General features: G+C 39.3%; 2 pseudogenes; both read right to left on the bottom strand.

The window, feature by feature from the left end:
• Positions 1–274: 274 nt before the first annotated feature.
• On the bottom strand, positions 275–1,539 carry LOC112809440 (glyceraldehyde-3-phosphate dehydrogenase-like; annotated as a pseudogene).
• A 13,053-nt stretch (positions 1,540–14,592) lies between these two features.
• On the bottom strand, positions 14,593–15,571 carry LOC141370358 (glyceraldehyde-3-phosphate dehydrogenase-like; annotated as a pseudogene).
• Between the last annotated feature and the right edge of the window lie 45,377 nt (positions 15,572–60,948).

Genomic DNA, 60,948 nt, shown 5'->3' with positions numbered 1-60,948 from the left:
CTGGACACCAATTTCTAAGCAAGAAAAGTATATAACACATTGGTCACTACACAGAATTTTTCATTTACTCTTGTCCCTTATTTCTGTAACAGCTATAAGTTGATAGGATAAATAAAGTCTTTGGATAGTTTTAATACATATGTTTATTGTAACTTGAAAATTTTATAAGTAATATGAAATGTATGATGGTGGAAAAAAAAAAGGGCCAGGCAGTTCTTGACTTCCTGGATTCTAGTTTTCTCTGTAAGAAAGTTTATTTTTTGGCTGGGTACAGTATATTTTATTGATGGTACATGACAAGGTAGGGCTCCCTAAGCCCCTCCCCTTCTTCAGGGGGTCTGGGATGGAAACGGTGGAGGTCGGGAGATTCTCAGTGTTTGGGGGGATAAGTTGGGGCAGGGACTCCCCAGCAGCCGAGGGCCTCTCTCTTCCTCTTGCTTTTGCTGGGGCTGGTGGTCCAGGGGGCTCTTACTCCTTGGAGGCCATGTGGACCATAAGGTCCACCACCTGGTTGCTGTAGCCAAATTCATTGTCATACCAGGAAATGAGCTTGACAAAGTAGTCGTGGAGAGCGATGCCAGCCCCGGCATCGAAGGTGGAGGAGTGGGTGTCACTGTTAAAGTCTCAAGAGACAACCTGGTCCTCAGTGTACCCCAGGATGCCCTTGAGGGGGCCTTTTGATGCCGGCTTCACCACCTTCTTGATGTCGTCGCATTCGGCAGCTTTCTCCAGGGGCAGGTCAGATCCACGACGGACACGTTGGGGGTGGGGACATGGAAGGCCATGCCAGTGAGCTTCCCGTTCAGCTCTGGGATGACCTTGCCCACAGCCTTGGCAGCGCCAGTGGAAGCAGGGATGATGTTCTGGGCAGCCCCTCGGCCGTCATGCCACAACTTCCCAGAGGGGCCGTCCACGGTCTTCTGGGTGGCAGTGATGGCATGGACGGTGGTCATGAGTCCCTCCACGATGCCAAAGTTGTCATGGATGACCTTGGCCAGAGGAGCCAAGCAGTTGGTGGTGCAGGAGGCATTGCTGACAATCTTGAGGGAGTTGTCATACTTCTCATGGTTCACACCCATCATGGACATGGGGGCGTCGGCAGAGGGAGCAGAGATGATGACCCTCTTGGCCCCGCCCTTCAAGTGAGCCCCAGCCTTCTCCATGGTGGTGAAGACCCCAGTGGACTCCACAACATACTCAGCACCAGCATCACCCCATTTGATGTTGGTGGGATCTCGCTCCTGGAAGATGGAGATGGACTTAACATTGATGACAAGCATGCCGTTCTCAGCCCTGACTGTGCCGTGAAATTTGCCATGGGTGGAATCATACTGGAACATGTAGACCATGTAGTTGAGGTCAATGAAGGGGTCATTGATGGCGACAATAACCACTTTGCCAGAGTTAAAAGCAGCCCTGGTGACGAGGCGCCCAATACGGGCGAATCCGTTCACTCCGACCTTCACCATCGTGTCTCGGGGACGCGGCTGGCACTGCACCAGAAGATGCGGCTGTCTGTCGAACGGGGAGGAGCAGAGAGCCTGTAAGGGAAGAAGTTTTTTGTTTTTTTTTTAAAGATTTTATTTTATTTCTTTGACAGAGAGACACAGAGAGAGAGAGGGAACACAAGCAGGGGGAGTGGGAGAGGGAGAAGCAGGCTTCCCGCGGAGCGGGGAGCCCGATGCAGGGCTCGGTCCCAGGACTCTGGGATCATTGACCCGAGCTGAAGGCAGACGCTTAACGACTGAGCCACCCAGGCGCCCCACGGAAAGAAGTTTTAATGGTTGGTTCTGGTAGCATTAAATGGTTGAGTTTAGACTAAGTATAATAGTTAGAAATGAATACATATGAGATAATGGATATAATTTATATTTTAATTTATCAGAAAAATTATTACAGTTTTATTAAGAATTTATTAATTCAACACATCTTACACATTGTCTTATTTAATATGCATATAAAGTTAATTATATTTTAAAATAAGATGGAAAGATTCACATTATCATATTACATACATTTATATATGTATAAACACATTTATCTAAAGCTATAATAGGATTAGAAATAAAGGTGGTTTAGGAATCCTTTACTGGAAATTATTACATTAAAACAAACAGAACATAAAATCAGATTCTGAGTTTCTTTCTGTTCAAAGACCAACTTATTGTGTACACAGAAAACAGATTACTTTTTATTATTGAAATATTTTGTAAACTCTCTCTGTGTTTTTGGCCTATAATTAAATCATCTTTTTAAAAGTTCCTTATTTCGGGGAAAAAGTTAAGTTCCTAATAATTATTGTTGCTTATTGCTGTGCTTTCAAAATATTAGCTACAAATGTTTCAAAATTTGTAATCTTGGTCACTGGCAGGAATACACTTATTCAATTATAAAATATTGTTTCAATGGTCTCTGCAGCAAATTTATTTAATTTAATGAGCATATCTCTAAATTTCTTTACTACTTCTCTCCCCTTGTAATGATTTTGCTTTTTATGTTAGCACAAACAAAAATCCACTCTATTTCCCCCCAAAAATCTTGGTTTGTGCTATGAAATGATGTTTCTGACAAATATGTTATCTTTGCGAACTATTGTGGATAAAAGGAAAAATTTGCATTTTCTTGTTGGTGCCTTTTCCTATTTGTATATGCAGAAGAGAAAGGTGCCTTCCAGGTCTTTCTCTCTGCTAATGACTATTCCTTCTCTGGGCCCCTAACAATATGAGTTCAACCTGAAGACACGGTAGAACACATGCTTTCCCAAGTACCTATTCCTTTGTAAATCAATGTATTCAATGAAGATCTCATCCTTTTGGTTACTGTTTAAGTACTGTGACTATCAGAAACTTTGCAAAATGTGAAATATTACTGATTTACTGAATTTTATGAAATGTGAAAGATTATTGATATTTTAGTAATACTATTAATTTTTATTTTTTATTTTTCTAAAGATTTTATTTATTTGAGAGAGAGAGAGAGAGTGAGAGATAGAGAGAGAGCACGAGCAGGGGTGGGGGGAAGGGGTAGAGGGAGAAGCAGACTCAGAAGCTGAGCGGGGAGCTCTGGGGCTCCATCCTGGGACTCCCGGATCATGACCTGAGCTGAAGGCAGATGCCCACCGACTGAGTCACCCAGGTGCCCCATTATACTATTAATTTTTAAAATATCTCAGAAAGGTTATGTTTGATATTAGGAAGTGTGATGGCAGGCATTAGACACAGGCAGGGTGTTGGCATTGATAGAGATCCAGTATACAGATATAGTTTCAAGAATTGGATAACTGCCTCTTGGTGCAACAGGAAAAATTAAGCCCTTTAGGAAGGAACAAGTCAAGTAAATGTGGTTTAGAAGGATGGTTGCGTGGTGAGAGTTTACAGGTGTGTGGGGGGGGGGCGCAGCTCAGATTATCCAGAATAAAGGAAAGTTAGGAAACAAGCAGCAGTACTCTGCTTCTTATTTAATTGCTGTTAACAAGCTAAACTGTTGCAGTCTTAAAAGTGCTATTTTGTAAAGCTACATGGTTCAGACAGGAATTACAGAGGCCTATCTTATTGTTGGGATATGACAGAAAAAGTATGTTTTGCCCTTGATTTCCCACCAGAATTAGGCTTATCTCATATGCTTACAGAATGTGGTTTTAAAGTCCATGGGCTGGTCCTTTGCCACTTCGGTTTTTACACAGGAGAAGATTAATCCCCCTACTAATGAGCTGAAATTCTTAGGGGAGGAGGTTGTGAAAGCGTTTGTTTACTCCACATTTTAGAGATAAAACTTAAAATACGTCTCCCTCTTGAGACTTTTTTTATTTTTTTATTTTTTAAAAAAGATTTTAATTATTTATTTGAGAGGGAGATAGCGAGAGAGAGCATGAGCAGGGGGGAGAGGGAGAAGCAGGCTCCCCGCTGAGCAGGGAGCCCCATTACTTGGGACTGCATCCCAGGACCCTGGGCTCACGACCCGAGACGAAGGCAGACGTTTAACTGACTGAGCCACCCAGGCGCCCTGTGAGATTTTAATTTATGCCAAGATGTACATGACATCGATTTTTTAAATACTCAGATTACCTTGGTTATTTGATGGGGTTCTGCTGGTGGAAGGGGGTAAAATGAGAAAATAGGTAGGGAGTATGGGGATCAAATCGAGACAAAAAAAGTATACTGAGGATATCGTGTATAAATTTTACTGCAATTTTCCCCAAGTCCTGAAGTATACGTTATATAATATTAAACTTGAAAATACCAGATTCCTCAGCCATTTGGATATTATTATGAAATATTTGTGGGCAACTTGGTGAGTGTTTCCAAGGCTGGTGTTTGAATAGATGTGATTTTTTACAGTATAGTGGGAGCATTGACTGTGCTTTCTATGGTGATGGAAGTTAGGTAAGTGTATTTTGTTACATGGGCAATTTATTCGTGGAAACAGTTTGCTATCTCTGGTAATCTGGATAGGAAGGTAATGCTCTTACATTTGTTCATCATCTCTATGATTTCCAAAGTATCTTCATTTACATGATTTCATTTAATCCTTCTCAACAGTCCTGTGTGGTAGGCGTGACAAGTGTAATTCTTATTTTACGGCAGAGGAAGCTCGTGTGATTTAATTGCTTTGCTCAAGGTCTCAGAATTAGGGGCGCCTGGGTGGCTCAGTCAGTTAAGCGTTGGCCTTCGGCTCAGGTCGCGATCCTGGGGTTCTGGGATCAAGCTCCAGCATGGAGTCCCAGCATGGAGCCCCAGCATGGAGCCCCGCATCGGGCTCCCTGCTCAGCAGGGGAGTCTACTTCTCTCTCTCGTTTTGCCCCTCCCCCCAATCGTGTTCTCTCTTGTTCACTCTCTCAAATAAAAGTAAATAGAATCTTTAAAAAAAAAAAGGTCTCAGAATTAGTTAACTAGGAACCAGGCCTCTTGATTTGGGGTCCTTTCATCATACTGCCTCAATATGTTTATCCCCAAGTAGAGAAGAATCACGAGTTAGATGGTCTATGCTATTAATTTTCTGTCCCTGTGTTGAAAAGATGAATAAATGGAGATACCTTGGCAGCAGTTTCCTATACACATTAAATCTTTCAGTGTTCACCATCAGGTTCATTGACAAGCAACCCATCCTCTCTCTAGTTGTGAAATTGACAGAGGGGATATCAAATGATATTAAGACATTGTTGTTGTAATTGAAGCATTTGCCTCTTTAGTTGTGCTATGGAGATTCTGCCATTGCTCCGGAGCTTCTCTTGGGTTATGCTACCATATTTAATCACCTTCGTAACAATGTCATACATCTTAAGCTCAAAGTATAGTAGCTCCTGGTGTCTGGAAGATGTGAGCCCATTTCTATTTGATTTTGAAGGAAGAGTAGTATGAGTGTAGAATGAAACCTGAGTTTCCTCAGAATAATCCTTTGCACAAAAAAGGACATTCTACAACCTGAATCATCAAGGAAGTGCTCCTTAACAAATGAGTCAACATAACCACTGAAGTAAGGTAATTGGTATCCAGAAAACATTACAATAGTTTTCATTCTATAACAATAAAATTTACCCTAGGTTTATGCAATGTATCTTTAACACATTCAATGGAAATTTAATGCAAATTTATTTGAATAATGTGGTAAAGGTTGTGCAAATAATCAGTATAAAGCAACTTGTCATAATGCTTGATGGTGTCATAGTCTCTGGAATTTTTTACCCAATACTCCTTTTTATTTTCGTTTAGGTTTAGATTCAGGTGTAGCTAAGATGCAAACTAATAACTTAACAAAGAAATAGTTGATTAAGAGACAGGCGGTCCAGCGTGAGTAGGGGAGATTCATAAATGTATTGGGAACAGAAATGTTATATTCTGTTGATTTGTCATCTTCAACATATATGTTCTTAAATTCCAGTGGTTGCCGAACAGTCCTTGCTTACCAGGCTGGTGGAAAAGGTGAAGAAGGACATGTGTCCTCTCTTTTAAAGACATTTCCTGGGAGTTACATATGTTACTACCACGTTCATTTTACTGGCCAGAATGTAGACACATGGTCAAATCTAACCACAAAGGGGCTAAGAAATATAGTGTTTATGCTGGGTACCAATATGCCCAACCAAAATTTATGATCATGTTACTAAGAAGGAGAGGGAGAAGAGTATCAAAGGATGTCTATTAATCTCTGTAACACCTTCTAGAGGAGGGGATTTAGATTTTGTTTCAGGGTACCGACCCATCCTTGCACCCATAAGCCACAGGTGAACTCCATCAGTTGTAAGGACTTGGCTGATATTTGAAGACTAGGGAAAATAAGGGAGAGAATAGTGATCTATCTGACTTGCTCAGAAGACCACCCATCTACCTCTTCCATTCTGCCTTAGTTGAAATTCTCTAAAAATGGTTCTTCTGTCCCTACTGTTGTTCTCCTGGAACAAGGCCAGACTAGATCATACCTGTTCAAAGCCATGTGACTGGAACTACTGCATTAATCATTTTTATTTTGATTTTTTTCTATTAATTTTTATAGTTCTGTGCTGACTGCTATAAAAATGGAACATTCATTTTATGAAATTAAATTAAGACATATTTTAGAGAAACTACTTTAAACTGATACAAAAATGAACTAAGAAACATATGTTGAATTTTTCCTTTCTGATCATGCATTCTGTAGTCACACATTTCATCAACAGAGGGCATCGTAGGTTTATTTCATTTTTTGGTTGCTCTATACTGTTCAATCACAGCTTCCTTTCATTTGGCATAGTACCATATTATCCAGGGTCAAACAAATAAGTGGTATGTTGTATTTGTGAAATATACCACAGATCATTGATCTATGACACCGTAATCCAGAAGTCGCTACATAAAAATTACCATCGTATTTTGCTGAGGTCATGCTCTTTAAAATTAATCATATTTGAGTTAACATTATCAGACCATATTTCTTCTCTTTCTTTGAAAAGAAAGGGATTAAAAACTATATTATGATCAATCCCAACCTGAGACATTTTTTGCTACTCTATCCCCATATTACCCCTGATGTTGTAATATAGGCAAAAGAAAACGATTATATAATCTGAGCGATGATGCTTAAATTTGATATTTTATTTTCAGTGACATAGTTTTACTTCAAGTGACATCTAGAGCTTATTTTAAGTGACTTTTAGGTCTGTAATGTGTTCTGGAAAGTATTAAGGGACTTGGAAGAGAAATTGCTTTTAGCTTTTTTACCAAGAGAATGAGCTACATGTCCATCTCAAATTGAGACTAACAATTCATTGTGTCTATCACTGAAACTTTGAAATGTCAGCTTGAAAATTTTCTGAAAACATAATTTATAGCCTTGTTAAAACATAATATTGGAAAATTTTGATAATTGTTCTTAATATCAGTGGGGAATTTAAGCACAATACATGATCTTTCTAGTAACACCTATACTTTGGTTGTCTAAAATAAACCAGTTTTTTGGGTGTGTGTGTGTGTGTGTGTGTGTGTGTGTGTGTGTGTGTGTGTGTGAGTGTGTGAAGTGATACACTAAAAGAGCTTTATTGAGCAAAATACAGAATAATTCAGAAAGAAAGAAACCGTCCAAACAATACTATACAAAAGGTCTGAGGATACTATCCAATACATTTATTCAACAAATATTTGCTGAATACCTACTCTATGCCAGGAACTGTTCTAGATAGTAGAAATACAGTAGTGAACAAGAGAGACAAAAATCCTCCTTGCGGCTTATAAGAAGCTCTATTCAAATTCCCAGACTGATTATTTATGTTTTTTTTCAGATATTCATGGAATATGTAATTAGCCGGTAATTAAAAAAAAAAAAATCACACCATGACGAAAGAAGGAAGGCTCCTAAACACATTTTTTGAAGTTAATCTGACCCTGATACAAAATCTTACCAAAGACAGCACATAGAAATTAAAGACTGATTCTCTTAAAATTAAAAAAAAACTGACATAAAGAACTAAGCCAATAAAATATGGCCAGTATTAAAAAGAAAATGATATCACCAAGTACCATTTATTCCAGAATGTTAGCCTGACAACACTAGGAAATCTCTTACTATATCATACCCAGAGGTCAAAAGAAAACTGAGTTACTAGACTATCTCAGTACATGGCCAAAAGGGGCATTTGCTATATTTCAACACCCATTTCTGGATAAACGAAGCTAAGCATTAATTTTTTAAAAGCCTACGCACGAAAAAATAGGCTCTTAATATTATGATATTGAGATGAAAACAATAAGCAACATCATCTGTAACAGTAAGACACTGGACACATTATAATCAAAATTAAGAACAAGGCAAGCATACTTCATCGTTAGAATTATGGCATAGAAATTCCAGCCAATGCAACAAGAAATATCTGCATAGAAAATCTAAGAGGTTCTGCATTAAAAATCTTAGAACTAACAGGAGAGTTTAGTCAAATGCCCGAATACAAAGGAAACAAACAGACTAAAGAGCTTTCTTACATATTGATAACTACTAGTTAGGAAATACAGCAGGGAAACAAGACCACTGAAAATGGCAACATAATGTACAAAATACCCAGAAGCAAACAATTAAAAATTGGCTGAGGAAAATGACAAAACTTTACTGGGAGAGATACAAGATTTACATAAACGTAGAAGAATAACATGTTCCTGGATAGGGAGACTAAACAATATGAACATGCCAAGTTTTCCAAAATTCAGATGTAAGTTTATTGTAATTCAGATCAAAATCCCAGTGGGATTTTTGAAACTTGAGAAAATGATTTTAACACTCATCTGGAAGTTTTAAAACACGAGACAGCCAAGAAATTTTTGAACAACAAAAATAAAGAGAGATTACTTGCTTATATAAAAATGTATCAAAGAAACACTTTAACCCCAATGTGGTGTTACAACCGGAATATAAAGACAATGGAAAGAGACTAGAAAACTCCAAACAAAGATGAATATTCTAATAAAAAATTGATACAGACATAAAAAAGAAGAGAAACAATTGGCCAAGGTAATAATAATAATGCTCAACCTAATTAGCAATCAAAGAAATGAAAATTAAAATGAGGTATATTTATTTGACTAATGTTTTTAAAATACTAATTCTCCGTGATGAGTGTGGATACTCATTTTACTGATAGGAATGTGAATTAACCCGAATATTCTCAAAGGCAATATAGCAAAATAGGTATCAAAAGCCTTAAAGTATTAATCTCCAAGTAATTCCACATCAGAAATCTATCCTAAGAAATATTCAGTGATGGGACCAAAGATGCACATCAGAAACAGCCATTTCTTATTTATATAAGTAGTGAAAAACTGGAAGGTATTGAAATGGCTATATATCAAATGCTCAAATGCTTACTATATGATGTTAGATGAAGAAATTAGTATGTAAAACTTCATGATCCCAATTTACTACACACACACACACACACACACACACACACACACACACACACAGAATAAGAAAACAAGGGAGAAGCACAGAGGCTCTAAGAAATGTGTTACAAGTTTAACGATGGTAAACTCTGGATGTTGGGATTAGGAGAGCTTTTATGTTCTTTCCAATAATCTGGACACTAAGAATCCACCATCCACCTTCACCAATATTAAGATTTTGCCATATCTGCTTGAGTCTTTTTTAAAGAATAAAACTTATAGCTGCAGTTGAAGCCCATCTTGTACCCTGAACCTATTCCAATATGCCTTCCCTTCCTGGAATAACCACCATTTTAAAGTTAGTGTCCTCCATGTCTCATTTTATGTTAATACAGCAAAATGTTTCCATAAACCATTTACAGTATATTACTGTTGTGAAAATTAATACAGGAAACCTAATTCAAAATGGAGTTGGGAAGCCATGAAGGAAGGTTTCTCACTCACGTACCACTCCTCACAGCTTTCTTTCCATACGCAGCAGGAAGAATGATTTTTCTCCCTGCTTAGCAACAACCTAGCCAATGAGACACTGCCACTACCCTGAACTTTCCATCTCCTCCAGTGAGCTTTTGTTCAAAATGACCCTTCTCAACTTCCTCCTTTCCTCTATAAAAGCATGCTCTGCTCCTTAGTTCTTTGAACTTGACTATGGTTTGCCTTAATTTGCATGCCCAAGACAGCAATTCCTACATTATTTCCAAATAAATTCATTTTTGCTGGTTCAATAACTGGCTATTTTATTTTTAAGATGGACCCTGGTTGTGTGATTTTTTTTTAACTTATAAGCATTTTACTATTATATATGAATTATTTTGTAACTTGTTTTATCATTCATTTTGTTTTCAGATGTATCCATGTTGGCCTTGTTCATTTATTTTACTGTTGAGTGGAATTCCATTATGTAAATAAAGTTCTTTCCAAAATTATTTTAACAACTGCACTCCAGCCGCACAGCATTTGAGTGAACCTAACCTGTTTTTCTGTATCCTTGCCTGAATTTACACTGTCAGATTTAAAGTTTCATCCATTTGCTGGGTGTGAAAGATATTTATTTAAATTTGTATTTCTTTGATTATTATCGAGATTGAACATCCTTTCATATGTTTATTGACTGTTCGTATTTCTCCTCTGTGAATTGCTTGTCCGTATTTGACCACCTTTTAACTGCTTTAAAAAAAAAATATAGGAGTTCTTTATAGATTCTTGATCCCCAGTGTGTTTTTGGTTTACATGTATTGGAAATGTCTTCCCCCAGTCATATCTTCTAATTTAACCCTGTCTTTTGTCATACAGAAAAATTTAAATTACTACATACTCAAACTTTGATCTGTTACTTTGTAGTTTTAGCTTTGGGTTCCTGTGTTAGAAAGCCAGTGACATTTCCAAATCATAAAGACAGTCTCCTGTATTTTGTCTAAAAGTTTTTTTTTTATATTAGGTCTTTAAATCCATCTGTAATTGATTTTTATTATTATGTGATGTAGGGATCCAATTTTATTTTTCTTCATATGAAGAAAAATACATGATTTTAATTTTACACTATATATATATATATATATATATACACACTCAATTGGTCCAATGCCATTTATTGAAAAGCGTGTGCTCTCCTAAGTAATTCTTATGTCATCTCTGTTATATGATAAATTTTCATATACGTACAAATGTATGCATATACATTTGGCTTAATTCTATTTCATTAGCCTAATTGCTTCATTTTGCCAATATCACACTGTTTTAATTACTATAACTGCATAGTAAATTCCTATATGTAGTATTTTTGTGATTATTCAATTACAGTTATATAACCATTTCCATTATGATTTGTTTGACTCATCCATCTAGAAAAAAATTAAATTCTATTTTTTTATTTTTCCATATCTGATTTTTAAATATCATTTTGTGCTTTCATCATAGTTCTTATTTATTTATTTATTTAAAGATTTTATTTATTTATTTGACAGAGAGAGACACAGTGAGAGAGGGAACACAAGCAGGGGGAGTGGGAGAGGGAGAAGCAGGCTTCCCGCAGAGCAGGGAGCCCGATGTGGGGCTTGATCCCAGGACTCTGGGATCATGACCTAGCCGAAGGCAGACGCTTAATGATTGAGCCACCCAGGTGCCCCGTTCTTATTTATTTTTATAATCTCTATAATCATTTTATTTTATTTTTTAAATATTTATTTATTTATTTTAGAGAGAGAGAGAGAGAGAGAGCGAGTGAGGGGAGGGGCAGAGGGAGAGGGAAAGAATCCTCAAGCAGACTCCTTGCTGAGTACAGAGCATGACTCGGGGCTCGATCCCTGGACTCCGAGACTGCGACTTGAGCTGAAATCAAGAGTTGGACGCTTGACTGACTGAGCCACCCAGGTGCCCCTAATCTCTATAATCATTTTAGATATTTATAGTCTCTTTCTTATTGTTCTATTACCACATTGTATTCAGAGAACATGGCGTGAATGAAATCAGTCCTTGAGCATAATTTTTTTTAATGGTATAGCAATTTTTTAAAGGAAACTTTTAATTTTAGAATAGTTCTACATTTACAGAGAAATTGCAAAGATAGTAGAGTTTTCATATATTCAGACCTCTATTATAAACATTAGTATGGTCAATCTGCCACAATTAATGAACTAATATTCGTACGTTATTTTAAACTGAAGTCTACTTCATTCAGATTCCTCAGTTTTTTTAAATCTAATGTCCTTTTTCTGTTTCAGGATCTCATCCAGGAGATTACGATACATTTAGCCATCATGTTTCCATAGGCTCCTGTAGACAGTCTGGTATTTTCTAGACCGCCCCTTGATTGAGGTTTCTATTGGTGTCCTTATTTTACCATTCTGAGCGAAGTGTAGAACTCTTACCTCCTTTTATGTCTCATTTCCCTCCCCCTTTTATAATATAGTTTGTCCTAAATATTTCTTCTGCATACATTTAAAACCACACCAGTGTTAGACTTTTTTAAAACCAGCAAGTATAATTTAGAAAACTCAGAGAAACGCCTATTGTATTTACCCATATTCTTGCTTGCCATGTTCTTTCTTCTTTCTTGATGCTTCAAGGTTCTCTCTTTTATCACTTCCCTTTTGTTTAGAGAACTTCTTTGGGCCATTCTTTTAGAGCATGTTTCTTGGCAACGAATTCTCTTTGGGCCATTCTTTTAGAGCATGTTTCTTGGCAACAAATTCTCTTCATTTTTCATTCATCTGAGAATGCCTGAGTTTCTCTTTATTCCTGACGGGTACTTTTGCTGGGTATACATTTATGTGGGTGCCATTTTTTTCCTTTCAGATAATTCTAACATCTCTTTCATCTCGACCTTGGCATCTACTGATTGTCTTTTCTCGTTCTGTTTGAGATCATTCTAGTGCTTAGTATGATGAATGATTTTCTTTTGAAAGCTGGGCATTTTCATCTTCTCTTAGGAGGCTCTGGATCTTATAGAAATCTTCATATTTTTTTTGTTGACTTTCTCTTTCTTCTGACACTTCTCTGGCAGGGGAAAATGAAGTGCTGCCTCATTACTGTAAGGTGGAGTAGTAGTAAAGTGTCCCAGCTTGGTTTCCACTGACACTGGCGTTGGAGTGGGGTGTACTCATTTCTGTTGGATAGGATTTGACTTCCAGCCATGTGGTTTCCACTTTCACCATGGGATTGTGTCACTTCATTTCCTCTACAAAATTGTAAAAGTCCTGACTCTCCACCAGGGAGGGAGTACAACGCCTCATTGATGGTGGGTGGGGCATAAGCTCAGGCTCCCCATAAGGTACCATGAGGGTGGGATTTGTTACCAGGCAGGGGGGATAAAAGTCCCTGCTTTTAATATGGCTTTCTCTGAACCACCTAATCATTGGTGTTGGAGAACCTTGTTACAGCTTTGTGAGAGTGGGTGTCTAGGTTCCCCCTTTGGCCTTTGCTTTCATGGGTGGGAGTCAGGTTACAGTTTCTCTGTGGTGTCTGAGAGCAGTAGACTGGTTGTCATCTAAAAGATTTTTGTCTTATTAAGGTCTCCCGTTCCTGGTTCTTTGGCTGGAGACAAGTCTCACTGAAGCTTTTTTGTCTGCTCCTATTGATATTCGTGGGATGGAGATATATCCATTTCTATGTCTCTCTATCATGTATCTATCTTTCTGTCTGAGAGCTCACCAGTGTACCATTCCTTGGTCCCAAAAGTCCATAACTGACTTGCTTTCTTTTCCACTTTCCAGGGTCTTTATATGTTTGTTTTATATATAATGTCCAGCATTTTCAGTTGTACTTAGCAGGAGGAATAGGGAAAATCCATCTCCATCTTCCCGGAAGTGGAGGTCCCAGCTTGTTTTTAAACTTGCCCAAAGTGTTCCTCATAGTATATGTTTTACAAGTGATGCCTCATTAGCTTTCCTCACATTTGTGCCCACTTCTTTGTTCACCACTGCCCTTTTGCATTTCCATTACTTTGTTCAAGGTTCAGACATTTTCTCATTTTAGGATAATCTTTAGTCGCGCTTTCAGTAAGCATTTGTGAGTGGTAAACTCATTCAGTGTTTGTCTGAAATGTCTTTTTTCACATTCACTCTTGAATATTTAGCGGCCCTAGGCAGGCAGTTATTTTCCCTCAGCTGTTGGATGATAGATGTCCACTGTCTTCCGGCCTGTGTTGTTGATACAAGATCTATTGTCCATATGATTGCCATTTTATTGGGGGAATATATCCTTCCTCAGATTATTTGTAATCTTTTCTCTTGCATTTGCTATTCTACAGGTTTCCTACCTTGTTTCCACATGTCACTTTAGTTTGATTTATCTCCGTTGGAGCTTTGCTCTTTCGATCTGATTATCCATGTCTTCCTTAAATTCTCCCCTCTTTTCACTACTGCTTCTCCCTACTTCCTATGGTCTTCTTTTGGAATGCTTGTTAGATATGTCATTCAGAGAGCCCTTACACCACCATAATACTAGTTAATTTACTTATCACTCTGGTTTTGACTTTTTTTTTTTTTTTTTTTTTTGGCTGGACACAGTATGCTTTGTTGCTGGTAGGGCTCCCCAGGTCCCTCCCCTTCTTCAGGAAGTCTGGGATGCAAACCGTGTAAAGGTCAGGAGATTCTCAGTATGTGTTGGGGGATGAGTTGAGGCAAGGACTCCCTGGCAGCTGAAAGCCCATCTCTTCCTCTTGCTCTTGCTGCAGCTGGTGACCCAGGGGGCTCTTACTCCTTGGAGGCCATGTAGACAATAAGGTCCACCACCTGGTTGCTGTAGCCAAATTCATTTTCATACAAGGAAATGAGCTTGAAAAAGTGGTCACTGAAGGCAATGACTGGCCCAGCATTGACCGTGGAAGAGTGGGTGTCACTGTTACAGTCACAGGAGACTCCCTGGTCCTCAGTGTGGCCCAGGATGCCTGTGAGAGGGCCCTCCGATGCCTGCTTCACCACCTTCTTGATGTTATCCTATTTGGCAGCTTTGTCCAGGCAGCAGGTCTGATCCACGACTGACACATTGGGGGTGGGGACATGGAAGACCATGCCAGTGAGCTTCCCGTTCAGCTCAGCCAAGACCTTGCCTGCAGGCTTGGTGGCACCAGTAGAAGTCAGGATGATGTCCTGGGCAGCCCTTCAGATATCATGCCACAGCTTCCCAGAGGGGCCATCCACGGTCTTTGGTATGGCAGTGATGGCATGGGCTGTGGCCCACGATGCTAAAGTTGTCATGGATGACCTTGGTCAGAGGGGCCAAGCAGTTGGTGGTGCAGGAGGCATTGCTGACCATCTTGAGGGAGTTGCCATACTTCTCATGGTTCATGTCCCTCACAAACATAGGGGGCATCAGCAGAAGAGGCAGAGATGATGACCATCTTTACCCCACCCTTAAAGTGAACCCCAGTCTTCTCCATGGTGGTGAAGACCCCGGTTGTGGAGTCCACCAGCATCACCCCATTTGATGTTAGTGGGATCCCACTCCTGGAAGATGGAGATGGGCTTTCCATTGATGACAAGTTTCCCGTTCTCAGCCTTGACTGTGCCATTGAATTTGCTGTGGGTAGAATCATACTGGAACATGTAGACCATGTAGTTGAGGTCAATGAAGAGGACATTGATGGTGACAATATCTATTTTATCAGAGTTAAAAGCCCAATACGGCCACATCTGTTTTCTCTGACTTTCACCATGGTGTCTCAGGGACATGGCTGACACTGCACCAGAAAATGGGGCTGTCTGTTGAAGAGGGAGGAGCCGAGAGCTTGAGTTCTTTTTAGACTTCTGTCAGCTGGGAGTTTTTCTTTCAGGATTCATTATGATTATTAAAATAGCTATGGGGCGCCTGGGTAGCTCAGTCGGTTAAGCGTCTAGCTTCAGCTCAGGTCATGATCCCAGGGTCCTGGGTTCGAGCCCCATGTCAGGCTCCCTGCTCAGTGGGGAGCCTGCTTCTCCCTCTCCCTCTGCTCCTCTCTCCTGCTTGTGCTCTCTCTCTCAAATAGATAAATAAAAATCTTGAAAAAAATAGCTACATTTTATTCAGTATTTATATGTCCTTAGAGCAGAGTTTGGTGTTAGGTCAGTTTGCTACATTGATAAAACTACTATATACATTACTTTGTATAGTTTAAGAGGCCACTGTTCTAATGTATTTCAAATAACACTGATTCCATGCAACAGTATGAGAGTATGTTTGGTAGGCTTTTCTACTTGCCTTCATGATCATTTACTAGGAGATGTGTTCGTTTTACCATTCTCACAGAAAAAAAAAGAGCCCTTTCTGACTCAATCTCAAACATAAGAACAGACAATTGTATGCTTAACTACAAATACTACAACTAAACTTTATGGCATTTAGGGATCTTATTTTCAGACTAGTATAGGGCATGTTTGACTACACTCATTGTATCACGTTGGTATAATGAACAAAGGTCACATAGCATGTGTATCTTTGTCTGATTGAAATAACCTATGGTTTGCTTTGTATCATTTCTCGAGTTTAGATCATTGATTTTCCCTGTGTGGACCTCATGGAGTTAAAATTATGCCTGGTGATTGCTGAGGTTGTTCATCTCCACTCAGTGGCTGGGAGATCTAAAATTATTGGCGGGGCATTACCAGGCACACTTGCAAATTAGAGAAATCAAAGGAGCAAGCAAATGCAGTGAGAAATTGGCCAGGATGACCAGGATAAGTCATGGCTGGAAGAGAAAACAGACCCATTATGGATGATTAGCTCATCAAAAGATCATGAATTATGCCTGAGTTGGAACTGAAACTGTCCCCATGCAATCTCTAGTTAGGTACCAGGACGAGGGTGAGCCCACCTTTTTTATGGTTTGGAATGCATCATCTCTGCAAAGTATCAGATCATGCTTTAGACATGTTAACTTCTCTACACGTTGGACATAGTTCAATATTTTTTGCATGACAGCCTGCCCTGGAGAGGAGACGATAAGCTGGACGCAATAAAGATATGGTGGAACCATTGACCCAAGTCACATAATAAGTTTGAAAGGAAATGTTGTCCCCTCGTCTCCCCGTTAATGGAGCCCTGTAACTATTGGAGGACAGACTGAATGTGAAAAGTGGTTTAAAATATGGGTATTTTTGACTTTGGAGAAAAACTATGTCGATAAAATTGCAGTCATTTCAATTTAAAGAATATTCCCGCCTATGATTATTACTGAATTTTATATATGTTTTAAGATGCTAGTTCTTATGTTTTGCTTTATTTAGTCAGCTGTAAGAAATAGCCGTGGCTGACTGAATACAGAGAAATGGGAATGGCACCATAAAATGAACTAGACTTTTTTTTTTCCTTTCCATTATATCTTATTTATTTCTTGGTCTCTTTCAACCCTAAAGCTGATAATGGGGATCATTATTCTGAACTCTATTTTAAAGGTCAGCCTGTAGTACATTGGACTTGGAATCCTACTGCTATTATTGTTCCTTGAATTTCATTCCAAATTACATTGTAAGAATTCAGGAGAGAGTATATTAAAATTTCACTCAGAGAAGAGGAGGCAAGCTTTAAATAAATAAATAATGGAAGGCTACAAATTGATAAGAAAATCTGGTGAAATAAAATGTTGGACAAAAGTCCATACAATTCTAAAAATAGTAACAGAACTACTTTTAGCAGGTTATTTACTTAAATTCAGCTATGAGTTTTGATTGTTCCTTGCTACCTTTTTTGAATCAACTTCACCACATATAAAGTTTAGAAATTTATTTGAATACAAAGTTTTACTTTTTTGCTTTTAGTAATATTATGTGTGTGTGTGTGTGTGTGTGTGTGTATTATTACAAAATGAATTAACAAATGTTGTTTTCTCTCCCCCCAGAATCCTGTCGTACCTACCTGATAGTTAAATTTTTAGAATCTTAAAATCCCCTGAAGGATTTTTCAGCCTACGACTCTGATAAATTTCTTTAGCTATTGGGTAGGTGGGGTTACATTGTAGAAAGAGCAAAGATTTTTCCAGTCAGAAAATCGGTGTTCAAAGCCTCTCTGTTTCAACTACAATCTTCATGACCTCAGACCAGTTAATATCACTAGAACTCAGTTTCCTCATCCACAAAGTGGGGGAATTAATATCTGCTTCCGAGTCCTCTAATTAGTAGGCCTTGTTGTTTTTCTAAGCAAGGCATCTGTCTACTCTGTTGTGTGATTTGAGACATTCAGTGATGATTGTCCTCTGAACATTTCTCCCATGGATATTACTGTAGTATTTAAAAATTCCATATCATATTTACATGTGAGTTATTGAAGGTTTATTTAACAACGTACATTTTTCTGAACAGAGTAAAGCTTTTGAAGCCATTATTAGATGATAAAAGTGAAGTTGATAGAAATTTTTTTCTGTCACCTAAAACCCTGATATTCAAAGTGCTGTCCCCAAACTAGCAGATGTGAGTATCGTTAAGGAGCTGGTTAGAAATGTAGAATCGTGAGCTCCAACCGAGTCCTACTGAATGAGAATATGCATTTTAATAAAATACCAGTGAGTCACATGCACATTAAAGTTTGAGAAGCACTTACCTGCATGACTCCTGAAGAAATGGGGTAAATTTTGACATGGGAAAGTGGTTTAAATCTGGGCAGGAAAGGAAAAGATTATCGTAGTAGAGGACCTTGTATGTCAGACAACAGCAGGAAGACAAAGACACCAAGGAGGGGAGACAGAAAGAAGGTTCCAGAAGAGACATGCAACCCATTTCACAATCCCTAAAGGGATGTAGCCTTCACGACAAAGACTATTGGTAATCTGAGGAAAAGACAAAAAAACTAGACAGAGAACTTCAATGCAGAGAGCTTCAATGTTATAAGGACTATTTTTCATTTTTATTTAAATCTTTCTCAATTCAAAAGAAGAACTTCTTCTAGGCTAGTAGAACTTTTTATGGACTCTGGAACGATAAGCAGATTTGCATGTCCGTTCATGTTCACCCTACAAAACATGAAATGCCTGATCAGTTCTAAGACATAAAAAATCTACAGAAATATAGATACAGTCTGTGATCTCTGTGTAAATCTGGGACACTTTTACCCTTATTCTTGAAAACTAATTGGCTTTGGGCCCTATTTGTCAAAAGGTACTTGATTTCATCCAGCCAATGAGACCTATGTCTTTGTGTAAATCAAACTATTTTTGAAGTTTTAAGCATCATTCCACTAATTGTAAAGCAGGACCATTTTTTTTTTCTTTTTTGAATTTTAGTCCACAATGTAAACGAATTCACTGGATGAAAACGAGTTAAAGATAATCAAACTTTAGAAGTGACCTTTGGAAAGTCTACTTGAAAAAGTGCAGTGAAGTTCCCGCTCTGAGGCTATTTTCTCAGTGATTCACAGCACGACATCGAGAAGGCATTTCATCTCCTTTGCTATTTGAAAATGGGTGGATTAAAAGTCAGACTGTGAAGTAAAAGTGAGTGAATGACAAAAAATTATATAGATTTTCTATTCATGAAAAGAGTGTATATTGAAGCAATGTGGGTTCATATATCTATATATTGAGTATCTATAGCTAAATTTATATTTATGGAAAGCAGAAATTGCCAATGGAGACTTCAAGAACATTTGTATTTAAGGGGGAGATGTCCTGATAGCAGTACATTCGCAGGCAATTTTACTCTTTGCAGAATGGTGAAACTTGTCTCATTTTCTCAACCAATATATCTTAGGCCACCTACTTTGGCCCAAAGAACTAAACTAAGCAGTACAGTGGGTATAAATTATCTAAGAAAAAACCTTTATGTGATTATGGTCTACTAAAGGAGACAAGACATTCTAATAGAACACATAAGTGCTATAAACAAAATGTTCCTGGAGCTCTCCGGAAGAGTGGGAAATCAATTCCAGCTTGGGAGAAGTCCCAAAGCCCAATGGAGGAAGTGGCTCTTGAATGAAACCTTCAAAAACAAGGATTGTAGGGGTGCCTTGGTGGCTCAGTTGGTTAAGCGTCTGCCTTCGGCTCAGGTCATGATCCCAGGATCCTGGGATCGAGTCCTGCGTCGGGCTCCCTGCTCAGCAGGGATTCTGCTTCTCCCTCTCCCTCTGCCCCTTCACCCCACTCACTGTCTCTCTCTCTCAAATAAATAAATACAATCTTTTTTTTAAAAAAAGGATTGTCATTAACAGACAAGTGAGGAGGAGAGGCCATTCTAAGCAGAGTCTATACGAAGAAACGGAAAAGGCAGAAATTGCTGTAGTCCTGTGTATGTGTAGGGAAGCAGAGGGAAATAGGGCTAAAAAGGTGTGTTGAGACAGTGGTTTTCAGCCACTTTACACATCAAAATCACCGAGTTAGGGACAGATTGCTAGGATAGACACTGAGGTGATTTAATAAAGGTCACTCTGGCCTCAGTGATTAGAAAGGATTAGAAGAGTGGAAAGGGCAGAAGCAGGCCCGTTAAAACTGACCATTGTGCTAATAGTCCAACAAAGGGGCAATAGTTAATGATTATGGGGAACAACACTAGAAATGGATAGAAAAACTAAGAGGTGTGAGATACTGCCCAGAAGGATAGGCTATAGTGATTGATTGAAGATGGTCGCAGTCTAGGAAGAAGGTTAGATCAATGACGATTGTGAAATTCAAGTGTAGGTGACTGAATGAACAGCAGTACCATTATCCAGCTTAGAATATAAAAATTAAGTGAAGGCTTCTGTGAGGCATTATGAAACGATAACCTAATAATAACCCTTCCTTGACATCCATGGCTTTAGGTTCGTCTCCATATTATACAGTTTCATAGCACCATGGACCTTTACTTGTGGCATATCGTAGAGTATAATTTTACATTAATTTGTATGGCATGTTAGTATCTATGTGCCCTATGAGACCACAAAGTCCACGAGGGCAAAGAAACACACAATGTTTGGCAAATCATACATTTTTTGTTGATTCAATTTTTCCATGGTTGAGTAGACAAAAGAATGGCTTTTTAAGTAACTTATTAGAAGCAACCAGTACATATTACTGGCTCAAAAATATTTATATAAAAGACATTCAGTGTTAACTCGCATATATTTTTTTATTCCAAGAATTTCAAAATATATAATGGTGAAATTGTGCATTTTCTGTCAACCTAGTGGGACAAAAAAAAAAAAAAGAGTAAACTAGTTTGTTGAAAGACTCCCTAAGATGAGGCTATGTAGGCCGACTTGAACAAGAAAAATTCAAAACACTTTAGAAGCTCTATCTTTCTGGGGGTGCCTGGGTGGCTCAGTTGGTTAAGTGTCCGACTCTTGGTTTTGGCTCAGGTCATGATCTTAGGGGTCATGGGACCAAGCTATGCTCCTAGTGGGGAGTCTGCTTGAGATTCTCTCCCTCTGCCCCTCCCCCCACTCACACATGTTCTCTTTCTCTCAAGTAAATACATAAATCTTTAAAAAAATCTATAAAAAATAAATAAAAAGAAACTCCATCTTTCTGAGTGTTTGCTCCTTGTAAGACAAGCATGTGCTCAATAGATTTGTTTTTATAATTCAAGATCATAGCATATGATTTTGTGTGAATTTTGGAAATTGTCAGTTGCAGTCTATAAAATAGAACAAAATTACATAATGGACCCACTCTTCATGAAATGATAAGGATAGGGGTCTACACACTACTGAGTCCTGCATGACCTAGAATGAAAATAACCTAGAGGAACTTTAGAGAGGTGCAGCTTTTTGGTGTTGTTCAAGATCTACCCATCTTCTGTCTTATTGTTAAACCATTGTTCTTCTCCTTCATTTTACTCACAGAAAGTGGAAGCTAAAAAAGTTCAAGAACTTGGTGATGATTCCACATTTAATTAGTGACAGAGCTAGACGACACGGGAGATGGAGCTCATATTTATGGAATGTGTCTTGTATGTAACACCACTTTAAACATATTCATCTTTAAATGTCACAACTCCCCTCTGTGACAGGTGTTATCCCATATTTATAGACAAACCTGAGGCTCATGATAATTCACTTTTACCATGGCATATACTAAGTCGGAGGGTTGATTCCTTTGATTCCAAACCCTATGCTTCTTTAACAAGAGCATGCGATGCAACAGTCCTGGTTTCCACTACTGTGTTCCACACCAATCGCTTTCTGGGAAAGACAGAGCCACTTTCAGTAGAAACACTGGCATCCAAAGGGTGGGTATGTTCCAACACTGTAAACAGAATGAGCATTTATGCAATTATTGGCAAGGTTGAGGAGACAATGTAGATCTGATCTGAGCAACATACAGCAAAGAGTCAGAAAGGCAGACCTGAAAGAAACAGAAAGAAGCATCTCTGTATAGACAGAGCAAGCATTATCATACACTTGGGGAAAGGAAGGCTAGAGGCTGGCAGATGAGTAGGAAAAGGGCAGTTGGGGGGTCACCAAGGGGGACTTGGTCTTCTTTGTAATTTTTGTCTTGTTCTTTTTTCCCCAGATTCTTTCCTTTTTTATTGTCGCAAAATATACGGAACATGAAATTCACCATTTCAAAGTGTATAATTCGACAGCATTTAGTACATTTGTAATGTTGTACAAGCATCGCCACTGTCTAGTTCTAGAATTTCATCATCTTCAAAGGAAAAATCATACCCATTAAGAACAGATTCCTTTGTTTTCAAAGTCAAGTGAGAGAGCAGCTCTTCAGGCTGGGATCAAAACATTTAGCTGTGAAACAGAAAGCTTCCCGCTGAAAAATAATCAAGACTATCTCCCAGTTTCCCAGTCATTCAACTTCTCCCTTCTGCTGAAATGTTCAGGGTGTAAATCCAGCTAGTAGGGATCCAAAGGGGTACGTGCACCCCGATGTTTATAGCAGCAATGTCCACAATAGCCAAAGTGTGGAAAGAGCCAAGATGTCCATTGACAGATGAATGGATAAAGAAGATGTGGTATATATATCCAATGGAATATTATGCAGCCATCAAAAGGAATGAGATCTTGCCATTTGCAACCATGTGGATGGAACTGGAGGGTGTTATGCTGAGCGAAATAAGTCAATCAGAGAAAGACATGTATCCTATGACCTCATTGACATGAGGAATTCTTAATCTCAGGAAACAAACAGGGTTGCTGGAGTGGTGGGGGGTGAATATAATATATGTTAAAAAAAGGAAGAAGAAGATAGCAGGAGGGGGAGAATGAAGGGGGGGAAACCGGAGGGGGAGACGAACCATGAGAGACGATGGACTCTGAAAAACAAACTGAGGGTTCTAGAGGAGAGGGGGGTGGGCGGATGGGTTAGCCTGGTGATGGGTCTTTAAGAGGGCCCGTTCTGCATGGAGCACTGGGTGTTATACACAAACAATGAATCATGGAACACTACATCAAAAACTAATGATGTAATGTATGGTGGTTAACATAACAATAAAAAATAAAAAAAAATGTTCAGGGTAGAGCTATCCCTTTAAATCCAGCCCCTGATCAAAGTCCATAGGCACAGACTGACAGACAGCTGGAATTTCATAAACCAAGTTGGTTAGACATCCATTCTTGTCCTAAAGTAAGAGAATTACCGTTGAAATCATGATATAAGACTCCATTGGCATAATGTACTTTGGGTCATTAAGACTTTACTACCCATACACATAAAAACCAACAAAACTTGGTGCGTGCAAGCGGGGTGGGGAAGAATCTTTTGTAGTTATTACTGAAAAGGAGGAAAAAGAGGTTTGCGGTAAAATGTTAACACATGGTTCAGTGTTTCTAGACCGAAAGAAATAAAGCAAGTGCCTAAAATATTGAAGAGATATTGCCCGGGAGCATACAAGAGGGACAAAAAGGAGCAATGGGAATGAGGGCAGCGCTGAAGGAGGAAAACAGAGGCGTTATAGGTTAAGTCTTATAAAGAGCTTTACGCAGTGAAAGCTACAACGTGATCTACTGGAAGGTTTCTTCAGTGGAGCAAAGCACGTCTTCCTCCAATAGAAAGAGAAAAAGAAACTGGTAATTGATTTTCTTCCCCAACAGGCCATGCTCCATTCACAGTAACCGTGCAGGGTCCTGTCTGCAGAAACCCACCAGATGGGCTGGGTGGAGAGGGAGAACACGCAAGATGATACAAGGGAATACAAATCAGTCACTTTTATTGTAGCATTGCTGGGAGTTTGATGGGAATGGCAGACGGCAAGAGTTTTTTAGTATGCATTTGATATCTTTCTTTGGGGAACCAATTTATTTTGATATTTTACCTCAAACATCCAGATGATACACGGTACCAGAGGCTCTCAGCAGGCTTTCTTAGCTTGTCCCCAGAATGGGGACAGATTCAATCTCCCAGCCTCTCAGGTTACAATTCATTAGAAGGGAGAGCAAGGCGACTAACAATGTGAGACATGTGGACCAAACATTTACAAAGAATATTCGACCGCTCTGCATACACTCCTTGGAAAATCTCAGCAGGCAGAATAGAGAACAATTTTGACTTTAATGGCTTCGATACAGTTTTTTAATGGGTACAATAATCTTAAATTTTCACCTTTAGAATACCAGCAAGGAGTTCATTTATATCTTCCCAGAAAGGATCAGGGTACAGAGGTCGTCCTCAACCTAAGGAAATGGGTGGGCTCCATCGTTCCTTTGTAAGCTGGTTGCTTAGTGTTTGTAATGCATTTTCCTTTAAAGACAATTTACAGAATGAGTAGCCAGGTCAACCGCCAAGCCCAGAATGTAATGGTCAACTCAGTCTTAGGTCCTGGTTTTGGATCATGAATCTCTTATTTTTCACCCTTTTTCTGAGGCGAGTGGTCAGTTCAAGGTAAATTCCTGAGACAAGCAAGTTTGGTCTTTGATTTGGGACACATACCAGTGTCCTCAGAGCCACATAAAACCCAATGCCCTCAGTCTGCCTTAAATGCATCCCCGACCCCCACTGTGGGATTCCAAGCAGGCATGACCTGCTTCTTAAAATGCCACCGGATCCAAAATTATCTATTTTATTTGCCTGTATTAAAACTGTCATGCTTTTCTTCCAGATAATTCATCTTCTACGCCAGTGTCAAGAAGGAAACAACCTGCTTTAAATCCTTCTTCATGCATGGATGGTTCATAATCCCTCTTTGTTGGCACCGATGTTTAACTTATTTAAAGAGAAGTCTTGTTAATCCAAAGATATTGCTAATCAATAGACTTCGTTTGTGTTGATAACACGAGGTGAGAATATTCAACCAGTGTAGGCAAAATTTTTTCTGAGCTGGAGGGAACAGGTTAGCGCTTCCTGAATGGTTAGCTCTCTCAAAGAGATGTTTTCCCTAAAATGTAAAATGTTTCTGGTTGTTTCTTTCTTTTTTGTTACTTTTGTATCAAAAGCTCCCACAACTTTGTATTGTGACCTAGTGATACCTGAGGTAGGATTGGTGATAAACATCAGCATCAAGGACCCTCCTGGAGACCAGGCAAGAACAGAAATAGCAATCCTGCTTTGTAAGGTAGGTGTTTGAAAGGGGAGAAACTAACTGAATAGCCTCTCATGATCAAATTCACTCGTTTTCAAAATGAATTTAACAATTCATGAGAGCAAGATGTTCACTCTTTTGTCTGACTAAATCCCAGTGAATCATAAGCAGTACAAGAACAGGACACACAGTATTTGACAATAATAAACTGTAGGATGGCAGAATAATTTAATGTACGCCTTGTGTAGAAAAAGAGTTGTGTTTCCTTCATTGGGGTTATTTTTGCTGAAATGCACCAGGGAAAGTCATGAAGAGGCAACAGAAATATTAGCACTTAAAAATTAGATTGCAAGGGCAACACAAATTTCATTGGTGGTGTGTGTTACTGAGCAACACAACTCGAAAGTTTATCAAGAAAAAATGTGCAATCAATTATAATTGATATATAGGAAAAAATGACTGAAATTCATTTACTTAGTGTCTTAACTCTTGCCAAATCTTTAAAATTTTGTTTGAAAGAGAAAGCAGAGATGAAGAGTAAGATTAAGCAAGTAGGTATCAATTTACCTCTCTGAGAAGTGCCAATCAGACAATAAACAGGCCAGAGAAATGTATGGTATCCCAGAAAGTTAACAGTAATGAAAATATTCTCTCCAGGAACCAAAGGATTTATTCCCTGCGAGCTCACTGATTCCTTAAGCATGGCCAGTTTTGGAGAGAGTCTCATCCCAAATGGCTGTCCTCTGAGACAATTCTATTATTTACGAGGCAGTGATGCATTTCTGGAGATTCTGAGCCTAGAAAAATAATCTTGCTAATAATGGACAAAATAGGCTGTGTATTAATTATGTGCTGAGTTTGATCGCAATTGTTCTACACCCATTATCTCATTTAATTCTCGCAACCCTGTGAAATAAACATCGTCACATCTTCATTTTATATATGAGAAAAATGAGACTTAGTGAGGTTGTGTCTGCCTGAGGTCACAGAACTGGTAAGTGGTGGAACCGAGATAGAAACCCAGATCTGCCAGAGTAAATCCATGCTCTAAACTCACGATCATAAAAGTGGATTCATGCATGCATTGCGGCACCTGGCTGGCTCAGTTGGAGGAGCATGCAAGTCTCGATCTCAGGGTAATGAGTGCGAGCCCCACGTTGGGTGCAGAGATTACTAAAAAATAAATACATAAACTTTTTTTTTTAAAAAAAAGGTGGATACATACTAGCAACTGTGCAAGAAGATCACTTGGGTTCTGGAAGTTAATAATAAATTACATATTTAAGTGAAAACAAAAAAGCTAACGGGTACCAATATTTAGTATTATAGATTGACATAGGCACCCTCACTCGATCTGCGTGTCAGATGGTCAAATATTACACTGAGTACATGACCTGTCTCGGAGAAGCCTGGGCATTTCCCTCTGTAGAGGAGAAGGTGGTAATGCCTTGCTGCTTTTGGCTATTGCCGCGGGTTCCAATTTCCGTGTGCTCATTTTAGTGCATTTGTGGATTACATTATGCAGTTCTTTTTTTTTTAAGATTTTATTTATTTATTTGAGAGAGAGAGAGAGCACACACGTGCGCATGTGCACACGCGTCTGTGAGTGCATGAGCAGGGGGAGAGGCGGAGGGAGAAGCAGACATCCCCAAGCAGGGAGCCATACCCAGACATGGGGCTCAATCCCAGGATTCGGGGATAATGACCTGAGCCGAAGGCAGATACTTAAATGACTGAGCCACCCAGGTGCCGGTTTTATGCAGTTTTCAATGGGCAAGTTGTTTATTTATTTAAGAATACTTTGGTTATACGTGATACTAAAATGTAAGCACAAACTGACAAGAAAAGATGGGGCTGACAGCTCTAGCGTCTGTTGTTTTCTCATAAACAGAGTAAAAATGGTGGTACAAACAGATCTGGTTGGAAGGTGGCCAAGATGTATTTTTAAATTTGCCTGGAATCTATGTGAAATGCAGATGTATATCCACTATCATTAACAATGAATGAATCCCACTCCAAATGTATAGTGTGTCTTGAGCTATGAGCTATTGATAGTATGAAGCTATATTGATTAGCAAAACCTTAAAAACTACCCACTTTGAACATTAACATAAATCCTTACAAATACTTCAGCAATGTTTAAAATCATTAAGTCTCCGTGTGATATTTGATAACATTTCTCTAAACTTAATCATACTTATTTATAAGCTTTTTTTGAAGTTTCTTGATATACTTGCTTATTATGCCTACAACTTATAAATATGAATACATATATTAAGTGCACCTTTTAAAAACTGCTTTAGGATTATAGGGGCGCCTGGCTGGCTCAGTCGGTAAAGCAAGAGACTCTTGATCACAGGGTCGTGAGTTCAAGCCCCACCTCACGGGTAGAGATTACTTAAAAAAAAAAAAAGTCACAAACTGATCTAGAAGTGTAGTCAAAAATGTTTAGAGATCAGTCTTCTAAGTCACTAGTACTATGCTATTTCTCTAGGGAAGATGCGGTTTCAAGTTGTTCGGTGAAAGGACATTTAAATATTAAGAGAAGAAAAATGTGGTCACAGGAACGGGAATTCTCAACGGCCCACTTAAAGTTTTCCAACTTTTAGCATCTCCTTCAGTCTCTTTCATTGTCCTTATTCGACATAATCTTCAATGGTTTTAGTACAGTCTTATGTTTCAGAATTCCTTGGATCTGTAGTTTCATCTCCCTATTTTCTTGACGCTGTGCCTTCTGGTATATCTGCTATATAGCATGTTTGTCAAATCAGGTGGTTTGCCTTATTGTCCTCACTCACTTATTTTTCGGAGGTTGATTCTCTGGGTTTCCAACTCTACGAAGCACTTCTATTCAGCTCATTTTCTTCAGTGACGGTGAGGTAAATTAGGTACAATCTGTACATTGACACTTCCATGTTAATATATAAAATATATCTGAAAACATTATAATCTGGGTCACGTGTATTAATTTCTCTCTCTCGCCCATGACAAAATTGCCCACCGTCTCAAACACATTTCACCTAATAGCGTTGGTGCTGTCGTACAGCCAGTGGCAGCTCCTTGACTTGCAGCGATCATGCTACCTGTCAGAACTGAGGTACAATCAGCAAGTGGTAAGATGGACAGAAGGCACAGAAGGACATCGAGAACACTGAGAGTAGATAAATCCACTAGGCTAGGGAATATAAGGTAAAGAAGTGCAGACTCAGGGAGACCTGGCATCAAGGAGTTCCAGAGACAGACATCAGGCAGATAGATTGCCAAGTAAGAAACCCACAGTCTCAGAAGAGACTGGCGGAAGGCAAAAAATGATTCAAGTTTAGAACTCTAGTATCTGGGGGCAAAAACACTAAAAAAGAGAGAGAGAGAGAGAGAGAGAGAGAGAGAGAGAGAAATTTATGATGCGATGACTCTTGAAAAGCAAAACCATGACCCAAATGCAAGAATTGGACCATAAAGGGAGATCTTGATGTCATCTAGTAAGGCAAAAACTGAATTTACTAGAAGCAGGGTACACTTTTGAAATATTGATTGTGCTCGAGGTGGTTTGATGCTTCATTGCCAAGGTATATATCTAAGGTCATATATTCTTTTTGCTTCAGAGTCAGCAAGTGGGTTGGGTTTAATTGACCCTACTGGGGAGGCTGATGGGAAGTAGGCTCAAGAAAGAGACTTGCTAATCTGAGCAAGTGTCTTGCTGATTGGTGCTATGAAGTGCTGGCAAATTTTGTGGTTCCTTTAATTTCTGTTTCCAAATTGAATTTCAACTGGCTAAGTCCCAGGGTAAGAGATTATTATAACTACTTTTAAATAACATCAGCCTGTAGGATGAAATATTATTAGATCTGTCACTGGAATTGTATGTCCTGATGCACGGGCTGTATTAGTCAGGTTTTTTCAGAGAAACAAAACCTATATATTTTATATATATATATATATATATATATAATCTCCTATTGGTTCCTAGACACACACACACACACACACACACACACACACACACACACACACACAATGGCTTCATACAACTGTGGAGGTTGGCAAGACCAAATCTGCAGGGTAGGTTGGCAAGCTATAGACTCAAGAAGAGGTTGATGGTACAGTTCAAGTCCAAAGGCAGTTGGCTGGCAGAATTCTCTCTTTCTCAGGGGATGGCAGTCTTTTTGCTCGTAAGACTTTCAACTGATCTGTTCAATGAGGTTCACTCGCCCACTCACACTATGGAAGGTAATCTGCTTTACCCAAAGTCCACTTATTTAAATATTAATCTCATCTAAAAAATATCCCCACAGCAACATCTAGACTAATGTTTGACCGAATATCTGGGTACCATGGCCTACCCCAGTTGACATATATAATTAATCATCATCCAGGAGTTCATATATGAATTCAGTTCAACAAAATTAATTACTTACTTTTTATTAGGCACTATACTGGGTGCTATGAGTCTACTATAAATGGTTGAGACTGATAGTGGCAATATCAGTTATGGAAATACTACAATATTCCAGGCAACGGTTGAGGACTTGAAATAAGGCGGCAAAGGGAATGAGAGTGGAGAGAAATGGACAGATAGAAGATAGTCTATCTTCTCAGTAAGACCTGAGGAATAATTAGATTGGGAGAGGGTGAGGAAGAAGGCATATGGACATTTGGGTGGAGGGACATGCAACTTATTCAAAGAAGGAGTAACTTAGGGGAAGATGAATTTACTTTTGAATCTGAGATGCCCTGGGGACAACTAGGGGAAGTCATTCAGTGGGTAGTGGATATATATTTATGTGGATCAAGAGGTCCAGATACAGATATAGACTTAATTAGTTGGCCAGGTCAAAAAAATGAAGCATCATCTTTGAGCCCTTACCTTCATCCAAACAAATAAACAACAATCCTGTCAGCTCAAAGTTTGAAATCTATTCTCAACCTCCTAATTTTTCCCTACTTCACTGCTACCAACCTAGTGCAAATCATCACCGTTTCTTGCCTGGATTATAGCAACAGCTTCCCAACTGGTCCTTCTGCTTCTAGCTTTGAATCCCCACCATAGTCTATTATGAACTAGTCACTGTGACTCTTAAAGCATAAGCCATATTGATGAAGCGGGAGGACATTAGGCATTATGAAAGAAACCACGTACAGAAAGAAAAAACAAAACTGCATGTTCTCACTTACATGGGAAATCTTAAAAGTTGAATACACAGAAGCAGAGAGTAGAATGGTTTGCCTAGGGTGAGGAGGTGAGGGATATGAGGAGAGCTGGTCAAAGAGCACAGTGCTGTAGTTATGTAAAATGAGCAAGTCTAGGGATCTGATGTACAGCATGAAAACTACAATTAATAATACCGTATCGAGGGGCGCCTGGGTGGCTCAGTCGTTAAGCGTCTGCCTTTGGCTCAGGTCGTGATCCCCAGGTCCTGGGATTGAGCCCCGCATTGGGCTCCCCGCTCGGCGGGAAGCCTGCTTCTCCCTCTCCCACTCCCCCTGCTTGCATTCCCTCTCTCGCTGTGTCTCTTTCTGTCAAATGAATAAATAATAAAATCTTTACCAAACAAAAAAATAATAATACTGTATTGAATACTAGTAATGGGCTAAGAGAGTAGATTTCAGGTACTGAAAATACAAAATGGTAACCATGTGAGGAAGTGATATGTTTATTAGCTTGATTGTGGTGATCATTTTACTCTGCATATGTATGTCAAATCATGTTTTATACCTTAAATATATGCAGTTTATATGTTTAAAAAGTGTAATGGGGCACCTAGGTGGCTCAGTCAGTTAAGCATCTGACTCTTGATTTCGGCTCAGGTCATAATCTCAGGGTCGTGGGGTTGAGCCCCCGCATTGGGCTCTGCACTCAGCGGGGAGTCTGCCTGAGACACTCTCCCTCTCCTTCTCCTTCTGCCTCTTTCCCCACTCAAGCACACATGCTCTCTCTCTCAAATAAAGAAATAAGTCTTTAAAAAATGTGTGAAAGATTATAAGCTATATCCTGCCATGTCCCTGATGAAAATTATAAAACGGCTCCCCATTTCCATCAGAGTAAAAGGGCAAGTCTTAACGATGGCCTATAAGGTTCTAAAGGCCCGACTCCATTGTCTTATCTAATACTCTCCTCTCACTCACTCTTCTCCCACCCTACTGGTCTTGATGTTCTTTAAACCTGCCAGGCATGTGTTTGCCTCAGGGCCTTTGCACTGTCTGTTCTCTATGTCAGGATTATATATCTTCCAGATACCTACATGGCTCACTTTGTCATTTCACTGAAGTCCCAGCCCAATGTTACAATCTTGCTGAAGCCTTTAGTGACACTCTTATGTAAAATAGCATCTTGATCCCTTGCTTTATTTTTTATAACATTTATTGCCAATCGATATATTTACTTGTACCTTCGCTAACTAGAATACAAACTGAATGAAAGACTTTATTTTGTTTACATATCTATTTCCAGCATCAGATTCATTGTATATGTATACTAAACATAGTCACAAGAGTGGTTGGAACACCCGTGAAATCTTTTTATTTTATTAACCTATAATGTATTATTTGTTTTAGGGGTACAGGTCTGTGACTCATCAGTCTTACACAATTCACAGTGCTCACCATAGCACATACCCTCCCCAGTGTCCATCACCCAGCCACCCCATCCCTCCCAACCCCTACCACTCCCGCAACCCTCAGTTTGTTTCCTGAGATGAAGAGTCTCTTATGGTTTGTCTCCTTCTCTGGTTTCATCTTGTTTCATTTTTCCCTCCCTTCCCTTATGATCCTTGGTCTTGTTTCTCAAATGCTTCATATCAGTGAGATCATATGATACTTGTCTTTCTCTGATTGACTTATTTTGCTTAGCATAATACCCTCTAGTTCCATCCACATCATCACAAATGGCAAGATTTCATTTTTGATGGCTGCATAATATTCCATTGTGTGTGTGTGTGTGTGTGTGTGTGTGTGTGTGTGTGTGTACACACACACCACATCTTCTTTATCCATTTATCTGTTGATGAACATCTAGGCTCTTTCTATATTTTGGTTATTGTGGACATTGTTGCTATAAACATTGGGGTGCATGTGCCCCTTTGGATCAATACATCTGTATCTTTGCCACCCATGAAATCTTATAATGTGAAAAGAGGTGCCAATATGGAGCATTGAAAGAAATCAACATTTAAGAGATGAATAGAGAAAAAACAACCCACTGAAATTGAAAAGTGACCACACATGTAGAGAAGAGATACCCAGGTCATCAAAATAGAGGAAGGAGAGAATTTCAAAGAGGAAGGAAAACAAATGAAAAAATAAGATATAATGTTGTTTAGATTTGCCATTTTTTAAAGTCAGTGATTCTTATTAAAGCTATATGAGTAACTCTGAAAGTAAGGTGACTAAAACTGCATTGAAACCACAATATTTACAAATTGTTTAGAATTGTTTTATAAAGTAGAAATATAAGGGTATTCAGAGTTAAATGACAATTGCAAGGTATTTGGAAGTGAATACTTAGTTTAGACTTATTTTATATTACAGCTGGAGTCTTCAGAGTATGCTGGATTTAAGAATATGTTTTAATCTCTGTGAATAAATAGAACTACTGGACTCTGGAATGACTAAGCAAACTGAAAAGTTCCATACAATCTTTTATTAGCTACAGTGAGAGATTTTTAGTATCTGCTGAGATCCGTAAACAATTGCCCTAAAACCACGTGTCATTTTGTGAGCAATCTCAGCTGGGATAGGACCAGAGCCTGTGTGTATGTGTGCATCTGAGGAGGCAGTAGAATTTCTAGCTGGAAAGACTGATAGAGAGGGACAAGAAATACATAGAGGTATAGAGAAGAGACAGTTCAGGGGAGCTGAGCTAGGTCTCAAGGGGAAGAAGCAAGTTCAGGGATATTCCATACTGAGGCCATGGAGGCCACTGAGTCAAGAGTATTTTTTCTGGAATGGTGGTGGCAGGCGGTGGTGAGGGGTAAACACTCAGGAAGGATGGTACTTCCTCAAACATCCTAGGAGAGGAGATAAATAGGTTGGTAAATAAAAAGAAGATTACATGATCAAGAGAAGACAGTATAAACCCACAGATGAGGCTGAAAGGGAAATCTGGAACAAGAACCATGTATTAAAAGCAGAAAACACTGAGTGAGGATTTACATTAAGTTAGTCAAGCATAAGGAATAAGTGAGATGCTGTGCATGTAATTTGTCTAACTCCACAGATAGCTTGCATCCTGAGACTCCCTTGTCTTCTGGTAAAATCTGCCCTAAGCAAATATTTATTTAAGTAGGCACAGTGTAGGAAACACTGCTGGGTACTGTGGGGTTTCAACAGGAAAGTTCTTCACTGGGGGCTGTATTGTTATAATACTTGAGAAATTAGCAAAGGGAAAGCTACGAATCCTAAGGATTTGGTCTTTGGAAGAGAAATGGCCGAAAAACCCCAAACCAAACCAAACCAAGCCAAACAAAACAAAACAAAACGGCACCTAATCTTCAGATGGTAGCAGCACAGAGGTAATTGTTATCAATCATACTCTCTGTATATCATGTATTCTTCAATTTGTAGGAGATGTAACTGGTTTACTGGCCTCGATCTGTGTGATCTTAGTGGGTTCACAATTATGGAACTTTCTTTCCCTCTCATCATTGCTTTCAACTCTGCTACTTCCGATATCCCTTCCATATTATGTAACAAATATCTTAAGACTATCTTGACCAGATGCCATAGCTTTCTGGTCACTGGTCACATTCAGTTATTTAGAAAGTCATGTAATTTATTTATTCATTAAGATACATGAGTTTTTATTTTTTAAGTTTTTCATTAAAATCCCAGTTTGTTAACATACAGTATTATGTTAGTTTCAAGTGTACAATATAGCGATTCATCACTTCCATACATCACCAAATTCTCATCACAAGTGCACTTCTTAATCCCCATCATCTATTTTCCCCCTTTCTCCCACCCACCTCCCCTCTGGAAACCATCAGTTTGTTCTCTAGAGTTAAGAGTCTGTTTCTTGGTTTTTGCGTCTCTCTTTTCTTCCCCTATGATCATTTGGTATTTGTCTTTCTCTGACTGACTTATTTTGCTTAATATAATACTCTCTAGCTCCATCCACATCATTGCAAATGGCAGGATTCCATTCTAAAAAATCATATCATTTAAAAACTCCAATATTCAATCTCATTGGATTCAAAGCTTTCCTCAGAGTGAAATCAGGAGACACCTCCTACCACTGATGGGAAACCTGACCTTTTCTTGTACCTTTTTTTTTTTAAAGATTTTATTTATTTTTTGAAAGGGAGAGAGAGACAGTGAGAGAGGGAACACAAGCAGGGGGAGTGGGAGAGGGAGAAGCAGGCTTCCTGTGGAGCAGGGAGCCCGATGCGGGGCTCGATCCCAGGACCCTGGGATCAGGACCTGAGCCGAAGGCAGACACTTAATGACTGAGCCACCCAGGTGCCCCTTTTCTTCTACCTTTTTAAAGCAAAACTCCTATAGGATTGGGAGAGAGAAGGGAGAATAAGAGAGATAGTAGACTGTATGAGCTTGCATCCCCACCAACAGTATAAGAGGGTTCCCCTTTCTCTGCATCCTCGCCAACATCTGTTGTTTCCTGACCTGTTAATTTTAAACAACATCTGTCGTTTCTGACTGGTGTGAGGTGGTGTCTCATTGTGGTTTTGATTTGTATTTCCCTGATGCTGAGTGATGTGGAGCACTTTTTCATGTGTCTGTTGGCATTTGTATGTCTTCTTTGGAGAAATATCTGTTCTTGTCTTCTGCCCATTTCTTGACTGGTACAGCCACTCTGGAAAACACTATGGAGGTTCCTCAAGAAGTTAAAAATAGAGCTACCGTAAGACCTAGCAATTGCACTACTAGGTATTTACCCAAAGGACACAAATGTTGTGATTTGAAGGGGCACCTGCACCCTAATGTTTACAGCTGCAATGTCCACAATAGCCAAACTATGGAAGGACCCCAGATGTCCATCAACAGATGAATGAATAAAGATGTGGGGTATATATATATATATATATATATATAGAGAGAGAGAGAGAGAGAGAGAGAGAGTTATCAGCCAACATATATATAATAATACTCAGCCATCAAAAAGGATGAAATCTTACCATTCACGTCCATGTAGATGGAACTGGAGGGTATTATGCTGAGTGAAATAAGTCAGTCAGAGAAAGACAATTATCATATGGTTTCACTCATATGTGGAATTTAAGAAACAAAACAGAGACTCATAGGGGAAGGGAGGGAAAAATAAAATAAGACAAAGTCAGAGAGGGAGACAAACTATAGCAGACTCTTAACTCTAGGAAACAAACTGAAAGTTGCAGAGGGGAGGTGGGTGGGAGGATGGGGTAACTGGGCGATGGGCACTAAGGAGGGCACGTGATGTGATGAGCACTGGGTGTTATATGCAACTGATGAATTACTGAACTCTACATCTGAAACTAATGATATACTGTATGTTAGCTAATTGAATTTAAATAAAATAAATTAATGAAAAATATAAAGTGAGTCTCTGAATTAAAAAAGAGAGTGAGAGAGAGATAGTAGGGATCATCTTACATGGCTAGTCTCTAGTCAATTGCTGGTGACTTTGACTAATGTGTCCTCATGGACAGAGTAACAGTCAGGATTCACTAGGCTCCGTTATAGTAATAAACAACTCCAAAACCTCAGGGGCTTACAAAAAGAACTTTCAAAAATTAATCTTTCAAAGTCTTCTGGGATCTAGGTGACTCTTCAGTTCATATTTTTCCCTATGTTGACTTGGCATTCCAGGATATTTCCATCAGTATGGGCTCTCCATGAATAAATACTTTTATACTCACTGCAGTGGGGGAAAAGGTAGGCTAGAGCACCAAGCATCGGGGATGAAATACTTCCATGTAGAAGTGATACATGCTGCTTCTGCCTCATTTCATTGGTCAGATCACAGCACATGGCCACCTCACACAGCTTCAGTGGGAAACTGTTCCATGTGGCCAGATGTGGAAAGAATTTGGGTATTGAAGAATGATGGTAATGCCTACCACGGATATGTTGTTTGGTTTTTCTGGAGGGGGGGGAACCATACAGTGTAATCTTCAGTGAGCCTCCTGATATTGGCTGATGATATGTTAGAGTCACACCCCAACCCCTTCTCTGGGTAAAATGTTTCCTCAATTTTTATCTGCCTATAGAGCCCTAGCACCTCTGTCCCTCCTGTACCACATACTCCTTCATGTGGATTTAAGGGGATTGCTGAGGTTCATTTCTGCACACTCCAGTGCTGTGGAGTACTGGGGAGTTTCTTGGGTGAGGGTTCTCCCCTTTGTAGCAAGCACGCCGCACTACATTCCTTCCTTGAGCTGCTTCCACTGGCTGTACCAGCCAACTCTCTGCCTTCACAGCAGAGAAGCAGGCTAACACTAGCTTTGTCTGCAGATCCCACACAAACTCTGAGAGGGACGTGTCAAGCTTTCTTCAAAGCTCTTCACCCCCCCACGACTGCACTCCTACCAGTGCCACAGGCAGGTCTGAGGAAGCATCATGCCAACAGTGAGATACTTATCTCCTAATCCTGCAGAGGAAGGAGGGAGAACACCTGCTGTAACTTGCCATTAGGGTGCTTACTACATGCTGGCTTGCTTGCCTGCTCATTAGCCTTCCATTTTTATAGACTTTGGGAGTGGCCTGCAGAGACACTTGAGGCTAACAGAGTCAGTTCAGCAGCTTTTTTATAATAACTGAGAGAGAGGTCTGGCCCCAAATATTGATTGGGCCTTGAGGCCTCTTTCAGATGTGAAGAGTTTAACCATTCTTTGTTCTCAGCTTTGGGCACCAGATCCCAATTCCAAGGCAAAAGTAAAGTCATCCTCAATATCTTCTTCTCTCAGTGGCCTTTGTTTCTTCTTCTTTCCCTTGCACGACTTAAAAGAAATTTGAAAAAGTAGCTCTTCCCTCGCATATGTTTTAAAGCTGTTATTTAACATCTCCCCAAGTTCAAGAAGTGGCAAAGGATTCCATGTCCTGCACATTGTAAACGTTGACTTTGAAGGTTTATAGGAAAAATGTCCAGCCTACACAGGTAGGATAATGCACTCCCTTTGCCCATCACCCATATTCAACAATTTTTAAGGTATCGCCACATTTGCTTTATCTATCCATTTTGTTATTACTCTTTTTGCTGAAGTATTTTAAAGAAATCTTATGGCCCATGCTCTTACATACTCCGTCTTCAGCATGCATTTCTAAAAGTATGAACTTTTTATGAGAAAACCACCCTGTCATTCTCATAGCTAACAAAACTAAGAATAATTCTGCGAAATCTGTTCTGGTTCCCTATTGCTGTGTGTGGTAGTCGGCCTCCAAGATGACTCTAAATGATCCCTACCTTCTGGCCTTCAAACTCTTGCACAGTATCCGCCCAGATTGTGCCAAAGTTAGTCTGTGTGACCGATAGCCTCCAACAGAACTGATGATACATCACTTCCAAGATTAGGTTAAAAAAAAGACTGTGGCTTCTATTTCGTGTGTTCTCTCACATCCGTGCTCAGTCCATCCTGGGTCACTTACTCTGGGGAAAACAAGCTGCCATGCTGTGAACTAGCCTGTGGAGAGGCCCACTGAGTGAGGGACCAAAGCCTCTGGCTAACAGCCGGAAAAGAACAGGGACCTGCCAACAAACATGTGAGTGAGTTTGGAAGCAGATTTTCCAGTCCCAGCCAACATCTGAATTAACTGCAGTCCTGGCCAACAGCTTGACTCCGACCTCACAAGAGACCTTGAGCCAGAAATTCAGCTAAGCTGCTCCAAGGCTCCAGCCTCTCAGGAACTGTGCAATACAATAAATGCTGGCTGTTTTAAGTTGCTAATTTTTAGGGTGATTTTTAAATAGCAGTAGAAAACCAATACTGTATCACACTACCCCCCAAACTTAGTGGTTTAAAACAACAAGGCCTTATTTATGATCTTTACAATTCTGTGGAGTGACTGGGTTGTTCTGCTGATCTTGCTGAGGCTCACTCTAGTGGCTGCATTCAGCTGACAAGGTGTCAAGGGGCTTGACTCATTTGGAACATCTGGGATGGCCGGAACTTTCTCTTCAGTCTTTAACTCTGGTCTTTTTCAAGAGCATGTCAGTTTCAGGGCAGCATTTTAAGGGATTGAAGGCAAAATTTTCAAGGACCTCTCTTTAGCCTTAGGCTCTGCAATTCACACAATGCTATATTTATTATATTCTATTGGTCAAAATAACTCACAAGGGAAGATCACATTCAAAGCACTGGGGAAAAACATGCCACCTATTGATAGCAGGAGCGGTAATGTATCTCGGCAATGGTTTTCAATCTACTCTAGTTCTCTTCTAGGCACAATTATTTACATTCCCACCTTGTATAAGATAATTTATCCTTTCTTCCCATATTCAAATCTTGTTATGACATTTGGCTCAGCCTCAAAGTCTTAATCTCATTATCTAAGTCTGATCTAGATGCAGATTAGGCTCATTCCATGTAGTTCATCTAATATATTCCTGGAGGTGCAGCTCTTCTCGATCCTAAGACCTGTCAGATAAAAAGTCATGTTATTTGCCTTCCTCAGATATATCCAAAGGTAAGCTAAGGCTAGCATACCTACAATGGGCACTTCCATTTAAAAAAAGGGAGGTCCAAAGATAAACAAAATAGACAAATCTTTAGCTATTCTTACCAAGAAAGAAGATTCAAATGAATAAAATTATAAATGAAAGAGGAAATATTAAAATTAATACCACACAAATACAAAGGATCATGAGACAAGTATGAACTGTTACATGTCAACAAACCAGACACTGTAGAAGAAATGGATAAATTTCTAGAAACATATCTGTTACAGAATTTCTTTTTCTTTTAGTGCCCAGGGTTCTTGGTCAAACCGCTTCAAAGAATGAAGAGGTAGACCAGACAAAGAGTGGTGGGCAGCAAAGCAAAATTTATTGAGCGATAGTACAAAGCTCCCAAAGAGGGAGGGGACCCAAGAGAGTTGCCACCAGAGTTTCTAAGTCTAGCGGTTTTGATGGGCTTGTTGGCGGGCTGTTTTAATCTGATTAACCCTCCCTCCACCTGTCACCCAATCAGGTTTTTGTCATCCATCTCCCATGTGGGAAAGGGTGGAGGGATCCTTCCAGGGTGGTGTAAAATCCTTTTAAGGGTGGTTTCCTCTTAGGGTGGGGTCCCCTTGTCCCTGCCTGTCTTTCTTCCAATTACCTATCCTTCATCATATCTAAGATTGAATCATAAAGAAATAAAAAATTAGAACAGACCAATGCTTAATAAAGGGATTGAATCAATAACCCAAGGGGCGCCTGCGTGGCTCAGTTGGTTGAGCGGCTGCCTTCGGCTCAGGTCATGACCCCAGGGTCCTGGGATCGAGCCCCACGTCTGGCTCCCTGCTCATTGGAGAGCCTGCTTCTCCCTCTCCTTCTGCCTGCCACTCTGCCTACTTGTGCTCTCTCTCTCTCTCTGTCAAATAAATAAATAAAATCTTAAAAAAAAAAAAATTCCCGGCAAAGAAAAGCCTAGGACCAAATAGCTTCACTGGTGAATTCTATCAAACACTTAAAGAAGAAGTAATGCCAATTCTTCTTAAGTTCTTCCAAAAATCAAAGGGGGAAGAAACACTCCCAAACTCAGTTTACAAGCCCAACAGTAACCTGATACTAAAGCCAGAAAAGGACACTATAGGAAAAGAAAATTACAGTCCAATATCCCTGATAAGCACAGATGCAAAAATCCTCAACAAAATATTAGCAAACTCAATTGAACAGTACATTAAAAGGATCACACACCACAAATAAGTGGGATTTATTCCAGGGATGCAAGGGTGGCTTAACATATGCTAATCAATCAATGCAATACACCACATTAAGAAAATGAAGGATAAGAATCATATGATCATCTCAATAGATGCAGAAACAAGCATTTGACAAAATCCAACATCCACTGATGTTAAAAAGAAATTCAACAAAGTGGGTACAGATGGAATAAACTGGGTATGGGGGAATGTACCTCAACATAAGAAAGGTCATATTTGACAAACCCATAGCTAATATCATACTCAATGGTGAAAATATTTCTTCTAAGATCAGGAAAAATAAGGATGCCCATTCTTGGCCTTTTTATCCAACATAGTACTAGAAGTCTTAGCCAGAGAAATTAGACAAGAGAGAGAGAGAGAGATCATTCAAACCAAAAAGGAAGAAGGAAAATTGTCTCTATTTGCAGATGACGTATTATATACAGAAAACACTAAAAGACTCCACCAAAAAACCATTGGAACTAATCAACAAATTCATCTTTTCTTTCCTGTACTTTGTCATACATAGCTAGAAGAAGCCAACTGTCATGCTCAAAATTCTGCTGAGACGTGTCTTTAGCCCAAGCTGTAAGTTCATTTATGTATATTTTCTATTCTCCAAGGTTACTTAGGTGACATTTTGCTAATTGTTTTGTTATTTTACGATGTGGATTCTCTTTTTCCCAGATTCAAATAACAGTTCTTCATTGCCTTTCCAGTTTTCACTAGCTGTTTGACATTCCTCAAACCTTTGCTAACAGACTCCAGACTGCTTTCTTAGCCTCTGCCTGCTTCCTGGTCCCATAGACAGTGGAACACCTTTTAGTGCTTTGTTACAACATCACTATGCTTCTACATACCAATGTCTATAAATGTTACCTATTACAAAGTAATAAACCACCCCAAAACTTAGTGGCTTAAAACAACATTTTATGGGACCTTCACCACATATTTTTTTACTTATTTTTTTAAAAGATTTTATTTATTTATTTGACAGAGAGAGAAAGAGAGACAGCGAGAGAGGGAACACAAGCAGCAGGAGTGGGAGAGGGAGAAGCAGGCCCCCGCTGAGCAGGGAGCCCGATGTGGGGCTCGATCCCAGGACCCTGAGATCATGACCTGAGCCAAAGGCAGACGCTTAACTGACTGAGCCACCCAGGCACCCCCTCCAACACATTTAAAATAAAGAACATTTTCATCATCCTAAAAGGTACCCTTGTTTCCCTTTCTGGTCAATATCCATCTTTGGCTTCAGATAAACAGTGATCTTAAGTCCATCTCCATAGAGGGGATATGTATTTCCTCAAGTTTCATATAAATAGAATCATGTAGTATATACTCTTTTGTGTCTGTAATCCTTTTCTCAGCATGATTTTGAGGTTCATCCAATATTTTATGTTCAAGGAGCCCTATGAACACAAAACAAGAGAGATACTAATTAAACTAAATCTAGGTGGCTGTAAAGCTGATGATAACAATAGAGAAACAACAAGTATTAAGTGCATCCAGAAGAAAATAAAGACATATTGCCTTGGGGAACATTAGATGATAGTTGAACTCTCAAAGGAACAATGGAATTTTGAAATTTAAAAAGTATATTCTCTGATCATGGTGCTATTGAGCTGGATCTATTAAAAATCAGAAAACTAGGAAATACTTTTACATTTAGAATTAAGATATATAATTATAAACAAATGGCAAAAACTATAAATTAAAAATATTTTGAGCTAAATGAGAAATAAATGTCAACATATCAAAATTTTTGAGATGCAGCCACAGCTGGAAATTAAATGGAAATTAAGGGGAGCGACATCAGTGGGAAAGGTGGAATAAAGACAGCTTGATACCTACTCCTTCATAAAAGTAACAAGAATACTGGCAAAGATTGTCAAAATAAACTTTTTCTGAACTCTGGAAATTAATCAAAGGCTTGCAACAACCATGAGAGTGCTGGATCAAGAAAAATGGCCCACTGGGTGTCTGGGTGGCTCAGTTGGTTGAGCGTCAGACTCTTGGTTTCCGCTCAGGTAAGGATCTCAGGGTCGTGGGATGGAGCCCTGCGTCGGGCTCCGCACTCAGTGGGGAGTCTGTCTCTACCCCTGCTCATGCATGCACGAGCTCCCTCCCTCTCCCCTTCTCTCTCAAATAAATAAATAAATAAAATCTTAAAAAAAGAAAAATGGCCCACAATCATGGTGAAAATCAGCAGCCTAGCAGTTCCTGGAGTGGTCAGAGTTGAGTTTAAGCTTTTTCAAAGCCCCATTTGTAGTGAATTGTTATTATTTGACCTGACAGTTTCCTAGAACCGCCCCCCCCCTCCAACTAGGCTTATCTTTATGTGATTGGATACATAGACAGTCCAGGCCGATAGCCTTTACCCTGGGGGTATTTGTCTAAAACAAGAAGTAAAAATCGTTTAAAAATCACAACTGCCTCGGGTGCCTGGGTGGCTCAGTTGGTTAAGCGACTGCCTTCAGCTCAGGTCATGATCCTGGAGTCCCGGGATCGAGTGCCACGTCGGGCTCCCTGCTGAGCAGGGCGTCTGCTTCTCCCTCTGACCCTCCCCCTCTCATGCTTTATCTCGTTCTCTCTCTCAAATAAATAAATGAAATCTTTCAAAACAATTGTTAAAAATCACAACTGCCTCAGGCTATGATAAGATTTGGGACAAACAACAAGCTCACCAAAAAAAAAAAAAGAGAGAGAGAAGGTAAAGATAAACATAAGAGGCTTTAAAAATCTCCAACTTGTTCCTGGAAATCTAGAAATCCACACACATGCGTGCATATCCAGGCTACACATGCTCAGGAAAGATCTCTGTAGACCCCGAGCTCTCACATCTGCTAATCTTGAGGCTCTGCACAAGCAGAAAGTACGGGCTAAGGCAGAGTTGTCATCTGCGTGGCTGAGCGCTAAAGGTATGCATCAATACACACAAAGATCTCCTAAGCCAAGATGTGGAGACGTCTTGGTTTTAGGCACTTAAGGAAATCCCTGTCCAGTCGTTAGCTGAGACTTCAAAGGCCACACCCAAAAAAGAATACATGCTTTATACAATTAATTCTCAAAATGCACTAAATAAACAAACAACTAAAACAAAAAATAGCAACAATAACAAACCACTGAGAGGAAGGAGAATTTGATATCCAGAATGACCACATTGTATTATTCAGAGTGCCCAGTTTCCAACACGAAAATTATGCAGCTTGCAAAGAAACAAGAAAGTATGGCACATTCACAGAAAAAAAGGAAATTAATGGAAATTGCCCCAAGAAAATATTGGATTTATTAGACAAAGACTTTTATGTCACCTGTCTTAAGTATGCTTAAATATTAAAAGAAATAATGGGCATAGAGCTAAGGGAAACCAGGAGAACAATGTATGAACACACAAATAATATTAATCAAGACAGAAATTATAAACAGGAACCAAAAAGAAACTCTAGAGCTGAAAAGCAAAATAAATGAAAGGATCACTTTTTTGTATCCAATCTGCCAATCTCTGTTTTTAATTGGTGAGTTTATTTCATTTATATTTAAAGTGATTACTGACAATGGAGAACCTACTTCTGTCATTTTGCTATTTGTCTTCATTATGTCTTATATAGCTTTTGGTTCTTGGTTCCTCCAGTAATGCCTTTTTTCATGTTTGGTTTTTTTCTAGTGTGCCATTCTTTTTATTTTTTTTAAAGATTTTATTTATTTATTTGAGAGAGAGAGAGAGAGTCCAAGAGGGGGTAGGGTCAGAGGGAGAAGCAGACTCCCTGCTCAGCAGGGAGCCTGATGTGGGACTTGATCCCGGAACTCCAGGATCATGACCTGAGCCAAAGGCAGTTGCTTAACCAACTGAGCCACCAAGGCACCCTCTAGTGTGTCTGATCCCCTCCCATTTGCTTTTCTGTTGTGTGTGTGTGTGTATTTTATATATGTATATATATATATATATATATATAATTTATTTATTTTAGAGAGAGAGAGTGAGTGAGCACATGAGTGGGGGGAGGGCCAGAGGGAGAGGGAGAGAAAGAATCCTCAAGCAAACTCCCCACTGAGCACAGAGCCTGATATAGGACTCTATCCCAGGACCCTGAGATCATGACCTGAGGTGAAATCAAGAGCCAGCCACTTAACCGACTGAGCCACCCAGGTGCCCCTTCTGTATATTTTTTAGTTATTTTCTTATTAGTTACCAAGCGAATTACAGTTAACATCCTAAACTTACAACAATCTATGTTGAATTGATATGAACTTAGCTTCAGTGTCATACATTAACTCTGTTTCTAAACATCTCTGCTTCCCCTTTATGTTGTTGTTATAAATTATATCCTGTTACATCATTTGCCCGTTAACTGGATTTATAATTATTGTTTTATGCATTTGTATTTTAAACCATATAGGAAGCCAAAAAAAGTGTTACAAACCAAAAATACAGTGATATTGACTTTCTAATTATAAAAGGTAAAGTCTCTTGGTACTAGCCACTAACCTTTTGCAACCAATTAACAAAACAAAGCACCTAAAAACAAACAGAAACATTTATTAGAAATGAAAGGATAAACTGACAGAACTATATTAGTATGGTGTATTTGTCATAAGTTCTAGTCATTGATAGATTTAGTAGATTAAATATGCATAAGGTTATAAAATTTGAATTATACAATAAATATAACATAAACAGATATATGTTGAAATTTTTATACTAAATTTTTAACCAGGTAGGAAATAATGAGAATGAAATATTCCCTTTATGATAACAAGACTATCTAATCTGTAGAAATAAAACAAAAGTGAAATGTATGAGACTTACACAAAGAACACTGTAACACTTTAATGAGGGACATAAAGGAAGAATCAGGTAAATGGAAAGATGTAAAATTATTCATGGTTAGAAATATTAGTTGTCAATTTTCCTCATATAAATTCATGATTTAATGGAAGTCCAATTAAAATGTCATTTTAATTAATATTAAGATTAATATTAATTAATATTAATATTAAGAATCTATGCAGTCGACTAGAGATGGACATATTTAGAAAGAATAAGAAAGATTGTATAGATTTTAATATATATCATAAAGCTACATAGTTTGGAATTGGTGTTGAAATAGATGGATAAATCAGAGGAACATACTAGACATTTCACAAAGATACAAACAGGTATGAATATTTGCTACTAATGTCTTTATTTAGCAAGTATTTATTGATCTCTTCCTATTCACCCATCGCTCTGTAGGTACTGGGGATACAGAGATTGAATAAGAAGACAAAATATCAGGGCACCAGGGTGGCTCAGTCGGTTGAGCATCTGACATTTGATTTAGGCTTAGGTCATGATCTCAGGGTTGTGAGATCTAGCCCTAAGTCAGGCTCTGTGCTCAGCATGGAGTCTGCCTGAGATTCTCTCTCTCCTTCTCCCTTGGCCCCTCCCCCAAGGCATACGCTCATGTGCTCTCTCTCTCTCTCTAAATAAATAAAATCTTTAAAAAAGAAAAGAAGACAAAGTATCTGCCCGTGTGAAACATATGATGCTAAATAAAACAATAAACAAGTATATGTATATATATACACACATACATACACATACACATATATGATATGCTTTCAGGTAGAATTAAATTGTATAAAGAAAAATAAAGCAGACTGAAGAGACAGTGTGATGGGCTGGACCAGTATTTTATTTTAGATGGAGTATTCAGGGAAAGGCTTAATAAGTGGGTAACACTTAAGTGGAGATTTGACCTAAGCAAAAGAGTGAGCCATGCTCACTGTCCAGATAATAGCAAACATTAAGGTCCTTTGGTTGGATTGAGCTTGGCATGTCCAAAGATTAGAGAGAATGCTGATGTGGTTAGCAAGGGAAAAGTGGTAAGAGATAAATCTGAGAAATAAAGAGACATTTGAAGTTGGTGAGTCTAGTTTGGATGTTTCAGGAAGCTCAGTGGGGACACCTGGAAAATCATACCACCCTAATTCCACAGGACAAAGGTTTCTTTTAAATTCTAGAAGAAAATATAGGTAGATATTTAAATTATCATGGGATGGCTCTGGACTTTCTAAGTATTACAGTCATAATTCATAAAGGGTAACACTGATAGATCTGTCTAAATGAAATCTTACAACTTCTGCAAGTCAACCACTGCAAAAACAAACTGAAAGGCAAATAAACTAGAGTGAATATTCACAAACAAAAATGACCAATAATTCACATTGTAAGTAGAGGTGTAAGTAAGCTCCTACAATTCCTTAAGTAATAGAAAAGCACCCCAATCTAGAAAGGGCAAAGGACCCAATTGATGACAACACAAGTGGACATTAAAATGTGGAAAAAGTGTAATTTCCTTTTTTGATTACAGACCAGTGTACACAGAGACACCGTATACAGTGGAAGTAATAGTTCAAATCAGCACCATCTTTTTGGGGAGAGGTTTGGCAGTATTTACCAAAGACCTTAAAAGGGCATGTAGTATGTGATCAAACAATTAAATTTCCAGGAGTTTATTATAAGTAAATGGTTACAAATGCTTGCAAAGATTTTAGTTATAAGGATGTTTATCATATTTACAGAAAAATGGGAATAATAATGTTCAACATTAAGAGATTGGACAAAATATGACACAGATATGTATATGTATTTATATATGTATATTCTAGGCAGGATTAAAATTATATTGTGGAAAAATATGGAATGATCTAAAACGACCTTTATGGTGTATTCATCAATATAAGGAATTTACAAATATATGTGTTAAAAAAGAATATATATTCTCCTTTTCCTCTAGCAATGACCCACAAACGTTTTGGATGGTCATAAGGTCTTTGACAATTTATGAAAAGTATGAGTCCTTTTTAAAGAAAATGTGCATATGCATATACTTGCAAAATTTTGCAACTCTTCTTGATCTGGTTTCAATCCACTTTCCAGCTTTGTATCTTGCAAATTATTAATACTATCCTTGTTTTTACCACCCTTCTCCATAACGCAGACACTTTCCAGTCATATGCAATTTTTTTAAGAACACACCATGCCACCATAGCTGTTCAGAGCCATGATTCTATAGAGTATACTCTCTCCATCATTTTCTTATCTACTCGGTTTTGAAGACCCAGCTCATACATCATCAGTGAGGCCTTCCTTTATTTTACTCACTCAATTCGCTATGCTTTGAACTCCTATAGCACATATGTATATGATCTTCTACTATAAAATATATTAGATTGCATTATTTTAATTATCTCTGTGTCTCTCTCTTTACCTTCTTCTCTTTCAACTTGGAACTCCTAAATGCAAGTATCATATGTAGTTTTTCTGAATTGTTACTTAGAAACTTAGTGGAATGTATAAATAAATCAGCGTATTACTTAATTGATTAGTGCCAGTAACCAATGATAGTGCTTCATAAATCAATTTACTACTTGTATCTGACAGGGGTTGTTGGGTTATTCAGATGTGCTGACACATCTAGTATGAGTTTAATCTTTCCCTCTTCCCAGTCTAGTTCTCATCCCCTCGCGTTGGACTTCTGAGTCAGTCACCTCTAATAGAAGGTGTCATTATCATATGGCAACAAAGAAGAGGAGTTCTTCCATTTATATGGAAATTCTTTGGGGATTTCTTCCATGATATGGAGTTACTATGATAAGATGGAAAAAACATTGTGAAGGCCAAAGATATATTACTAAAAAGCATTTGGAGACATGCAACCACACGGTATAGTTTTGGAGCAATGGTAGGGTACACCAAACCACAGCCCATTCAACCAAGAGCAACTTTACAATCATTCATCTCTTTACTTGTATCCCCTGAATCTTATTAAGGGGACACATAGTCTCCAGAAATGGATCTTAAAATTACCTTTGTTACTTCCTGTCCTATACACTTGTCTGATATCTTGGCTCTTCTTGTATCTATTTCCTCTCAACTCTCCCACTCCGTGCAAATTAGCTTCAGCCTTCAGCTCAAAATACCAGTTATAGTTTCCCTTTTATCTTCCTTTACCCTTTTTCTTTTTCTTTCTTTCTTTCTTTGTTTCTTTCTTTGTTTCTTTCTTTGTTTCTTTCTTTGTTTCTTTCTTTCTTTCTTTCTTTCTTTCTTTCTTTCTTTCTTTTTCCTTTCTTTCTTTCTTTCTTTCTTTCTTTCTTTCTTTCTTTCTTTCTTTCTTTCTTTCTTTCTTTCCTTCTTTCTTTCTTTCCTTTTAATTTAAATTCAATCAGCCAACATATAGTATATCATTCATTTCAAATGTAGAGGTCAGTAATTCATCAGTTGCATCTCACACACCATGCTCATCACATCATGTGCCCTCCTTAATGCCCATCATCCAGTGACCTCATCCCCCCACCCCCACCCCTCCAACATCCCTGGGTTTGTTTCCTAGAGTTAAGAGACTCTCATGGTTTGTATCTTCCTTTACTTCTGATCCTCCACTGCTGAAGACCTCCGGGGCAAGGCTGGGCCCTCCTTTGAGGGTTCAGGGAAAGAAGAGGCCAAGAAGCATACTCCTCTTTTGAAGAGGGAGTGAGAGGAGGATTTTTTAACTTGCCATATTATGAAATTTTTGCATGACCTTAAGCAAAGTCACATAGCCTCTCTGCTTTCATTCCACATCTGTACTCATCCACAAGTATCTATGTACATGGAAAATGAGAAAAAAAGAAAGCCCTTCACAAATGCTGTACAGATGCAAGTTAGTTTTATTATTATACAAAATGATCCAGGGTCAAAGCCAGAAGTAGTTTTTAAACATTTTTATATAAAATAGTTTTGATCTTTAATGACCAGAATTATTAGTCATGGTGAATGTTTTTATATAATGGTTGGTCTGGGACCTTCTTTTCTGAAAATATTAAAAGTTAGAATTAAAATCGTGATGCCTTTATTACTTGTGCAATGTTTCGTTCTTATTTGACTTTTAAAAATCTGAAGGCTTTAAACAATCTTCTGTGATTAATTTTAAGACACTATTTAAATTCCCTACTGAGCATAACTTAAAGTCTCTTTTATTCGTCTTCCATAGAATCTGTAACGAAGTAGAATTCTTTTCAACTCGTTTAGATTTTTCTGGGATTTGGTGCCATCAGGAGAGTTAGACATTTTATCATTCAAGATCCTAAAAATGACTTTCAAAGAGTTAGTCATCTGAGAGTGGAACATGAAAGTTCAGAGAATACAAATTTGATTACATTTGAGACTAACTACATAAAACTAAACTACATATGAGCCCCGAAAAACAGGCCCAGAGCAGCAGAAATACCGGAAAGCTGTGAATCAGCAAAATTCTTACCTTTCTCTTTTTTACTCCTAAGTCAGAAGCACCAGCCTCATTAAAAGAGCCAACAGACAAAACCTTTGATAGAGTGGGATCTCCATCTGCTTGGAGAACAGAGGGATCTCTCTGGAGTTTTCAATATAGTGATATGTAGATACTGTGTTCCACATTTCCCCTACAGTTTTTGGAAGAAAAAAAATGAACACTGTACTTCTAAACTACTTCACAGGGTTATTTGGCTGAGGATTAACTCCTGAATTGCTGTGGAGACAGATGTCCCCACCAGCTTTCAAAAGATCTGTGCCTCTGAGAAGGGTTGTGTGTCTAAAGGATGATTCATCCAGCTGGATCTCTTTGTGGTGATTTTCCGACAACCGTATGTAAGGGAGGAGAGAGGGAGGGGGGAGGAAGGGATGAGTAGATATTGGTCGAGCAGAGGGGGTGGGGGGAGATGGATTTGGGGGATTTTAGCAAGCCAAAGTTAACAACAGTAGAAACCAGAATTATGACTTTAGACCCCTGAAATGGAAGAAAATTGTCGCATGAGGAGAGACAGTTTTTCTGGTACATGCAGAAGGGTATGAAAGAAGGAGTGAGTTCTCAGAAGTGGCAACTAGAGTCTTCAGAAGGAACTGGCAAGGAAGATATTGGCTTCTCTTCTTATTCACATCTGTGAGTACTGTGTTAATCTGCAATTTTGCCTTAAAATTGGATTGCTCTTTTTTTAGGCTTTATAGGTAAAGGTGCAGTCTGGTCTTGTAGCTAATAATTTATGAGAATGCTTGAAGATTTAATTGCATTAAGCATGATGATAAAAATCTGCTATCTGAAGATATGATGCAGTGAAGTTTCAATGTAATTTGAATGGAATTAGGCATGTGTCCCTGTTATAGCTAATAGAACATGAGTATCAATAGTTCTCTGCAGACTATTAGGAATGAACTTGAATATACTTTACCTTTAGAGTTTTGAAACCCACTGACATTATTCTACTGACAAATTAACTGGATTATCTTGAAGGCATTTGATTTTTTAAAAGTCAAACTATTTTGCTCATGTCCTTTAGTGGAAGGGAATAATCTTTTTATAAAAATGGTAGAAGGAATATTGGGAAGGGGGAAGAGAAATCCAGGAAATGTGGGGAAAATTTTTTGAAGGATGCTTCTTTCTTCTAAATACATGTACAGCTCATGGTCCAGAGGTATCACACACCAGGGTTCTGAGAGATTTTATAGATAAGATTGTTGGTTATCGAGAATGGGAAAATATACCAAAAGATTTGAATAGGGGATTGTCATTCCAATTGTTAATAAGGAGAAGAAAATGGATCCTTTATAGACCAGTGGATATGTGTTCAGAGTTGTGCATGAATTTAGAAGGGGTTAAGAAAGTGGTGGTTTATAAGCTCTTATTAGAGAAAGCAATGATCCTTTGAATCCACCATGAAGTCACCAAGAAAAGGTCTATGGGGCCATTTCTTTCCTTGCTAAGGGAGATGGGGGAAACTGTCTAGGCATAGACTACCCAGATCACTCCTCTCCCCAACCATCCTTTTGTGGCACATGACACAATTGATTACTTTTTCATTACTTTTTGAAATACTCTTGCTCCATAATTCTATAGAATGTTTTCTATCTCTGACTGCTCCTTACAACCTTGAGTTTCATTTCCCTATGCCAATATAAACTATATCCTAACTGTCATATTCCTAAGCATTTGATCTTCTGGATGACTTCACTCTGTTGCTTCAATTCCTACCAATTAGCTCATGATTCCTAGAGCCCTATCAGAGCCCCAAATCTCTGCGCTTGGATTTGCACAGGGAGCTCGAACTCAACACATTCAAAATAAACGCGATTCTTGCACCCTCCAGCCTGAGTTTCTCTCTCCTGCCTGAGTTTCCCTGTCTCTGCGAACTGCCTTGCTGTTACCAAAGCCAGAAAACTGGGTGTCATCCTTAACTAGTGTCTTCACGGGCCGAATGAAACAAGACACTTTTTTCGCAGAGAGAACCATGAGATACTGCACAAGAATGACCTAAGCTGGGGCGCCTGGGTGGCTCAGTCGTTAAGCGTCTGCCTTCGGCTCAGGTCATGATCCCAGGGTCCTGGGATCGAGCCCCGCATCGGGCTCCCTGCTTGACGGGAAGCCTGCTTCTCCCTCTCTACTCTCCCTGCTTGTGTTCCCTCTCTCACTGTCTCTCTCTCTCTCTGTCAAATAAATAAATAAAATCTTAAAAAAAAAAAAAAAGAATGACCTAAGCCCCCACCCAAGAAAGCAGCCCAGCTTGATAAGTAGGCACCGCAGGAAGTGGGACTTAGCAGCAGTACACGAAAATCTCTTTAGTGCTTTTGCCTGATTTTTAAATTCAGTATACATCGGTAGTTTGATGTAGCTGCTGGAGAAGGCAATACTTCCTTCAGCTGCTTCGACAGAGGAAAATCTAGAGTGAGAAACCGATGGGTTCAATCGGCCCCTGATGCCGCACTTGAATAATCTGGTGGGGAAGTAGGAATTGCTACAGAAGAGAGCAGCCGTGCTGACTTACAATGCAAGCAATGGCGAGAATATTCTACAGGCCACTAAAGATCAAATAACCTCCAATAGCCCTTTTAAATCTCTTTTTCTATCAACACATTACATTTTAGATTTAAAATGATAAGTAATTACATTTAATGGAGATTCATTTACATTTTCAATTTTAAAAGTAATCATTGTATTTTGATTTTACCCACAGGAGTGTTTGTGGGGGCCAAGTGGCTACGGATAAGAATTTGTGAGTTCCTTTGTTCCCTGATTTCCGAGCCAGGGAAAGACCTCTATAGGCGCTACTGAGAGGGAGACAATTTACCTTCATGACCTTCCCTTCTTAACACAGTTCCCCTGCAGGGGAAGAAGATGGGTGGGGGAGGGGATGTAATCAGTATAGATCACTTGCATGTTACCTCCTTTAAGAAGAGAGCCCAGTAAGGGGAAGGGCATCCGGTTCGGAGACGGATAGTCCCTTACTTTCCTCATGCATAAGGTAGAGGGCTCCAGTTCCAGCCTCAAGGGCCATTAGGCATCAGTGAGTGGCACACTCGAAATATGGGTTATAGTTGGCATTTCCTAACACCGTCTTTGCCCAGAGGCCATAGCAACACTGGAGAGGGTGGGAGACATTCGCCGGGTAGCAATAGGAAGTCTGGAAGCTGGCTTCAAGGGGGCCAGGGTTTGTCTCGGTGCTTTGCCTCCTTGACTGTCCCTTCTCCTTGACACTTCCCTTCTGCTCAGCCTCTATTTTTAAAGATGGCGATTTAAAAAAGAATGGAAATGCCTCGCGGACATCCTCTGGTTCACACCTGCCCTATTTCTACTATAAGCGGGGCACCTGTTTGTAAGGGGAAGGCTGATGGTGAAACTATAAACAGCGGGATGAGAAAAGCAGTGATGGGGTAGGGGTGGGGGTGGGGGTGGGGGTGGGGCGGGGGCGGGATGGCGGTCTAGGGAAAGGAAGCAGGGGGAAGAATTTCAATTTGATTCAATGGCGGAGAAGAATCTGTTGTAGGAGATTTCGGATGAGATAAATGTAAAGAAAATGACACTGGGGAAGATGAAATATAGTGATAGCAAACAAGATTGACTGCAGCAGAGGGAGACCCCACAGAAGGCCGCTAGAATAATAGAGGCGGGGGGAGGGGGTTGGTGGTGCCGGGGGGAGGGGGGGTTGGTGGTGCCAGCCTGACTGAAGGACTTGGTTGTGGCAACCAAGCCTGGGGACAAAGGCGCATAGGACGAGCTCCCGCTGTGGGAGAGATAGAAAGACGAAGTGAAATATTATCTCAGACACTTGCTTCTAACACACCCGACAGACTGACGTGAATGAGGCACGCTCCTGCAGACATTGTCTGGTCTGCTCACAGTCCTTTTGCTGCCCTGAGTTCTTCCAGTTGTCACCTTTTTGTGCCCCACTGGAGGGTTTCCGGGGAGGGTAAAGGAGGAAGAAGTGGCTCCGTTTTCCCCATTGTCAATTTCAGTGGATCACCCCCACGTGTCACAGTCAACCTGACCCTGTTATTTCCAGCATGGAGAGCGGCAAATAGACCAATCGGTCAATATAGGTCAGATTGTATTCTGTCTGGCTGGGAGCCAAAACTGCATTGTTCCTGGTACCCAGGAGCTAAGGTCTGATTAATGGCTTCTATATTCAGTGAAGGCCCATGGAGATGAAAAAGATTTGAAGGGCAGGAAGTCCAAAGTGAACTTGGCTCTGGGACATAGTAAACTTTATTACTTTGTCACTCCATTTTTTTTTTATTCCGGGGATTATTTTCATTTTTCTTTCTTCTATTTTATTATTGTCTTACATGGAAGAGAGAAACATACACAGAAAATCAACATCAAGGCACAGTAGTTAAACAGCCTTAACTGAAAGCCCAGTTATCCCAACGCAGTATCTCAAATGAATGAAAAAAGTTGGAGGAAATACTTTTACTAATATTTATATTTGAGAGAGTTAGCTTTCTGTTTCCGAAAGGCTTAACAGGTTATGAGTCACACATACGCAGACACCTCATTTATCTCAGAGCTATCATTGCCCCTGGGTCAGAACTCACTTTCATTGATGATGTACATAAATGAAATTAAGCATTGACCTAGGCAATCAATCTGAGTGAAGCAGCTGTTACTTCTTTTCTTTTCTTTCTTTCTTTTTTCTTTTCTTCTTTCTTTTTTCTTCCTTTTTCTTTCTTCCTTCTTTCCTTCCTTCCTTTTTTTTTTTAGATTTTGTTTATTTGTTTGACAGAGAGAGAGAGCACAAGTAGGCAGAGCTGCAGGCAGAGGGAGAGGGAGAAGTAGACTCCCCGCTGAGCAGGGAGCCTGACGTGGGTCTCCATCCCAGGACCCTGGGATCATGACCTGAGCTGAAGACAGATGCTTAACCGACTGAGCCACCCAGGTGCCCCTTTCTTTCTTTCTTTCTTTCTTTCTTTCTTTCTTTCTTTCTTTCTTTCTTTCTTTCTTTCTTTCTTTCTTTCTTTCTTTCTTTCTTTCTCTTTCTCTCTTTCTCTCTCTCTCTCTTTCTTTCTTTCTTTCTTCTTCCTTCCTTCCTTCCTTCCTTCGTTCCTTCTTTTGATTGTGATTTCATGGGTTCTCTTGGCCATGAAAGAAGACTTCCTGTTTCCTGCACCCTCTAGGATACTCTGATACAGCCACAAAATGGAATACCCAGCTTTGTGCAAACACAAATACAAAAAAGGCATGTTTAGGCTTTCACTGAACCCCTCCTTGTAGGATATGGATTTACCTGTAGAAGAGAGTCCACAGACTTAATCTTCCCCTCAACGAGCCCAAAGGGGAAATGGCCAAAGACCACTGTTAAACATGCAACAGTAGAAATACATATATTGTAAAAAAGGACTACAGGTTGTTGAGGAGATCACAAATCTGAGATCAGTTCCTTCAGCTGTCTGTATCTCTGAGATACCCCTTGTATGTTAGCCTTCATTTAAATTCATATTGTTGCTGTTCTACTGTAGGCCAGGCAGAAAAGTTGTAATTCATTATCTTAGGCAAGGAGCTTCAGATAGAAAGTGATAGAAGCCAACTCAAACAAGGGTAAGTAAATATAAGGAACATTATTACAGGGAACCATGGTCAAGGATACATTTCAGCCTTAAGGAGGTTGAGAACCAAAAATGAGCATGCTATTAGGAACCAGGGTAGTCTTCCTTGTGCTCGCTCTTGGGCCACTGTCTTTCTTTAAGACGTCTCCTCATATCTCATAGGCTTTTTGAAAATTCTGTCTTTTTTGCCTGCTTCATGTCCTTTTGGCAGACTTACGTTTTCTCCATCTTCCTGTGTAACATAGCCAACCTATTGCTTATAGGCTATTGCTTCCTCAGTTCAAGCCATCAACAGAGATGAATATCTTTGAATACCAATTTCAAATCATCAGGAGAGAGGAATGAATTGCTATACCCTGGATCATGTGTCCACCCTTGATCAATTGCTATGGTCAGAAGTGGGGGAAGACAGTCATATAGTAGAAATTGCAAAGATTCTCCCTCCCCCATGTGGGAGGGTACCCCTCAGAGTGGAAGTTGACATCCCTAGAGATGCTTGCTCCAAAAAAAAAAAAAAATCAAGATAAGAGTTTTATTTTGGACATTCAGCAGACTGATGACACCATAAAAATGGTTTTGGAGGAATAGAATGTGGAATTGGCTGGAGGTGGCCTGTTAGGTGGTGTCATTATTGTTTAAAAAGAGTTTTAGTTTGGGGCACCTGGGTGGCTCAGTTGGTTAAGCATCTGCCTTTGGCTCAGGTCACGATTCCAGGGTCCTGGGATGGAGCCCTGTGTCGGGCTCCCTGGAGCCTGCTTCTCCCTTTCCCTCTGCCTACTTGTGTGTTCTCCCTCTCTCTCTGTCAAATAAATAAATAAAATCTTTAAAAAATATAAAATAAAAAGAGTTTTAGTTTAAAAAATGAAAACACAAAAGAAAATGTAAAATCCCATAAAATTCTACCATTTTTGGAAATACATAAAATAATAAACTAAAGTCTCTTCTATCACTTCAATATATCCCCTAGGACAACACACATACATATGTGTGTATGTTACACAGAATATTGGGTAGTAGTTTTATGCATCATTTTCATGCTGTTTCCTATGTAAGAGTGGCTTCTATAGGGCATATTTACTGGTTTTGTCCTCCTCCTTTATTATTCTGATCCATCCTCAGTGCTCTCTTACATGTTCAAAAGGAACCCAATGACACAGGCATTTAGGAAGAGATCCATGTTATGGAAGGATTAGGGAAAAGGCAAGAACTTCAAATGAGTGTAAAGTATGCTCTGAAGAAGGCAAATAACCCCTGACTGTTGAAAGATTTAGAAGATAATACCTCCCCCATTGCTTGTGCTCACTTTTGTTGGGATACCAACTGCTGTGGATCTTATAAAACAACAATTTGGGGCACCTGGGTGGCTCAGTCGGTTAAGCATCTGCCTTCGGCTCAGGTCATGATCCCAGGGTCCTGGGATCAAGCCCCACATCGGGCTCCCTGCTCAGTGAGGAGCCTGTTCTCCCTCTCCCACTCCTGCTCCCCCTGCTTGTGCATGCGCTCTCCCTCTCTCTCTCTCTCTCTCTCTCTCTCTCTCTCTCTCTGTTTTAAATAAATAAATAAATAAATAAATAAATAAATAAATAAATAAATAAAATCTCCTCAAAATAAAACAACAATTTGTTGGCAAATTTATAGAAGAGCCTTATATTAAGACAAGAGTAACTTTTTGACTGGCTTGGATTTTTTTTATTAGAAATTCTGACTGGCTGTGACCAGACAATAGGTTAAAGGGAAAATGTATTTATATTCTCCGTAACAGATAAAGATGTAGGAAGTGAGGAGGTCCTGTTTCTGGGACATTTCATACTATGGAAATAGTTAGAATTAGGTAGACCTAGTTTCAAATCTCACCTCTACCATAAACTAACACTGTGAACTTTTGGTGAACTTTTATCTAGAGTTTGGTTTTAACCTTTGTAAAATATGGATAATTATTTCTTTCTTTAAAGATTTATTTATTTATTTATTTATTGAGAGAGAGAAGACCTCAAGCAGATTCCATGCTGAGCATGGAGCCCGACATGGGGCTCAATCTCACCACCCTGAGATCCCGACCTGAGCCGAAACCAAGAGTCGGACGCTTAACCGACTGAGCCACCCAAGCATCCCGGGATAGTTATTTTTTATAAGCAGTGAGTAACTTAAAGTACAAAAAGAAATCAGGGCAATACCTGTCATTTAGTAGGTGCTCAGGAACATATAGCTATTGTTTATACATTGCTTTTATTCCTGTTAGCTTACTAGTTTTTTTTAATATTATTATTGCACGGTAGTCATTGTTACTTGATGTAAAAGCTTTGATTAGATTGATGGCAAGCCTCGAGGACTTTTTCTTGAAGGGTCAGTCTTGGAAAGAATGCTCTTCCTCCCATTAGCCAAAATAAGGGGAGACATTTCAGATCTCCTATGAAGTAGCAGGAGATCAGAACCGGGATGACTTTTAACGTATATCCAGTCCAGTCTTATTCTTGTACAGAGATGATAGCAGGGTCAAGAAAGGAAAATTGACCTGTCCAAGTACCCAGAAGCATTGGATTCACTTCTTTTTGAAGCCCCCCTTTCTCTGGATTTCCATGACAACACACTCACCTACTTCTCTAGCTCCTTCTCCGTTTCTTTTGCAGGTTTGTTTTCCTCTGCGTATCTCTTAAATGCTGATCTTCTCCAGACTGTGACCCAGCCTATTTTCTCTTCTCAATCTACACACTGCTCTTCAGTAATCTGAACTACTCTTATGGCTTACATGATCCCTTCGTGGATGGCTTCCAGATCTACATTTTAGGTTGTAAACTTTTTCCTTAGGTCTGAATATCTACTCAACGTCCCTATTTCAGTGTCTCAGAGACACCTGAGCATCAGTACTTCCAATACTGAACTCATCATTCAACCAGGAAACTTCTCTTCTTTCTCTGTACCCTATTTCTCTATGTGGCTTCACATACTGAAGCCAGTTGACCAAACTGGAAACGTGGGAATCATTCTTGACCCCTTCTTCTCCCTTACTGCCCCCACCCTCCCCAAACATCCAATTGTTCAGCAAGATCTGTGAGAACTAGTCCAGGCCATTATCATCTCTTGCCCTGTACCACAGCCATCGCATACCAGTTGGCCTCCTGGCATACAATAGGAGACCTTACCCCCATATCTCCTCTATACTCTAGCTGGAGAAATATCTTCAAATATACAAAAGTAATTGTCACTTATCTGCTTAAACATCATTCGGTAACATCTTGCTTTTCTCAGGATAAACCCTCAACTCCTTAAACAAAGGTCTGCACCAACTCACTTGTACCCTTGCCAGTTTTTTTCCTTTCCCCACCCCATTCCATTCATTATATGCTTTAGTCAAATCCCATTACTTTTTATTTCCCTAACACAAGACATAATGTCTGGCACATAGTAGGTCTTCAATAAATGCTTCTTGCCTAAATTAAGGAACCAAGTATAATGTATGGGTCTCCTGATACTTAGTTCAAAGTGTTGTTCGCTACATTATCCTGCTAGTGATATGGGGAAGACTTCAGATTTTATGTGGCCACTTTGCTGCTTCTTAATTAGTATGCTTCAACACCCAAACAGTCCTCTACCTTTGGGTCTTCAGTTCAAGGCTTATTAGTCTGCGTTTATCAGCTCTATTCAAACAATAGTGAATGGTTAGCCTGGAAACAAGTAAATGAAACACACTTATCTCTTGGATCCACTCATATTATTATATATTATTTTCTATGTCTTGTGATTTTGCATTACAGGCAAGCTGTGCTCTTGGAACAGAAATAAGATCATTCTAATTTGAACGAGCCCATGACTCAAATTGCCCCAGCCCAATTGTTATCCTGGGAGAATACCGGTGAGAGCTGTCTTTTGAACTTGAGTTCAGAGATTGCTGCACCTAGTAACCAACTTCTATTACTTTTTCTTTTGAGAATTGCCACCAGGAAGGTCTGTAAGACTTAACAACTTCTTTCCTTCTATTGTAGGAATTTAATGATCTTGCAAATTATTGACTGCATATTATTAAACTTTTGTTACAGATTGAAAATGTAAGATGGAAATGACTTTTAAAGGCATGTCTTTCTTCTTGCATTCACAGCCCATGACCATGACTAGCAATCATGAATGTGTGTGACAATGCCTGCTGTCCGTTGCACTGTGCCTGGCTCTGCCCCCCTCCCTCCCTCCCCTCCCCTCCCAATCTCCTTTTCCTCCCTTCCTCCATTTTTATACAGCCCTTTCACCTCCCCAACACTACTTCCTGCCGCCTTGCCTTTTCTCCTTGCTGCTGCTTCTACATAACGATGAATACCGTGTGTGTGTATGTATGTGTGTGTGTGTTTGTTGGGGGGAGGGGAAAAGCAGTGAGAAAAACAATGTCTTCAACCTATAGGAGTTTGCAGGCTAAAACAGAATATATATATATACTATATATATATATATTTCTTCATTTATATTCTTTCTCATTCTTACATACAAAGAAAACATAAAATCCAGCATTACCAGAGCCATAAGGAAGCTTAGATAACATTTGGACTCTCACATGGGGTAAGTGAAGCTCAGAAATGTGAAGTGACTCGCATAAGCCAGAGCGCAAATATGCCAGAGTTTTATATACAGAGAGCAGAACCAATGCATTATGTTAATGCGGTAAATGCATCTGTTAGGTCAGGGACTTTCCTGAGAGTGAGGGTGAGATGAATACATGATTAGAGGCTCCGTAGCTAGGAGAGCTCCATTTCCAAGTGTGGGTTGAGGGTGGGGAGTGCAATAATATTCCTCCACTAGACTTGTGCTTCTGTTAAAATGTCCATAGTTGCCTCGTATTTGCTTTGATACCATCATGGCCTCTTCCACAAATGGCAACCATCATGCTCGGAATTTCCCAGAGAGGACCTTGAGCTTTTATAAAAGATGCTACATGTATCCAAACAATGAAGGGGTAGATGTACAAGGAGGGTGACTCTACATCCCGGTTTGCCTAGGTCAGTCCTAATTTATGCCTGTCGTCTGAGTGTCCCATCTGGTTAGTGCACTCTTTCCCTATCAAAGATGTCCCAATTTGGACAAAAATTATGTGATCAGCCTATTTATAAGCCACAATGGGATGAGCAACAGAATCCTCATCTTAGTTTCGACTCCTCTAATACTCCGGAGCAGGTTGCACTTCTAATTAGTGTACAAAGTGCCAAGCAACAATTTATTATTAGTTCTCGTCATCATAATGCACTTTATGCATCTATAATCCCTTCATAGGAGTCTTTTGGAGTGCTTTCTGAAGCCTCACATTTTTGTAACATTTGTGATATTACCCCCAAATTACCGATGACATCTGTAGCAGAGAAGTTAAATGATCTGTGCAAGGTCACACATCAATTTATATGGAAGCAAACCTGGAAACATTATGGGCATCATAATTACTTCATATTGTGATAGCCCTTCTCTTTGCGGAGTTCTTTCTTACAAATCTATGGGCTAGGCCTACTGTATTTTAAATGGACTGTATTTTAAAACAGAACCAGATAAAAGCAGTCTAACAAGCATTGGCAAATATACTCTGTAAAAATAACTGTAGTCTTCAGACTGAGACACGGTATCTTTTGGTAAGGGATTAATAGTTCTTTGACGTCCTTAGCTACTGCCATTCTGTGGAGGGTCCCACTAGACAACACACTGCCTCCTACTTATGAGTAACTTCACCCCTACTTTACCTAGTTAAGCTACACTCTCCAGTGAAAGCAGATTCAACTTCTTTCTTGTGTGGGTACTCTTTAATGCATCCTTGTCTATTCTTGCCTCCTGGACAACTCATCTTTAAAGACTCAGCCATGGAAACCATTCATCTGATTACCTCAGACTGATTTGGGTGCCCCTGCTCCATGTTTTCATAGCATGTTTTTATCATACCTCTATCATTGTCCTAATCTTTACCAGACCCTTGAAGACGTGAGGGTGACTTTGGTGTCTTATTCATGTCTATATCTTCAAAGTTTTGTATAGTTTT

The sequence above is a fragment of the Callorhinus ursinus genome, unplaced genomic scaffold (assembly GCF_003265705.2).
Source record: "Callorhinus ursinus isolate GAN/ISIS: 27379988/994484 unplaced genomic scaffold, GSC_fseal_2.0 scaffold33, whole genome shotgun sequence".
In the NCBI taxonomy this organism is placed as follows: Eukaryota; Metazoa; Chordata; class Mammalia; order Carnivora; family Otariidae; genus Callorhinus; species Callorhinus ursinus.
This window is presented reverse-complemented; position numbering and strand designations above follow the sequence as displayed.